We start from the raw sequence: 72,089 nt of genomic DNA, 5'->3' as shown, positions 1-72,089 counted from the left end.
CTTAAAGAATACGGAAGGAAAAACGGGGGGTACGCCCACAACCCCCCTGGGCGGAAAGGGAGACTGGGGGGATTGGACCGCCGATGTAATCAAGCGTTTTGTTGTAAATGATCTGCTACGCCGGGCGATATTTTATGTTTTATACCTCCGGTACAGTGTATGCTCCGGACGCCTTCTGGGGTCCGCTCCTACCCTGACTATTTTTTCAGTGGGGTGTTCGGCACCCCCTCGGGGGGGGGGGGGGGGGGGTTGTCCGTTTGTCACCGGGTGTGTAGTTTTTGTATCTCGTAAGTTTTTTATTTGCGCAAGGATAATGCCCTTCTGCCCAATTATATTTTTTTAGGAAAAGATAACAAATGACAACGGGGTTCGCACGATTATTGAATGCAAAAAACGGAGATAAATGATGATGGCGATTTGTTATTTCGTACGTAACAATAAATTTCTTAAATAGGTGATACAGATATGAAAAATCTTTGGCTGAGTTGGCATCACGTCAGGCGTCACGTTTGAGTTAAATTCTTCAGCTGGATTAGACCTCCATCAAGACACAAGAGATTGGGAGATATTTGGGAGATTTTTTAATATTGTAAGGTTATTTGTAACACGTAAATCTATAATATAATAATCAATACTGATACATGTGACTTTTTTATATATTTTTTGTTATATATCTAGCTACAATATAATGCGTTAGACTTGTACCGCCTGTAGTAGGTATTATTTAAATAATACTTAAGCCCAAAAATGATTCAATTTAATAATTTGTGTGGCAAAGGTACAATATTATATGTACTTTGGATTGTTGTGGGTTTCTTTCCAACTTTAGTTTGAAAAGAAAAGAAGGGATATGATTTTTTTATAGATTAAAACACTTTTTTGTCTTTCTTACACTTTTTTATTCATAAAATAAGAAAGTTATAATGTTGGTTTATTCCATAAAAAATTAAATCTAAATAGAATACCAATTGATTTATTAAAGGTTTCAAGAATATACAAAATTAAAAGAAACAAGGTTTTATCATTCATTTTGGATTTTTTTTTAATAATGAAATATAATGCTTGTTTCTATTACCATTTTTATCGAGTGCTTTGTAAAGATTCGGATCGCAGAGGTTGGTAAATAATATTAATTTTCATACCGCGGTATGAAACATGTTTAGAAATAGTGATGCGGGCACATTTATAATCATTATATTTCCATTCAATTATTAACTTTTTTGAATTAACTTCACACATGAGGCACTAATAAGAATAATGATCATATTTAGGCATGCTGTGTGGAGGGTTTATAAAGTAATAGAAGATGAGGAAGTTCTGGAAAAATATGTGAGAGGTAGGAAGGAATCTGGGGGTCAATGTATCCAGGAGTTACGTGTGAATCCGTCCCTCCCATTGCAAGACGTTGGGTCGAGAGTCGGACTGGAGAAGTCAAAGGGTCTCCCTCACCTGGGATGAACCTCACTCCATAAACCCGAACACTCCTACTAAGTCGCTTAACGTTGCGAGCTCCTTTGAGTGATGTATGGCAGAGGTGTTCCCAGGCGGCGGTAACCAAACCCGCCACACAAATTGACCCGAGTTTGTACCTGTGTTTTTTTTAATCTTGTTATCAGTAAAACTATTTCTTATAAATAGGTGATTGTTTCAATCCCGTGGAACAAATCCTCCCTTCCATTATTCAAACTAAAGTTCTAATGACTTTGTCCCCTCTTCAAACCACTCTCCCGTTCGTTAAAGTGTCTATTCTAAAAGATAAAGCTGCGTTTAGAGCACGTTTCACCACTGATAAACGAGTTCAGAGTAGCCCCACCCGTGCGTATGCGAATGGGTGGACTATACTTGTACCGTATGAGGATTCAAAGCTGAAAAAAAAAGTGAAAATATTTTTTTTTTTTGGAATCGGGCCGCTGACAATAACAGTCTTTCCGTAAATGGCGATAAGGTTTAAATTCCCACCAAACACCAGTCGTCAGTTTTGATTTAAGCAAAAAAAAGCATCGCCAAAAATGTATTTTACTTTTTTAACCACAAATATTTAAATGAAGTAAATAAATACCTTAATTTTCCTCATTATATAACAAAACCCTAATGGAAAAAGCGATCGTAAGCTGGAGATTGAGAACAGTTTTTATGGGACTTTTTTAGTCTGGGGTCATGAAAAGAATAGCTTGATAAAATTTTCGATTATTTTAAAGGCTAAGATCTCGCAGTATTTAACTAAAACATTTAAAATATTAATGTTGCATTACTTCATAGTGCTCTGCGTTAAATATACATATATACGCGATTTTTCTAAGTTTTCAAATGAACCTACTAATTGAAAACATATCTATTGATCATTTATTTGACATTTTCTGGGCCAGATTACAATCATACTCATAAATAATATACACGTGATCAAAAGGTTTCCAACGAGTCGGTGCTTTTCTTTAACCAAAAATATACTATAATATAATATAATTATTAGACACTTTTGACTATGTAATAACAGTATTACTTGAAAAGGTGAAGAGTGCAGATAAAAATAAGATTTTAAAATTTTGTGTTCGGTATTAAACTGGCCAATCACTACTAATGTACGTAACAAGAACATATCTAACATCTACACATGTGTTGGAATTACATAAGAGAAATGCAATGTTTCCGTTTTAACGGAAAACGGACTACGGACTAACGATTCTAACGAATCCATCGTCCCGATCGTTAAACGGACAATTCGTTAGATCGTTAGAGTTAGATTGCATTAGCCTGCGATAGGAATTTCCAGAATTCATGGACGTACAGTAACAATTCCCTTCATTTTATAATTTTGAATTATATTGAAATAAAACTACAAAATTCATACACACATTTTATTTCTTCAGCCATGCCGATTGGAAGTAATAACACGCGGTGTCTTTTTGTATGGGAAAAAAGTATCATTGGATAGTTTTGTATGGGAAAAAGTTAATCATTGGAGAGTTTTGTATGGGAAAAAGTAGGTCATTGGAGAGATTTGTATGGAAAAAAGTAAATCATTGGAGAGTTTTCTATGGGAAAAAGTAAATCAATGGAGAGTTTTGTATGGGAAAAAGTAAATCATTGGAGAGTTTTGTTTTGGAAAAAGTAAGTCATTGGAGAGTTTTGTATGGACAAAAGTAAGTCATTGGAGAGTTTTGTATGGACAAAAGTAAGTCATTGGAGAGTTTTGAATGGGGAAAAGTAAATCGTTGGAGAGTTTTGAATGGGAAAAAGTAAATCATTGGAGAGTTTTGAAGCCGTACGCAATTGGAAGAAGATATTTGAAATCATTTTGAAAAATCGTGATATCCAAAACACGGTTTTTGTCATGCGACTAAAGATTCCCGATTCCCGGATCCAAGAAGAAGAAGAAGAAAGACCTGAGAGTACTTTTGGTTATTGAACTATATTAATATTAACATTTCAATTTTCAATGCCATATTTTAGTATGGTGATATTAAGTCATCACAAATATTCTGTTCTCGGAAATGCACGACTCTTCAGTAAGATAGATTTTTTAAACTTACTTATTCTACTAATTTTTCATAGGTGTACCTACATATATATATATATATTATTTTATTATTTAATAACATGTAAATACATATGAACAAAATATTAAACAATATGAGTAATGAGAACCCACTAAGGCGCTGCTGTCTATCAGTAATAAAAATAATTGTTGAAAAAAACTTGTGATATTAGGATGTAATGTAATCAATTATTATTTCGTTAGTTGTAATATACTAGTTTGAATGTACCTACGATTGAATATAAAGTGAGCTAGGTTAAAATACAAATTATGTGAATTTAAGTAAATTTGCATATTCGTGACGTAATGTTATTAGTATTTAATGGATATTTTGACGTATGGCGAAGATATGTCAATGACCCGTAGCTTATGATGGAAAATGCAATAGCCATAAATATTGGCTTTGTCCTTGAAATTCATGATGATAACACATTACATATTTTACTATGCGGCATTCGAACATGTTTCTTTTATAATGAAGATGTTATCAAATTAATTGTTATTTAATTTTTTTTTAATTTGACATAAATAAATTGTTTTTCATATTCTTCGTTCTCCGCCCTTGCATCCAAGTAAACGCAAATCTCTATATTCCCTCATCCCTTTGTCTTTGATCTGTATCCAATCTAAATTCATTGGCTAACAATGCTGTCCTCTCTACCCCTTCTCACCCCCAAACCTCCGCACCCTTTCTTCTCCCTCCCTCCCCCCCCCCAATCCACACAGCCCACCCCACACATACTCGGGTCACTTATATCCTAACCTAGCTGGGAGATTTACCAAACAAATGAGTACCTATCTCTACAGCAATTATGTAATAATATTATTATTTTTTATAAATATTGACTCCTACTTGTGAAATGGGGATGCATAAACCGACTGTGGCTGGGCAGTGTAACTCTTGTACGGTGTAAAAAAACTTCGTTTAAATAAAATAACTAAAATATTAGCTTCCATTTTTAATTTTGCTGATCTAACGATCAAACCTATCGATTTTCAAATAAAATACATTCATAGGAAATCAAAATATTATGTCGATTATGTGAGTGGAATGTCAGAACGATTTAATGTTTTATTAAATTGCATATAATATTAATCTAGTTGCTTAAAACCTGGTTCATAAATATGCATATTTGGTTTTATTACAACTCAGGATGGTGGTAAAACAACACACTTTTGAAAAGTGATATTATAAAGTGATTTAGAAGTGATAGAAACCTAAACCTAACCTTACGTAACCAAATAATAAACAATATTTATATGGAAAAAATATTAAACAAAGGTTCATATGTTTGGGTAATAAAACAAAAATATTTGTAGTATATACTCGATAAGTGGCCGAGTTGGCATCGCGTTTGGGTCCCACCCAGGCGTAGTATGTTCAATTCCTCGGCTGGCTAAGTCTTCCATCACAACACAAGCAACATTTTTCGCTTAGTGTGGTGGTAGTGGGAGATATTCAAATATTGTCAGGTTATTCGTAACCCGGGAATGTTTGTCTTTCTTTTTGAAAAATAAAATAAAAATACAACACCAAAATTTTAAAGTTTATTTGTCACGTATTCTGAGCTGTCCTATTAATGAGTTGTTTCTCTAAGACGAAAATCTGTCCGAATTGGTAAGAGATAAGATAATTATTTTTTTTCTTCAAATTAGGTATTATCCTGTAAATCTGTATCTAAGCAGTTTGGAAACAAATTGGTATAATTTTTTTGAAAAAGAGAGCTGTTTTTCTCGGTGATCTGCAAAATTAATCAGATATACGGCTAATACCGGTAACATTTGTAAATTATTTCGTTTCCTCGCAGCGTAGGAATAAAGCCACATTTGTGTATTTGCGGTTGCCATCCTCATCTGCTGTAGGTATGAGTACATTCTCATCTATCTGAGTGTAGTCGGTCCCCACAAAGAGATGCCGGATGCTGTAACAAAGTGGACCAAACGAGATTAGGAAATGGAGCTAAGGAGAGCTGATACCCAAACGACAAGGATTCGCATTGAGGGAATAAACGTACTATAGACACCCACCTCTACACAAAGCTGTAGAATTTTCATTAGAATATCTTCTTTTTCCGTCGGTTTTAATGCCATTAGTAAAAAAATAAGAGTTGGTACAAATATATGTGATTATTACGAATCGGTTTAGTTATTTATGATAAATATGGAGATTTTTTTATCATTTTTTTATTGTTGAGAACTGCATAGTAAAATTCGATTATCTTACGTGAACTGGGTGAATGCGATTGTCACTGAGCTATCGCATCAGATTTAATTTTCACCGTATTGAGATAATTGAAATAATATAACGAAAATTTGTCCTTCAATTTGCAGAATTATTTTTTTTAATTATATATTTAACTATTTTGATTTTTTTTAGTGGACCAGCGCCACTCCAGAGTGAGCGCTGGGCCCAAGCACACTCAAGACCACACCCTGCATAGTAGTCCTTATTTGTTAATTTATTATATCTATTATACAAAAAAAATGTACATCTTTGGGGATCAGGAGAGAAGGCACGAAATGAAAGAAAGTTGTGAAGGTCACTTGTGTTTATTGGTGAGTCAGTTGCCGTGACGAGGAGATGATGTAGGACAAATGATGAATACTCCGGTTACTGCGATGATGTGGTGGTCGAGCGCGGGTCAGTGAGTCGACGCCGGGCGCTGGTGACCGGGGCTCGATGGAGGTCAGGCACTAGCGAAGAACGTAGGTCTTCAGGCACTCCAGTGCTGACGAGACGGCCGAAGGTACGGCGGACCTTGTAGGCGGTTGAGCGGGAACGATGTAGACCAGTGAGGATGCTGCGTGTCCTCGTGGTGGTCATGGTAGCGTGGAAAAAGCGCTGGTCAGAGACACTGGAACCAGGGCGCTTGTAATCGCTAAGGCGCTAAGATGATGTCCCGATAGAGTCCATGGTGGTACGGGCGAAGCCGGGTATACGTCCTTCGCGCTAGTAAGAAGAGCGCGGTTGATCACTCGTTGAGCCTCGTAGACTGACGGCTGGTAGATAACTGACTGACTGACTGACTCGCTGCGTCGGGCTTATTTATACTGGTGGCCGACGGTAGCAGTAGGTAGATGAATGGCAACTAAATTCTAGGCACTCGCACAGACTGTGTGTTTCGGGAACCTTCGATAGTGCGTCGATTATGCATAGGCGGAAGACTCGAACCTTCTGGCGAGTTCTCGTAGTATCTCAGACTGAGTGCGCGATAGTATTGTCGCGAGTAGGCAAGTAGGTCTTGTAGTACGTAGGTTGTTTACGTTGCGGTTTGGACTGCAGGTACATAATTCGGGAGTAGATACTAAGTAAGTAGGTCGAGCAGTTTATTATTAATTATTTAATTTAGATTTTTCTCGACGCTACATATCTATATGGGACGTGTGGGATTGCACTAACCTCCCCACATTCTGGAATAAAATTATTATTATTATTAAGTGATTTTTACATAGTGTCTACCTTACTACGTCTATAGAAATCTGCTAAGATAAGTAATAACAGCTTGCAGAAGAACAATAACACATGATTAAAATAAAATAAATATTTCATGATAAAACAGTACCTAATACTAAATAAAGTACTTACCTACATAAATCAGTAGAAAAACATGAATGACTTCTATTTTCGTCTTCCCGTCCTCATTGTAATTTTTTTTTGTAGCTGTGGCAACATAATTCAACGCATGGCAACACAAAGGCCTAAAATAGTTAAAATATTGAAAAAAATCAACCCCTTATATAAATTTTAAATTAGTCACCGTAATTAGTACAATGAATATCGCTTTATCTACCGCTATATGCGACACAGTGGTTTAAATGTCAACATTTTACACGCGCGTTGATCAAACTGTCCAAATAAGAACTAAAAAAACTGGTCCAGACTAGTATTCAACTCTTAGGGGTATTTTTTTACGCTTTTTTTTCTTCTTTAATTGAGCAACCCTCATGAACAACCCCATTAAGATATAAATTCTATGGATTGTTTAAAAGGCCCTCTCATCTATGGGGAGTGTGCTTGTACCCAAATGTTATGCTAATTTTATAGTGCAAGCAGAAATAGAAGGGTGTTTTTGTAGATGAAGATATCGTACTATTTACACGCTTATTCAGGGCTCGAGGTCCGATTTCAAAGCAAGAAACCACAAGCTTTTATTAATCTAACGGAGAAGTCATATGTTATCATTTTTCTTCGCAAATTTACTCTTTCGGTAAATCAGTTGGAGACACTGAAAATCGTTTAAAGTGCGAACAAATATTACAACAGCGGATATCGTGTTATTTTGTTCATAATGTTGGTTCCTTATAGCTAATAGTATTTTTTTTATAAAGTGGGTATATCTGTCTAAACCATTTAAAATGGAAACAGGTGTATATGGATAGAAAGTGATTGAGGCATATACAAGGATATAGTTTACACATAACTCATAACTGGAGCATTCAGTTTTTTAGAACAGGCAATCTGCTTAACTAGGAACTAATATCGACCTGACAGGATAATACGAGTATAATAGCACACAGCACTTGAGTACATTTTAATTTAAGAAAAACGCATTCTACACGATATTGGAAGTATGTCAGCTTGAATTGCAATATTAAGGGTAAACGGAACATACGACATAAGTTTCTAAATGTAACAATAACATCAATACTATGTAACTACTCTATTTATTCACCATTTCCAAGAACTCATCTGCCATACATACGACAACATACAGTTTTAAATGTAACAATAACCTCAATACTGACTACTCTATTTATTCACCAATTCCAAGAACTAATCTGACATACATACGACATGCAATTTTAAATGTAACAATAACCTCAATACTAACTACTATACATCAATTCTAAGAATTCTTCACCTTGCAAATAAACGCTGTGAACTTATGTATTTATTATTATTGAATGAAATCCATATTTCATTCAATTCAGATATAATCTTCCTGATGTATATTTTTGTTCAATTTGTCATTGCAATATTCAGATTTAGTATCTCCTTTATCAATTCTATTGTTTCTCTGATAGTGTTATATGTTTTGTTATTATTAAACTGGAAACAAATAAAATAAATAACCAGCCGCCCCAAACATTTTTTTCTGAGAAAGGTACAAATTACTCACATTTTAAAACAGTAACATGATATTGTTATGTTAGGAAAAAAATGTAGTATTCTTACCGCCTTGTCTAAGCGGTGTATCTTATTTTCTTCTACCGTAGTTGAATTTGTGCTGCACAGCATGTTAGACTTTTCGTAATATTACGTATATTGTACCTGCTGCCCTCTTCCGACCCTGGGATGAGTTTCATTAACTGATGGTCCCTCGCAACTCCTGCCAATTTCCATACTTCCATCATGTCGAGTTGTGGCCGCTGCTGGAAATAAATTTGTTCTGCGCACTGTACGGGAAATTCTTTAGTGCGATCTTAACACTCCGATTTTTTAACAAAGATTTAAAAATACATTGTAAAGGTGATAAAACTAACAATGTAGAAATATTTATGATGAAAATTAAATTAATGGTTTGTGCTTGGATACTATAATATAAATCATATGAAAAATATCCACAATTCCTCCTAAGCTTATCACAAGCCTGTGTTGGCGGCCTCGCGTGAAACTATCCAATACATAGAATACTATCAGCCAAGAAACGGTTAAAATATGTATTTTTATCTTAATTTAAAGAAAAATGTGGAATTAAATAAGCTCTTTCGACTCCTAGGCCCCAGATAGGCAAATCAATGTTTTATCGTTTGAAAAAAGATTTTTTTTACCAATTTCCCCAGAAATAAGATAAAATTGAGCTTACTTTGAGCATACAGCTCACTTCTGTTGGTTGATCTCTTCAGTGGTTCTGGGCGCAGGTGCTCGATACGCAGCATAAAGAAACGAACCTCTAGTCTAGATACCCACGTCGTATTTCAGTGGGTTGTAGATAGGTACCGCACTAACCAACTGTGGCTACTTAGTAGATGGTGTTTTACCATACCTACGAATGCTTAAATAATATATACAACAGTCCCAACTGCCCAGAGCCAGTGGGAGAATAACATAGTCAATTTGGAGAAATTGTTAAGGTTCAAGGAGGTGGAGAAGAAAAGGGGATGGGGAAGGTGAAATTACTTTCTGGCAATTCCGATCTAGCCAGTAAACACGACTAAAGACGAAGAATATTGAAATTACAAATCTTACACAGTAAAGAAAAATTTATTGCATAAATAAAATCCTAATTCTTTTAGGAATCTATTTGTGCAAACATAATTACAAACATATTTAATTATCTGCAGGTTCCACCAAATCAAATTCTATCTCTGGTTACATCTGGTTTTTTAATGATAAATTTATTTTAATTATAAGAACAGGTAAATTTAAATAATTTATAAGTTCCTACATATATATTTGGATAAATAATTAGGTAGGTACATTGAGACATTCGAATATGGAATGTTAAATTATTATCCACAGCTTTGTCATTTTAGTGCAGAACCAAATTCAATTTTAAATTTGTGTTCGGTTTATTAAAAAAGACTGACACCATTTATTCAAGCAATAAAAGTGTAACTTCTAGACAAAAATCGGTCGATATTAAAAACAAAATCACCTTTCAAAATGTATAATGTTATTATGTGAATATTGCACAAGAGTCTCAACCATCTGATTGAGACTATGGCATCACCATAGAGTGGAAGATACTTTCAGTATACTGATGTAAGACCAACACTCAGAATTGAAAAGTTGCTTGAAATGGCTTTGGCCGTGTTTGGCGAGCAGATCCAAATAGCCAAGTACTTCCACACCTTCGTCTTCCCCATCTCCTCCCCCCCTAGTACTTTCAGCCTCACAACATAGCACAATTGGAGATGCCATAGTCTCACTGGTTCCAGACGTTAAAAAATCGCCGAGGTATAAGTAGTGAGAAGGGGAAGGAAATTGTCATGTTGAAAGACCACCATTGGCTTTAGTGGTGTTTAATGAGCAGATCTTAAGAGCCATGTTCCATACCCTATTTGGGGATGCCATACCCCTACTGGCTCCAGGTAGTTGGGAATCTTGTGCTGTGTTCAATAAAAAAATAAAATATAAATTATATGAAAATATTATCGAGTTTTTACTACTTTTAATTTCTAAAAACCTTGAAGAACTACTTTTCAATTACGAAAGTCTTCAATTTTTCGCTTGTGAGCTAAAGCGAGCGTCACGCCACGCGTTGGCAAAATGATTATTAACGATATTGATTGAATATTCTAGCTACCCTCATTCCCCCATCTTATTAAAAGGTTTTTCATCCCCATGTACTTAAATATGTATAAGGGAAAAAAACGCCTGTCCAAACACCGAGAAAATATGATAAAGGACAAAAGCCACATAGTAAAAAGTCTCCATCTCCTCATAAAACGAAACGCCAACCTTATGAAGATTTTGAATACTTTTTTATTTGTGGGTATTTATTTTTTTTCCATTTTGAGTAGTCCTTGTTCAGTGTAGTCCATAAGTAATGTGCGCTTTATTTCAGCGTACAAGAAAGTTAAGAAAAATACATATTTCATCAGTTAGAAAGTAAGGAGTTTTTAAATAGTTGATTTTCTCTGAAGAAATACCTACTAATAGAAATATTAATTGAAATTCTCGATAAAACATCGAAAATTGTAAAGGATTTTTGAGCGAGGGTAATTTTATTATTACAGACGTAGTAGATACAATGACCTACTTTCAAAATAATTATTTATTTAATTTCTTCTATTTTGAAAAACAGATAAAAAATAATTATAATCACAATTTTTATCTCTGGTTTCCGACATATATTGTCTGGTATATAAAAAACATACCTGCTTTTAGTTTAAATTTATTAATACTACACCTACATGGAACTCGACATGTAAATAAATATAAAACGATGTCATAGCTGAAAAACAAAATATCATTTTTCATAACATCATAATCTTGTCGACAAGCACATTTCTAACTTACTTTTTGTGAAATTGATGTACAATAATATCTTATACATTCTTTCTTAAACAGGTAATCAAGTTTTTGCCTGCTTGTTGCCAGTGAGTTGAAGGATATGTAAATTGGCGACATCGGTTTGTTGACATTTCGGTATACATAAGACCATACCGATATGATTAGGGGTTTTCATTTAATAATAGTAAAACTGATAATTATTTCTATTTCTATCGTTTGTATTAATTTAACCTATAATTATAATATTAAAACTAATAATTTTACAGCTCAGATTTATTACTAGTGACTTACAACTAAGATTTATAACCAGTGGTTTACAACTAAGACTTATAGCTAGCAACTAACTACTAACACTTTTAACTAGTGACTTAAATCCAAGGCTTATAGAAAGTGCTTACAACTTAGACTAAGATAAAATAACTAGTGTCTTAAAACTAATAAATATTCAGTTTAGTTTAGATGAACTTCATAATGAGACTCAAATAATAAATCGGTACTCACGATAATAATGACATTTCCCTTTTATAACAAAATATTTCATTTCTTTTCAGACCTTTTATGTAATATAAATGAGTTACATTTTACAAACTTTTTATTTCATTTTTTATTTGTTTTTATATGTGCATTAATTCGCTGTTTTTTTCCTACTGTCAACCCTAATTAAAAATTCTATGCACGCCACTGTGTACATTGTACATGTTGGCAAGTTCATATGTACACTGTAGGTGGTGGTACCAAATTGTCGGGGATCATATAATATCTCTGTCTGAACTGGAAGAGAAACGCAGTGACATATTATTAAGTGGGCAGAGGCGTAGAACAAAAATATATTTAAAGTTAATCTTCTAGTTTTAGTAAATATTAAATAAAACATAGTGCTTCTTGACTGTATACCTTTCTTGGGCGTTTTAAAATGTTACTAAATGCATGTAATGTCATTACTTACTTACATTCCTTGTATTTAAGTCAAACATCACTTACTTACATTCCTTGAACGTAAGTAAGTATCGAAACAAATGGATAAGATCGGTGTACGAAGTTTGACGTCTACCAGAAATCCAGCTAACGCATTCGGCACATTTTGCACCAGTGTTCTAAAATTAATTATGAAACACCCTAATATTATATAACTTCCTTCTTCTTCTAGCGCCAGTATAATTAGAACGAGTATTTATCGATGTATTTTTAAATTTAAGTTTGTCAGTTGTAAGTTTTTACATATCTAAATATATATGTCATTAAGACAGTAGTTATGGGCCTTAGTCGTAAGTCACTAGATTTAAGTCTTAGATGTAAGTCACAAGTTTTTTTAAATTTATTTATTAACGCCTTTTTTCAGGGTGTTTACATGCAAATATTAAGAAATATACATTATTTATTGTAAATTACTGAATTGCTTATTAACAACATTTTAAATTTGTTTAAAGATAAATTGAAGATGTCCTCTGACTTGGAATAATTGTTTCCCTCCATTAGTATTCTGGGCAAAGAGGAATATATATGGTAGTTAGTCCCAGAATTTCTGCACTAAAATAAATCCTGACTTCTAGTATTACGTTGTGGAATCCGAAAGCTTATCAATTCTAGCAATACCGCACTATCCATCAAATCATTTAGAATTTTATATAAAAATACCAAGTCAGTGAAAATTCTTCTGTCTGACAATTTGAGCACATTCATATAATTTAAAATAGTGTTGTAGTTCAAAATAATTGCTGGAATACCCATTTTACAATTTATAAAACGTAAAAATTTGTTTTGTATTCTTTCAACAGCTTGAAAGTATATATTATAATGTGGGTTCCAGACAGGAGAATTGTACTCAAGTTGACTTCTTACATGGGCACAATATAATAATTTAATACACTTTACATTGTTAAAATTTCTGGTTAGCCTATTTATAAATCCCAACATTTTTATGCCCTTATTAGTATAAGTATAAAATATTTTAAGTTAGTAGTTATGAACCTTAGTCGTAAGTCACTAGAAATAAGTTTTAGATGTATGTCATTAGTGATTATGCATCCTAGGTGTAAGCCAACTGTATTTTTCATTTAATATTGTGCAGCACCCTTGAGGTGATTTTTCATGAAAACGGTGAAATATATATTATCCAAATATTATTATTATTATATTGAAGAAAATGTTTATTTAGCTGTTATTTACAAGTGTTTTGAATAAAATATTTAGTTCAAATGTTTGTTTATTTAGTTCTTCTGATTGATCATAATTGCGGCATTATCATATCTCAGTAGGGATATTATTTCAATTTGTATGGCTTAGAAAATTTAATTGTTTTGCATTTCAATTTTTTTAAACACAGGTATTTTATTGTTTTCCATTTCTCAGAGGTTTGTAATATTCCTGATTTTTTTTGAGATTTTTCTTATCACATTTAAAAATAGAAACTTGCTCAAATACGTCTACATCTTTGTACAAATCTTGTATTTACTTGTATGCGTAATGTGAACATTTGTTCATTGGTTTAACAATCTAATTATTATTTAGATTCTGACGTTTACCTGACGTTTCTAGGGGTTATCTTTAAGAGATATAAATTTACCATTTTAGATTTTTCTTCAGGCTTTTTTAAGATATAAAATTCCGTAGTACATAATTTTGATGTATCTAATAAGGTTCAGCCAGAGTTAGCAATAATTAAAAAAAAAATTTACGACTTGATTACAAAACACCGACCTTTCTCTACTTTCTATAAGTATAATATCCTTTTATATATATATATATATAAACCTTTCGAAAGAATTTATAGTGAAAATCCTATCAAAATCCGTTGATTAGAAGAACGAAGTTCACAAACAGACAGACGCGGATAGTTTTATACTATTTGGAGATTTTTAAATGTATGTTGTGTTTTCAACCTGTAAATGTTTGAACACTTCTAAAATGGAACCGTATTTACTTTTTCTCAATCTGAAGCTCCAACGGCATTAATAAGGTGTTATATATTATTATTTGCGAGGTTAGCATAAATCGATAGCCAAGACATTCATTTTCACGAGGAAGTGTCTTTGGAGCGCGTTATTAGATTCAAACCACCCTCACCCCTTAAAAAAACTTACTCTAAAGTGTGCGTGCGATTTTTTCCGTGTGTATGACGTTTTTCCATCCTACCTCACTCACCCGGTACTAGTTTTCTCATCCCTATCGCACTCGGAAAAAATACGGCGAGTGAAAAGGAAAGGTTGATAATTATTTTTCTCATATTCGGCGTCATGTGTGTTTAGGGGTTTGGGGTTGCGCATGTGTATGTGCGTGTGATTGGCAATAAAAAATGTGTGTGTGTATGTGTGATAGAATGCGTATAGATTTTAGTAAGCGATGTTAAAATAGCGCGAACAGATGGTGGGTGGTCAAAGGAAAATGGAAAAAAAATACCCAGTTTCAAGTGCGTTTTTTAACAACTTCTTGATAGCTAATCCGTAGGATAACGTATATTTTCGATTTACGGTTTATTTATTTACGAAGTTTTATTATTTGGTACTCATAACTATGAACAGTGGCTACATCTCGGATAAGTTAGCCAAGTTTTCTACCTATTTCGAGTATTTATTTGTTTCTTTATACGTCATCCTATGGATAAGCTATAAAGAGGATGGTGAAACTCCTGAAATATAGCAGCTCTATGGATCTGGTGATATTAAGGTTCAATATAATATGTTGACAAATATGGCAAATACAAGCAGTTATATTTTTAAATTACTTTTTTTTGTAGTTTTGCGTTTTAAATTGTACATTTTCTCCGCCATAACAATATATTTAAAAAATATAATTTCCAAGAATTTAAAAAACATCCTTATTTTTAATTTAATTACGTAGATTGGGCAAAAGTCAAGACTTCCGCAAAGTTGTTTTCATATGTTACGCCTAATTATATTTTTCAGCGTATGACATGTTTTCAAACAAATCGATAAATTAATGTTTGTGTTCGGGAGAGAGTTATTCCGCTCACCCATTAGGGGTGAGTATGTGTAGTATTTTTATTTTACCCCCAGGACGCAAAAAAGTGCCATAAAAATGCGTCCCCTCGGATTGCACCCCCTCCAAACACCCATCCCCCCATTCCCCCAATATCCCCCCCCCACCCAACCTGCCGCCTCCGGGGCTGTGGATATCTCATATTCCGATATCTAATAACTAATTTAAAATTTCACCCCAACCTGAGGGATGAAAAATAAATCCTTATTATATTAAGGGTTCTACGTGGGTCAGTATTACTGGCTTTTCTAAATTACAATTTGGAGAAATTGCGTGTTATTTATCTGCTTTATTGATTAACTTCTTATGTGAGTACTGCACAAGATTCCCAACTGCTCTCAACGTATGTTTGTATGGCTGTTTGTGAGGCTTGAGGTAGTGGGAAAAGGAAGGAGATGGGAAAGAGAAGTGTGGAAGTCAGTGACTATTTAAATCTTATCACCTTTTCAAGCAACGTTTCAATTATGAATGGTGGTCTATTACCAGGGCGATGATGAGAGTATCTACACTCCACAAGGTTCTATAAAGATATTGTGAAGGTGTCATAATATTGTCACTGTATGGTATTTCTGAATAACGATAGAAGTGTTTTGTGAGAATTTCCGTGTGCCCGTTTTTACCTAACTTCTGGTGAATTAATAAAATATATCTCTGTCTAATCTATCTTTAGTTTTCCATTGACCTTTCTGCAGTAAAAAAATCTGGTTTAAATTTTAACAATAATACACACTTAATAATAATAATAATAATACTTGGATGACTTGTATAGCGCCGTTTTTGTGCAAAAGAGATTATCTTTTTACAGCCTTACTAATAAAAAAACGACTTGACAACCGTAAAAGGGTGTTTTTCTTACACATTGTATAAAGACTGTAAAAGTTTAGATTCGAGTTGGTACTATAAAAAAAAAAAAAAAAATTGTGTTAGGAACAAATCATGTTGCGCCAAGCGCGGAGGTGGCATGACCGTCTCTAATTATGTAATTTGTCAATAAATGAATCTGATAGCATACAATCAGTCCTATAAAATAACATCTGCTTACGAATTAGTTTCTTTAGTTTTTTTTACGATGGTGCGCAAATTGCTCAGGTTGTTTTGCAGGCTGTGTTAAAAAATAAACTACTTATCTCAAATCAGTTAAATTAAAATTCAGGCTTGTTTCGAAAAATAATATTTTGTTACACTATTTAGCTAGACATTTTTAAAAGTTTGTTATAATTTACGCACTTCAATCATTTTTAACGAACAGATCCTGTGTACAAAAGTCCCACAATGTACTGCGCTGCAAACCTTTGCCTTATTTCAGCGAATTATTCATAAAAATGCGGTATTGATATTCCCACTCTTTCCTTTAGTATTATTCAATAGAAGTATTTTTCTCACTCTACATGGTCAATATTCATCTCATATATCTTATCAAAGTATGTTATGTAGATTTTATATCACTTTGATTGTTATACGATGTTACCATTATTACGATAAGTCTGCTGGTTCACGGTGATAATAACACCGAAACGGTTACGGAACGGGCAACAAAACTATTACCATACGAGACTTGGTCAGTGTCCAAGAAAGTATAAAAAGCAGGGGTGGCAACTAACGACCACGCTATATGAGTTTCAGGGCTAGACAACCCGCAACTTGCGTGCCAAGTCCAAATAAGTTTCAAGTGTAGAATCTGGAAATAATGCAAGGCTAATGTAATGAATAAGATTTAGAAAGGGATAGAATCGTTGATGGTTCGGAAATTTAGGTGGATAACGAAGAAAACTCACCTAAGAAGAAATTTATACGGCGCAAAAGAGAATGGTACAAGAACTCGAGGACGCCAGATGAAAACACGTCACGATCAAGTTTATAAAATACTTGAGTCGGGTCACGTAATGAGTCCTGCGTGAAATGTGGTTAAATCAATTTAAATTTGATTGGAATTTAAGTGTCATTTTCAAAGTTCGAACTGAGTCAAGAATTCAAGAAATCAATAAATTTGGTACATATATACCTGTATTATTTGTAACAGTTTTCGATTGTGATAAGATACGATGTAAGTACGTAACATTCTAAAATTTAAAAATATATAATTCTTATTTTCTGTATCTACGTATAGTACTAATTTATGCTGCCGTTCTTAAAATAGTTGGCGGTTTAATGGTCAACAGTCAGCGCAGTTGCCTTCCAAACAGCTGACTGTAATATTTATATGTACATATAATATATATACCTACCTGTTTCAAAAAAAATTATATTTATTAAATTTCGCCTGATTTTTCACGGATCCGCATTACTAGTATGTAAGGAGTGCGTTCCAAGACAAAACTATGTCATAGATGTACATGAATGATTTAGTATCAAGCAGTAAACGGATAAATAGAACAAGATGAAAAAATAGGTTAGGTTAAGTTAAGTTAGGTTATGTTAGTTTAGAAAAATACTCTAGAATATTAATAATTCGTCCAACTCCAGTAAAATTTTGACAATGTTTACTTCTATTGGCTAGCGACTCTGGCCGCTCATGGCGTAGTCGTGCATAAAATATATTATAATTTATAAAAGAAAACCAAGCCTCACAACTCGTGCCGCTAGGAGAATCTAGATTAGCACACCGCCATCAGAATTTATAGGAAATATCAGAAGTTGTAGGCATTATAAAAATTCTACAGAATTAGGTTTAGTTTAGGTAAGGTTAGATTTGTTGCATTTTTCTTGACTTTGTTCTGTTTCGTCAGTATTATATTTTTCCATGGAACCTTCTCAAACAATAAAAATTAGGGATATTATAGTATTATTTACTGGTAAGACAGAAAGTTAGATTATTCAGAAAAGTTGCGAAACACTGGCATAATAAAGTAAACATATTATTCTCCCGGCGCCGCTATCTCATCATGAATATGCTGCCCGGGGAGCAGAAACACCCTGAAGATGATATACGATGATTCACAATCATCATTCATGGTCGCCTAGACCGGCCATCTAAATCCAAATCTTTTATCGTCGCTTTGTTTATGCTTTATACACTTGTGTGTAGTTTATGTCGCCCTGGACTGGGAAAGGACCTCTTACAATCACAAGAGAATAGGAATACGCACAAAGAAACGGAAAAATACTTTGCATATTGTCTGTATGATTCCTTAATAAACGATTTCAAAAAGAGAGGCGAATATATTACAATATCAGACGAAGACTTAATTTCTGTATTTGTATTTATGTTAGAATGACAATATTGATAAATAAATAATTGAATTGACTGAAGTCAAAGTTCGTAGGATTAATAGGATTCGCTCATCGTGGAGGCAGAGCGGTGATTGGTCAGAAAATATTAATGTAGCTTGAAGTTCATTTTCCACTGGCGATTTGAATTTACTAATACAAATGGCGTTAAGCTACTCTGAATGCATTTGCAAATTATTAATTTATATTACGTTGTTAATGTTATACCATTTTTTATATTAAAACAAATATTTGGAAAAAAGTTTTACTTAAAACGTCTACTTTGCTAACAATCTACTCGAACGATTAGTGTCGTATACGTACATTTACCATATTATTTAAGTATTACCATTCCTCAAAATATCAATATGAAAATATATAAAAATGCTTACCGCGGTTTAAAGCCAATAAATTCATCTAGATTTTACCGTTTATCTCATATTTGTAGGTTGTATAAATTTGGCACATTATGGCAAGCGATCGCTCAAAACGTTTTTGCAAACTTGGTTAATTTGCCAAAAATCACTGGAGTGTGTAGAATTGAGGTATTGTATATGTATACAAGTTGTACGTGGTTAGAGTGCGCTAACTTTGGGGAGTGATTTTACATGACAAGTAAAAATGGTTAGTAACTTTTTTCGATATTCCAACCTTTTTAGGCAGTTTTAAGGAAAAATAGTGTTGTGTGGAAAAATTTAAAACAATGGGTTAAATTTTTTTATTGGAAAATAAGTATTCTTCTATAGATAAATATTTTGTTTTGGAAAAAAATAAGGAGTTTCGAAACAAAGTTATTTTTCTTTTTTACTTCTACCACCGTGTAGAATCACCTACCGAAGTTAGCGCACTTTACCAAAACCTCCTCGATCACAAGGCCGGGACACTTATTCAATGCAGCCTCCTAACTAAAAAAATACTATCTTACTTCATTTTATAATTATTTAAAAAAAATTATAATAATACTACATTATATATGTTTATAATTAAATTCATATGTTACTTTGCTGTAATATTTCTTTTAATTAAATTATAATATGTAAATTAAATCCTCAGCACGTGAGATCCCAGTGAGGATATCATTATCTCTATATGTTACTAAGAAAAGAAGACAATAAATCATTATTATTATTATTATTATCATAATTTGTATCGGATTTAACAAAAAAATTTGTTTTAATTATTTTTTTCTATTTATTCATCTTTATTAAAACATCTTAAAATGTTTTGATTCATTTAAAAAAATAAATAAAAATACATTTTTTGAAGGTTCCATACAAGTTAGGAGGCTGATTTGAATCAGTATCCCGGCCTTGTGATCTAGGTGGTTTTGACTTTACCCCCGGATACCCTATATATTGCCCTGTTGACAATCAAATTTTCGAATTGAAAATCTTACATGGCAAAGTGTCATGACTTGACTAGCACGAAATATTATCACAAATTTATGAAATAAAAACAATTTATTTATAATACAACACGATTATATCGAAATAACCTAAAATTCAACACTAACTCCATACAGGAGGCCCCGAGGAAAATAATTTCCCTCTGTGCCAACGTCAACTTTGAGGATGTTGTACGAAGCAGACAGCCTCCGTGGTTAAGAGGTAAGTCTCTCGACTAGCAAGCTGAAGGTCGCGGATACAAATACCGGCGTGCGCAAGTAAAGCACGGCTTTGGCCGTGTTTGGTGATCAGAGCTGAATAGCCAGGTCCTTCCCCACCTTCTTTTTTCTCATCTCCTTTCCCTCCCCACTACCTTCAGCGTCGCAACATACCCCAATTGGGGATTCCAAGTCTCACTGACCTCCTGTATATAGTTAATGTTTATAAAAAGCTTCACCTGACATGCTACTGTATAATTTTTCTTGTTAAGTTGTATAAGTAGACTAATTTGTATTCTTATTATATACGGTTGGGAGCAGTTGGGACTCTTGTGCAGTTTCACATTATTTTTTTTGGTTAAATGAAGGGTATCTTTTAGAAGATAAGTTTGTGAACAAGGTTCTTGAAGAGACCCGCGTTGTAAGAGGGACTCAAGGGCGACTTGTAAAAACGACCCGTTCTCATGAGACTAATAATGCCAACAAAGTATAAACGTTAGGCATGCGTTTGGCATGTTTCCCGACTATGCAGCGGTGGCAAATGGATAAATGACGCTAGTTTCTCGGAGCATCTTCCATTGAAATACCAGTAGAAGAAGGTCAGCATTCCCACCTGACGCCTATGCTTTAAAGATTGTAGTACGTACAGACAGGAGTATCTGTCAAACGGATTGCCCATTTCTGTGCGTCATTTTTCTTAGGGTTGCTGCCGAATTCAATATTGGTTAAAAGTATACAATGATGATACATTAAAAGTATGTAGTGGTATGTACAAGCCTACAAAAGTGCATCGAAATATATAGCAAAAATATTAATAAATAGCTGACGGTACCCGGCGTTGCTAGGGGTTAAAAATGGTTTGGAGTAAATTTTTGAGATTGTGAAATCCTAATGTACCTGAAAACTGGGTGTAGTTTTAAGGTGAAAATAATATTACTGTTAAGAATTGCAAAGTTATTTTTTTATGAATTTGTTTCACTTATCGAGCCATGTCTTTCTCAGACGTCCTAGAAGTCTTCTACGATTTACTTCCAAGTCATACATTCCCCTTACACCCCTTTCATAGTTCATCAAGCCTACTTTCACCATACATAAGTATTTATATCACTCGATCGCCCCATGTCTTCCTCTGGCGTCTTATCTGTGTACCATATTGTTACTGTTAAAAAAAACTTCATTACATCAACTTTAATTCTAGTATAGGTATATTTTCTATGAACCTTGGACTGGAGTTCCTTACTTTTATTCGAAATTTGAAATTTTTGTCTATTTGGCTTAATTTTTGAATTATACAACATTCTTGCTATAAATAATGAGTAAGTAAGTGGAGTAAGTAAGTAATAAGTTAGGCGAGAGAGAGAGTTTAAAGGTAAAAAGGAAATCACATAGCTATCTTCGAATTGAACTTCTTGTTCTCTATGAATGTTATTTTGATCATCATCAAAAAATGACAAAAAACTATTAGGTGTAAGTATAACAGAATCTTCCAGTTTTTTCTCAATTGACATGGATGGTGAGAAACGGTCGCAATTAATAGGGTTATTGTGCCTTGTATTTTCATTAATCGTGTTTTAGGTAATATTATCAGATACTGTTTCGGATAAATTTATGTATTCAAATTCAACATTTTGAACGAACATTTTAGGTAGTTCCGGCTCTTTCTTTTTATCTTGTTCTTCTTTGGTTGTATTACATGAGTCCAAGATTTTTTGAGCTCTCCAATGAATCCCTGAAGACATCTAAAAATAAAGCAAAATTTAAATTCTTAGGTATTCTAATGTATAAAGATAGATTTACAAACCGTTTTTGCGTGAGTAAGCAACAAACATCCAAACATATAAAATTTAATTAATAAAATAATTAAAACACTTTGTTTTTACCACGATAATCTTTATTTTTTATATAAAGTCAACATGTTTCGAGAACGATGTACTCTTCATCAGGACAATTAATGTACTAAAAACTAAATTGTCAAGTATATAGAGACAGGTGTGGGTAGAAAAGGAAGTAGTGTGGGGGGTGGTTGAGGCCGTTGAGGGAGGGGTGAGAGGTGGAAAGGGGAGGTGCTTAGAAGATCAAAGACAAAATATTACAATGGAAATATGTTTAAGACAGGGTTATTCACAAAATTAGTTTGATTATTAATAATATTTAAATTTCTATTGACATTTTTCCTAATTTCTAATATTTCTAAAAGGTCTAACTGAAAACCACTAACATTAGTGTGTAAAATTTTAAAACCAGTATTTATGTCAAATGAATGGTTGAATTCAATTAGATGGTTAGCAAATTCCGAATAATTATTGCTATTTAGACATCTCAAATGTTCCTTAATCCTTGTTTCAAAATTTCTGCAAGTTTTACCTATGTAAAAATGGTTACAATCATTGCAATTCAATTGGCAAACTCCGGATTTTTTCATTTTTAAGTCTTTGTCCTTGTTATTTAGAATATAATTTTTCAATTTATTATTCGTATAAAAAGCTGGCTGTATTGTAATAGGAATTTTTTTCCCTATTAAATTAGAGGTTCTCGAAACATGTTGACTTTATATAAAAAATAAAGATTATCGTGGTAAAAACAAAGTGTTTTAATTATTTTATTAATAAAATGGTGCCACAAAGTGAAATTGCAAAAATTGAAGAAATATAAAATTTAATATTTATAACGAAGTTAGTAAACCACTTTTTCCTGAATATTATCTAAGTACTATATAAAGTGATAAAAATCTAGATATATATAGTCTATATATATATAGTTAAATATATATATAGACTATATATATCTAGATTTTTATCACTTTATATAGTACTTAGATAATATTCAGGAAAAAGTGGTTTACTAACTTCGTTATAAATATTAAATTTTATATTTCTTCAATTTTTGCAATTTCACTTTGTGGCACCATTTTATTAATAAAATAATTAAAACACTTTGTTTTTACCACGATAATCTTTATTTTTTATATAAAGTCAACATGTTTCGAGAACCTCTAATTTAATAGGGAAAAAAATTCCTATTACAATACAGCCAGCTTTTTATACGAATAATAAATTGAAAAATTATATTCTAAATAACAAGGACAAAGACTTAAAAATGAAAAAATCCGGAGTTTGCCAATTGAATTGCAATGATTGTAACCATTTTTACATAGGTAAAACTTGCAGAAATTTTGAAACAAGGATTAAGGAACATTTGAGATGTCTAAATAGCAATAATTATTCGGAATTTGCTAACCATCTAATTGAATTCAACCATTCATTTGACATAAATACTATATATATATATATATATATATATATATATATATATATATATATATATATAACTAAATGCTAATAAATTGCTTATAAGTTATTAGGTAATTAATTACAATACAGAATATCTGCTAAGTGAATTAATTCTGTGATTTACTTTATAGAAAAACTGTTATATCCAATCTGTTATATTGTTGGTTAAGTTACTTTTAATTAGTAATATTTCTCATTTTCTGATTAAGTTTATTCAAAATAACAATTACATAATAATAAAAAAATACGTAGCTCTACCTAGCAATGATTTCCCCCCAACGAAGTAACAAGATGAAAAATAAGTGATATCATCAAACTCATATAATAAATAATAACATTAAATTGCGATATTTTATCAAGCCATGGATATTTTATATTTGCCACTCTTGAACGCGTCGTACCTTAACATTGTACTAAAACAACACGCTTTTACAAAGCCTTAAAAAAACCTTACAAGTCTAATTTTTTAAATTTATTGGAATTAAATCTGTTAGAACATTAATTCCTTTTTTCTTATTTATGTTGCCAGTGATATGTAAATTAATCACCTACTCTCTTCTCACTCTATTTTTGTGGTTCACTTCTCCGATTGAAAAATCCTTGAATCCGTCTTCCGCTGGCATAGGATAAGCAATATAAGACTAAGACCAATCTATCTATTAGTTGTCAAAGCCCATTTTGCAAGCGATTTTTTCTATACACATGAGCACTCGGAGAAAACTGAGTACGGATTTTTTATCAAGATACTGTTAAAAATATGACTGTATAACCATAAAATATTATGTCATTCAGAATATATCTGAATACGTATTCACGCACATAGCCTTTGATATTACTACTTCCTCATAAAATATTCGTGCTTTACTGATAGTTTGTTGTGAAATTTGTAAAATCATTTGTTACAAGCCTCCAGTCTCGTTTTTTGTAATAAATTAACAATATTTCATATCAGTAAGTTTTCTCCGTCCACACAAATGGCAAACAAAAAACAGTAATCTGTGAATGCTTGATGATTAGGCACATTAACTTGTGTATCTTCGATATAAGGTAGAAACTGCCCTTGAGGTGATATTTCTCAAAAAATGTGTTGTGAATGATATCAAGTGCTTAAGTTGAAAGTTGACACCAGCCCGGCCTGAAAGCAATTGATACCTGAGCAGATTGGATGTTGGCGTCTTCATAAATTAAAGAGTAATAATTCTCAATCTTTTCCTCTCATGAATGATGGATTTTACCAGTGTTATCATGATATCATTTATTTTATTGAATCAAAATTTATTATTTCTATGCCAGTGTTGGTCGCTCGCTAGTGCTGCCGCACTCCTAGATAATCGATGCGTTCTAGTTACTTGAGTTTGTGGGTTTACCATCCGCAGAGACCATACCACTAAATTGAATTTTATCTTAAAAGTGAATTTGTATTACGGTACGGCAGGACTGTAATAAGTAAAAAAAAAAAACCTAAACTAAGGTAAACTAATTTATCTCGAAATAATATTCCTATATATAAACATACATTATTTTACATACATAAAACATAATTATATTGACTATTTAATAAAAATTACAGATGTACTAAGATCATTACATCAATGACTTAGATGCTAGATAACAAAGATAATGGATAAAAACTAGATAACAAAGATAAGGGATGGAAAGAAAGATAACCGAAATAAGGGATAAAAAGCTAGATAACAGAAAAGCTAATTTGAGCCTTTTTTGGAAAGACTTCGATATTATTGTAACTTTCAAACTAAGTACTTATCTTTCTCAAAACTGACCACATTCAAATTAATAAAACTCAACCCGAATCCTCTTGCGCCTTTTTATTGGCTTATTTTATGCGAAAATTTTTATCCGCCATATACGCTTCATAACGCTGTTAAAAAGTTATCGTTAAACTTAAAGTTAGGTTTTATTTCAAGTTTATCGTTAAACCAGCGCATAAAGCTTACCACGAGACAAACAATACACGAATCGTGATAAGTTCCCGATAAATCTATCCCTCCTAACAGAATCTCCGATATTCTCCATTATTTGGTATAGTGCGCTAGAGATTGCTTAGTACTTAGCGCATTGGAACAAAGAAAGAAATAATCAAATCAAATCTTCCTAGTATGCATATACGTAAGTATTGCTGTTGTATAACGTATTTATTTTAATGTGGTAAGGTTAGGTAATTTAGAACTTTGAAGAAGAACCCGTATGAACGATATCCAAATTTTTTTCTCACTGTTGGACTAAGCCATCATTGTCAAACCGAATTTAGGTATGTTGTGGTGCTGAAGGGAGTATGGGGGGGGTTGGGGATGGAGATGGGCTTGGAGGAAATTTAAAAAGTACCTGGGTATTAACGTTTTGCAAATCAACACTTATTGCCATTATTTCAAGCAGTGACAAGTCTTTCAACAGGGCGATATTAGATTTTATTTCACCCTATTAATCTTGGAAACCGAACTACCTGATTAAGTTCTGATTTTAAGCTGTTATTACGATCATAACCGTTTGTAAAACAAGATAATAGGTTGAGAAAGCAAAAACCCCTGAACGGTGAGTTTTGGTGTGAAAAAATAAACGCAAATCCATGAAACTAAACTTATAAAACTAAATTAAGGTTTCTTACATTTGAAACCAGACAAAAACCAGGTATTTAATTACCATCACATATTGCATTGTTTTGTTATAACATAAGCGAGGTTTTATCCGAGTTAGTTTGCCAAAATCTCTTGAACGGTGAGTTCTGGTGTGAAGAAATGGAAGCAAATGCAAGATACATCATTTGAAAATTAAGGTTACTCACATTTTCATCCTGACAAAAGCCAGGTATTTAATTACGAACACAAATTGCATTGTATTGTTATACCAAAAGCAAGCTTTTATCCATATATAGTATATATGTTAGTTCGATGAAAAAATGTAAAATTCGATTCAAACTCGTACTTGTGTATCTTAAAAATAAGGTTAACTTGCCATCTAATGTCTTGTATCTTCTATTGGTTTTTAATTGCAAGAAAATAATCAAACTCCTACATAGATGAGCTATATAATTAAATATAAAAAAGGAGTGATTAGAAAAGTTATTAAATCTAACCTTAAAAAGTAATTACATTATAATGGCTAATAATTTTCACATGTGAATCACATTACAGGGAAACCAAAGGAAATATTGCACAATATACGTATCCTGGATTACTCTGTAATCCTCTAAAGAAAATGTAATTTATTAAGGTCTTAATGCTAAATGCTAAAAGGAAGAAAACTAAAACCTCTAAGCTCCCTATACACATATAAAGCAGCCAGAAAGGAAAATAATATAATGCATTAAATCCACATATAACCAAAAACAGACGTAACGGGGGTCAATTGCTAGCGGAGAAAAAACAGAAATAATAAAAGAAGAAATAAGGCGAAGAGACAAAGCATGGAAACAACGAAAAAGTAAATTACCTTTCGCGTTTCCTTTTTCAGCAGCGGGCGTGCATATCTCGCCGTCCCGCTCTCCGGGTTCATACAAAATGCAGGCCATTTCTCTCGATTATTGCGCTAAGTCCCATCCCCCTCTCCTCTAACTACCCTACCTTCTCCTCGCAGCATCCCCCCCCCCTTCCCATCCCGCCCAATGAACCCTACGGGCGATACATTCTCTCGCTAACTAAGAATTGCTTCAATGGTGATATGGAGAATTCTTTAACAATAAGTTTAGAGATATAATCAATGTATTGAACATTAACTTTGCGATGTAAAGAAACGCATTGATAGTGTCAACAATGTTAAATCACTTTTTAAATACCTATGTTATCAATACAGACAGCCTAAAAAACGGTTTCTTTATCAGGGAAAATTAATTTTAAGACTATCCACCACGACGTATATTCTTCAGAAACTGGCGAAATCAAGTGCTCGTTAATCAGATAGCGATAAGGTTTAAATAAAGGTTTTTAATGGAAAAACAATAGCCAAAATACAAATTTTACTTTATACATAGGTATAAAGTAAAATTTACCATAATATAAAAAAATTAATTGACATATTGTATAATAAAACTGTACCCGAATAGGGATTCATAAGAAGGAGATTCTGTACTTCAAATCATTTTTATAGACCTGATACTTTTATGATAAAAAATGCTTGATTATAGCAAAGGCTTTGCGTTTTACGCGCAGTATTTAATTAAAGCATCAATAATATTCCTGTGCGATAAAACTTTGAAACCAAAAACAATTCATTTTTAATTACTTCGCATTGCATCGCCTTAATGAAACGATAGCGGTACATTTTTTTTATTCAATATAAAATGTTAAAGATTTTGGTTTATATTAATAACAATAATTGTAAATAAAAAAAATCCCCAATAATTTTCTAAAAATTCCATCTAACTCACAATCTAATGCCATGATATCAATAAAATTTGTAAAATATTATTAACAATGTTTTATACAGGGAGTCCGGAAACTCGTAGTACAAGCGGGAAACTGGTGAATCTACATCACATTTGGAGTCGATTTTGTAGTATATTTTTTTTTATTTGAGCTTTCGTTATCGAGTAAATCGAGTTTGAAGTTGATTTTTTTTTTTTAATTTTTTTTTTTAATCAAATTCTTATAAATTATTACTGAAGATCAAAGTACCCAACTAATTAAAACTATTTGAAAGTAAAACAAATGAAGAAACTCGGATTTGAAGCATTATTTTGAAATCACCCTTCATTTAACCCGGTGTAATCATAAAATATTTCTGCTCTGCAGGGTTAAAACATCTGTTATTCAACCCTAAACACCAGAAAAAACTTTAACCCTAAAATAGCCGAAAAATATTTTTTTTTGGTTTTTTTTTTTTGAAAATGCTCAAATCAAAAAACTTTATGTTTTTTTGGGTTCCCCATGTGGTGTAGATTCTCCAGTTTCCCGCTTGTACTACGAGTTTCCGGACACCGTGTATATTCCGGACTGTGGGGTGGTTAGTGCCATCAAATTCCGGACTATATGGATACAATAAACGTTGCCTGTGACAAGTAAAAACATGCTTTTAAAAAAAAAACAGCGTCATCTGTTTGACGTAAAAGCAACACGCCCTGTAGTTTATCTATCTGTACAGACAGACTGAGCCATAGCAACGCGTGGCGGGGTTCAGTTATAATGTAATTTATCTATATTTATAAAACCTTACCCGATTTTGACACTGCTTTACAAAGCCATCTATTGAATTCGGCATGAAACAACATGATAAAAAACAAAAAAACCTTTAAAAAATGCATCGGTCGTAGTGAAGATTCAAACCAATCCACCTTTTTTTAATACGCTCAATCTAAAAAGGGAATGAACGAAACAAAAGCGAGCAAACTAATGTTAATTGTATTTTTGTAATTGTAATATAGCAATGATAACGAAATACTCATTAAATAATGTCATTTAAAGTTTTTCTAATACTTTCCGTTTTTTACGATTATAGTTCTCCCATTTGCCGACAGATGTCAATAATATCCAAAAGAATCAAACAGAGGGTGATATTTAGTAAGGGCATGCGCAGTAGAGTTATTTGCACATTTACCCTATTTCCGATTCGTGTTATGTAAACCGAACCCTTCTACATAAAGATATGTGAGAAATTAGAACCCTCTTCTCGAAGGGCGGGGGTGGAAAACAAGGAAATACGCATGCGCCAGGAACAAATTATATACAGGGGTGTATTTTGCTAAATGCGGTGACAAAATGGCGACTAGAAAGTAATAATATATTTCCGTTACGAAAACCCGTTCGTTTATAAAATGCCATTTTGATGAGTTATTACAGTAAATCGAAGGCCACGATATTTCAATAAGATAATTATTGGACATATTGGTACATAATACTTTTTTTGTTTACGTTAACACAGGACGCCATGAGGATAATAATTTCCCTCCGGGCCTGTGTCAACTTTAGGGATACCGTCTTTAGGATCTTTTTGTGGAAGGAGTACCCATACCTGGGTCTTGAAGAGACTAATAATGAGATAATAATAATAATTTTCTTTACCATTATACACATTTTTCTTAGCGTCGTTTCGCGCCGTTTGCTGTTGCTTCGTTCCTTTTCCATGATTCGTGGTATGATGAATAGCATGTACCAATGTTTATAATCCTGATAAGTTTTGATGATAAATAATTAAATAGTGGGAATGGGTCATAGAAATAAGATACATAATTAACAAATCCCTAATTATTCAACTGATACTATTGAATTGAAATAAAAATAAAAACTTTTTTGCATTTACTATTTTTTTCAGTAAATAAATTTTTAACCGATAAAAGGATTTTTAACTATAGTAAACAGGGTGTTAAGGGACTTACTTACTTTAACCACTGATTCCTGACATTATTTGGAGTAAAAAATGTACGTGAAATTTGTATTTTTCTACTACGAACATAGAAAATCAGTAGGTATTACACAGCTAGGGTCACTCGGTTACTCGGCTGTGGAAGAATTTTGTTTTAAAATTGTTTTTGTAAAAAATAAATTAAATCAAAAAACATTGAAAAAGTCTCCGAGACCAACATATTATTTACATGTCTTACTTCAAATAATATCAAGAATCACAGGTAAGTCAAGTAGGTCCTTTAACACATGTAGGTATATCTTGTTATACCAGAAAAAAATATATGAAGAAAAGCCTGAACTAAAATATAGGTAATTGGATAATTGATTATAGCCGTTAACTCGTTACAGTCCTGACTACCGTAGTCAAGTTCGACTACTCTAATGATTAAAAAAATGAAGCAAGGAATCGGGAGAGGCCGGTTGCGGGAGACCCCTTGACTTCTCTGGTTGGTCTCTCTCGACCCATTGCCTTGCATCTTGCATCGCAGCTGGGGGGATGGGTTTAAACGTTCGTCACTACTGGACACAATGACCGCCAAATTTCTACCCACTCCTAATCCTTTTTTCCTTACCAGAGCTTCCTCTACTTACTGTCCTTAAAAAGATCTTCCACACAGATCCCGAAAGATGACATACGCCACGAAGAAAATAATTTCCCTAAATTTCTCCTCGGTGGAGTTAATGTAAAAATACGCAAATGTAATTATTTTTACGATTGATCATTCGACCGATAGTGATAACAATTTTAGCTATACATGGTGTCGGCAAAGTAGTAGTACACGGTGTCCGCATACTAGTAGTACAATCGGGAAACTATTGAAGCTACATCACGGTGTCCGCAAACTTGCATTACAAGCGGGAAACTACTGAATCTTCATCATGGTGTTTGCAAACTAGTAGTACAAGCGGGAAAATAGTGAATCTACACCACAAAGATAACCCAAAAAAATATTTTTCGACGGAGCATTTTGATTTTTCAAACATTATTTACAATTTATTCGTCAACTAAAAAAACACCACGTAAGCCAAATCTTTACAAATGGATCCTTTTTATGAAAAAAAAAGAAAAACATAGGTACCTATATATTTAATATTAAAAAATATATATTTTTAACTTTTTTTTAAATAGGTTAATATAAAAAAAACAAATTTAAATATTTTTAAATAACTATATATGTAACTATAAAAAATACGTAAATATTTAAAAATATGAGTAAATAAGTAATAAAATATTTAAAATAATGTAAATATGAATGCCCAAACGCCTTTATTTTCCAACTTAATATTATAATGGTGCTGCCATGGTGAAAGATTATCCGTTGCGATATGAAATACTACATTGGGTATATATTTATAATGTTATCGTGGGGATATTTTAATATTTTTGTACGTCGAGCATCGGTCTCTGCGTTCAAAAATTCAACAAATTTCGATAGCTCAGTATCGGAACAAATCGAAAATTATGCTTTGGGTGCTGCTCCTCGGGGATCGCAATTGGCTACATTTTTAATTGATTGTGAAAAAACGGTTTGTCCAAAAATCCTGTAAATAACCTTTGGAAATAGGAAGATATTTTGAAAAAAAAAGACTTTCAGTTCTTGTATAGTTGATGTTTACATGATTACTGACTATTTTCTGTCAGCACTTAACAAAAATTATACCTCTTGGGGCTTTTTTTCATAAAAAACAAGTCTTTATTACATAAGTGAATTAAAATTTACAAAATAATAAAAAAATGTATAAAAATAGTTTATTTCCGGTTACATGCATGGGACATGCAATTCAACTCCATTCATACCCACCATAGCAAACAATAGAAAGAACAACATGAATTAATATAATACTCAAACAACAAATAAAAATATAAGTATTGGAAGGTATCTAGAGTAAATATCTAGAGTAAATAAATAGGTAGGTATCTAGAGTAATAGAGTAAATAATAAATATTTTGGAGATACACTACCTTTTTCAAATTATGAAGACATTTTCAACAAAAAATTGATTGTGACATAACGTAATATGTTACCTTCACCACTGCCACAAAAACTTACACTTTTTTAGATAATTAAATCAATTCAACCAATTAGAATAAACGCAACTTGACAAATTTCATTCACAAAATTCACATAAAGTGATAAAAAAACAATAGTTTTTTTGATTTTAATATTGGCATCACGAAATATTCTAATAATCGCTGTCGATATCGATCGACTCCATCCACGCTCCCCAGACGTTATTTCGTAACTGCGAAAAGATCTATAGGGATAACCAATATTTTACCAGTTTGTTAAATCGTGAAAAAAAACGGATTCACAAAATCAATAGAGCAATATATCGGGTATAAAAAATTGTAAAGGTGCGCCGCGCAGTTTCACCCTCAGAGAAAAAAATCTATAAAAAATTCCGAGGAGGGGCATCCAATTACTATTGTTGTTCAAATGAACAGCTGAAGGGACGCATACAAAAAATTATACAGCTGAATGTTACGAGTATTTTAATTTGATAACTATAAATTATTTCACTAAAACAAAACGCCACAAAATCTCGATTTGTGGCCTAATTTTCTATATTTTCAACTTATGTGGTATTGTGCTTATGCGAAAGTTCTAATTTTTATATTCTATTAAAATAACTTTAATAACTAGGCAGCATGGAGTTGGAGTTCGCTAATGGAGTTGCAGGTAGAAAAAAAAGCAGTAATTTCCCATAAAAAATATATTATCATACGTCATTCAACTGTGATAAAGTTAAAACACCTCGTCTTGAAAATGATATATAAATAAATAACATATTTTAGTAGGTACTACAACAATTCAACCACCACGAACATCAAAAAAATTTCCTATGCTAAATTTTTAATGCATTCCGTTTCATTTGTCACAAATACACGTTTTCGTTAGCACTCGGTTTTTTCAGTTTTCGGAAGAAAAAACCTTTTTCAGCTGCAAGATATTTTCGTTGGAAAAGCTATTTTTAATTGAAATATGACAAAAAACTCAATGTAAAAAATACGGCTTTTGGCAAAAAAGTGAATGATAAACATCTGAAATATTTAGAAAAATAATAATTTTTATGAGATTTTTTAAACCTAATCATTTTTTTCAATTAATATTTTTTTCCTCTTGAACCTATTGCTAAAACATGTAGAAACATATCTGGTTTGGAAAAGTAAAACAATGAAAAAATATGTTTTATTGTTCGTACCTAAATCGCTGTCTACACCCCTGACAACATCAAATAATATATATTAGAAAAAAATTGCATAAAACTCAATATTGGCCACACCAAATGAAATTGATTCATGGGATCATTTCTCTTCCGATGAATCTTATAATTCTGTCTAAGGCCTCTGACGAGAATGATATTTCATTAATTATTTTATAGTTAGTTTAAACATAGAGGTTAATAGATGTTCGCACCATTGTATAGGTTTTGATATATTACTGTTACTGCAAAAAATCTTTGACTCAAAAAATAATAATAAGTGTGCAATCTCCAGGAAGTAAAATCATCATCACCAGATGATGATTTTACTTCCTTTTTTTTATTGATTTTACTTCCATTTTTTTTTTTAGAAAACGAATAGATTTTAAATAAATTAACAGTATTTTATAACAGTAAGTTTTAAAAACAACAAATTTGATATTCCATCAACACAATTTGGCTGAACCACGGCTAAAAGAAGAAACAACCCGGCCTTAAATAGAAAATATGATTATATAATATGTTCTTCTTCAATGGATTTTTGGTTTGTGGTTTCCGCAGTGTCCACGGGACCAGTTTTTTTTATTTTCCGATTACCTGGTCTAGTGTGAGTATATTGAAGTGTTGATGTATCAGTTCCAATAGTAAATCCTGCAACTTTGTAGAGTCTAATTTTATCTCTCCATAAATTTCGGGTGTTGGTGTTGCCTACCACAAAAAAATAACATAGAACTAAGCCCTGTAAAGTTGCTGTAATACAAAAAATATATGCCACGATCAAATTGTTTGAAAAGAATCCAAATATCCATATCAAACCAAACTGATAAAATAGAACTATCAGTTGTTTGACGTTCCCAAACACTTGTCCTTTTTTCTTATCGTGCTTCTTTAGTTTCGCCGAATTGTGAACTGCACACATTATGTGAATAAAAAAAATGTGTTGAGAATTACTACTAAAACGGATGGCAGAACAACTGCTAACCAAAGGCCCATTCCACTGGGATAGCAAAATTTGTGTTGAAAGTCTGTTGAATTGTTTTCAGTATAACTTTCATAACTCGAGTACAACAAAATCGTAATTGGAATAACCGGAATTAACCACCCAAATAGTGTTGCCACTATAATACGAACCCTGTCATCAGAAGCACGAGATTCGAATACATTTACAATCATCTGATAATATACCATCGCAGCCACAAGCATCCAACTAAATACAGAAAGAACTGAATAGTGTAAAGCGATGCCAAATCTGACGCATAATATTTCACTGTTTTTTAAGTCTAATTCTGCAACTACCATGAACAAAACGATCATAACACCAACGGCAACAGATAAATTTATCCAAATTTGATGAACAAAGTCGCTTCTCCACCGTTTGAATATGATTGCTGTAAGAGCAATTATCACGATACCTATGATGGAAAGACCGCAACCTAACTTTGATATCATTGTTAATGCAATGTAATGCCCTTCAAGAATGCTTGATTCTTCACGTGTTGTCAGTAATAGAGCGAAATGTGTAAGATGAGCGCATCTGCAGTGATCCAATCCCAGCCATGGATTGTTGAGTAGCTCGCATCCCTTGGTGGACCATTCTCCAACCTTTCCTATAGTGAAATTCCAATGAGCGCATTCCTTTCTTTCGTCGTTTTTAGGACTGACGTTGAAAGGTTGAAAATATAAATCAATATATTCACCTTCGTTGAAAAATGAAATATTGTCCATGGAAACACTCGCAACGGGGCTGATAACTTTTGTATTATTACTGCCTGTCTGCCGGAAAGCGCGATCATCTTGGAAGTATACGACTGAAAGTTTGGTCGTTGGACGAGCTTCCATTACTGTCGATATGTTTACAATAACCAAGTTTCTTTCGCTTACATCAAAAATTGTATCTAGAAAGACAAAACCCAATCAATATTTTCAACGAAATCAACTACATTTATTATATATATAAAATTTTAAGAGAAAGATATAAAAAAAACTCCTCTTCACCAAAAGGAAGATAATATTATTTGATGATTATTAATATAAGGTCATAACTTAAACAAGATCAATCCTGACTTGGGCAACCATGAACTGATTGATTCATAATTTTGACTTTACCTGGAGTTATCACGTGCATCAATGTAGCTTCAAAATCTGTTGAGGTTGTCTTTATTTGAAATCCTATGACGGAAATATTATTGGTACTTCTGGCTACCATTACAGCCACATTGCGTGTTTTGACTGTCATTTGGACTTTATCTTCCAGTAATTGTACATTTTTGAGTAACGTATCCAGTTCTAGCAAGTCTATCGGGGTTATCACACCTTCTTCTGTTAGATTTAAAGCATTATTTATCCTACTTACAGCTGATTTAATCTTTTCCATCGTAATGAAAGTTTCATTGATCTTGATTTCGGGACTCTAGCGGTAACAAAAAAGGTGTTCGTGAAAAGCATTGAAAGCGTAATAAACAGACATAGAAATAAGAAGAATACAAGAAATGCCATGTGCGATTTTCATGATCCAAAAGTCTGACAAATCTTTGCTTAAATTTAATATGCAGAATGACATTCAAATGGGGTGGCTATATATACAAGATAGACGGATCGCGTGTTAAATGGGCACGAACCAAAAGGTACCATATCAATGGCGACATTGGTTTCCATTAAAATCAACATTGAAAGCATATCCAGCATTCTTCGTTATTCTATGCCAACGTAATAATAATAACATGGCATTTATATAGCGCAGTTTAGTGACATTTCTCTTAAACTGCGCTTTACTATAACAAACTTAAAAACGGTAATTTAGTATTAGTGGTCATATTCTTAAAATTATTCCCACTTAGAAAAAATAATGCAATTGTTGGTGTCAAGATGATGGAGTGGGAAGAAGAGATGGAAAATTTTGAAAGGGGTGGCAGGGCGTAAATAGGATGATTATGCGGGAAAGTAATATGAAAACATATTTTTACTCTCAAATATAAATAGTAATATGTGAGAAGTTTGCTACTTACGGGACAGTTGTTATTCGAGAAACTTGATATATTCCAATAGCTTCCTACATTGAAATCCCCCTCACAACTCAATAGTTTGCACTCGTCAAGCTCATTCGTTATTATTTTTCTTTCACCTGAAATCAAATTATGTAAGTCTTATGATTAGGGTGGTTACAAAAAATCAATGTTGAAATTTTTTGTGCTGACCCCCCTAAAAGCTGCCAATTGGCTAAAAAATGAGATTGGTAAAGTTTCAGCTCAATTGGATAAGTTTAACCTGTGCCTCATCAAGGTTGAAGTTTAACTTTCTATAATTTTTTTTTATTTTTATAAAATACCTTTCAATATTGCAAGATTTAATTACATGTGCTGTCCAGATTTTGCTTTATTTATTTTATCAATTGGTACATAAAAAAGGGTGTAGTTAAAACTGTTTTCAAAGTAAATACAGCACAATCCAAATTGAAAATGATGGATTTACGAGAAAAGAAATGCAAAAAGGTATAAAAAACAAGAAGAAATAATGTTCAAAAGTTTTATTATTTAAAATATACAAAAGAAAGCATTATGAAAGAAAGAAGTTATTATTATTTACATTTACAATTAATTATCAGATTAAGGTGGTAATGGCTTAGATAACGTGGCTTTTGAAGAGTCAGGAAAAAATTTTCGACATTCCGATACAACTTGTAACAGAAACTGTCGTTGTTCTTGGTCTTTTGTCAAACAGAAATTGAAGTCTTGGATTAATTTTACCCCTCTTTCAGTTGTGTCATTGACAACCTTGAAACCATTCACTATATATTTTGCTTTTAAATAATCTGCATTTTAGCACCATATATCAGGATCCGTATTTAAAAATTCTGTATCAATTTCAAATCTTTTGAAAAAATTTAGAGTTTGATGAGAAACAAAAAAAATCGATATCTTTGTCCAATAAATTATCCACTTGATGGAAACTGAGTTTTGCTTTCACATCCCTATCACATGTTTGTTCTTCAATTGGAATTAATTGTAGACTTTTTACAGCCATGCTTGTTTTGACACTTTTTTCTAAATTTTCATCGAAGAAAGAAAATGCCACTTGCCTAGAATTGAGGTACCAAAGATGATTTATCATTTTAGACAGTTCATTTGTCTGCAAGTTCTTTATCGATTTCTCTATATTTTACAAGAGATTTTAAAAATTGTAGGTCTTGGTTGGGGCCAAAGTGGGTTTGGGGGCGTTAAACCACGCTTTTACATAAATGTTTATTAAAAATAAACAAATGTCAGTGATAGCTTTTTTTCTAAATTTGTTAATGTTAATTGATCCCTGAAAAGATATATTTTGATACAATAAATGGCCTTTGCCATCCATCTAGCGTGATGAATGGCACCAGGAACTTTGAAAAAAGCATCTTTTGGGGGAGTACGTCCTAACACAACTAACGAAAGTTGAATTAATTCTTTGTAATCATCCCTTGGCTGTTGGTTGTTTAATTGTTCTGTAAGAAAAATTGATATTTCATCTGAATTCCCTATTTTATGTCTAATATTTTTATTTTCAATAGCAGTTTTGTATTTTGTCTTGTCTATCTTCAACCACCCAGTCTGAAAGTTTTTAAAAATATTTGAGTGGGGTCCAGTAGTTGTGCCCATTTTTAAATCAAAAACTGATTTGAGAATAATTTCTAAAATATGGTGGCGACATGCTAAATATAGAAGATTTTTCTCTAATAATTGCTCCAACAATACGCAGGTTCCGTTGAAGCGACCAGTATTTACCGCAGTGGTATCAAAACACATTGCAAGTTGAAAAAAATGTTTGTTTTATGTTTTATTATATATTATATTATTTTATTAAATATGATGTTATTTTTATAAGCAATAATTGTTCGTCTGAAACACTCATCCACATTGAAAAAATCTCCTGATAAAAAATACATGACGCCAACGGGACATTGGTAAATAAACAATTATTGCTTATAAAAATAATTGTTATCCTTTGTGCTATGCATAAATAAAATCTTGTCTTAAAAACATTAATTTATCAAAAAAAAAAAATAATAAATATTATGTTCTTTATTATATTGTTTAATAATGTATAATATTCAAAGGAAACAAAATTTGATCAAAAGTGATTAAATTAAGTATTTTTTTCGCAAAAAATCGTTTTTTCATATTTAATCTCGATGAGGCACAGGTTAACATTATCCAATTGAGCTAAAACTTTCCAAATCTTATTTTCTAGACAAATGGCAAATATTAGGGGGGTCAGGCCGGCATTCTAACGAAAATATTTTTTCACCTTATACCTTGTAACCACCCTACTTATGATATTTGTAACTTGGTATCCACATAATGAGTTGAGAAATATGATACCAATAAAAATATGTTTTATGGTTATAAAAAACTCGATTACAAGAAGAGCGGGTAAATAGTTAAATAAAATATCGGTGTCAATAACTTGTATCGTCTCACCTGTATTCAATCGTGGGATACTACCATTTGGTTCACAGAATAATATTGGTCTAGAAACAAGTATGTCCAAAGTACCTTGTAAACTATGCAAGGAATCTTTCGGAACATCCCCATAAAATATCCAGTCACTGAAAACTTTAGTTATTGGATACATTTTTCTCGTGACCAAGTGTGCTTTCATTGATTCGCTCGATTCTACCCGATCACATTTATCGGCGCAGAAAAACTTAGATATAACTGCCTTAAATGGAAAGTAACCCATCTCATAAATATGTTTAGGATTTACCATAATAACTACAAGATTTTCATAGCGTTCTTTATTTTTTATGAATAAAATTCGATCAGATTCTTTGGAGATGTATTTTCCAGTATTAACGGAGAGGCACCAGTAATATCCGTCTCTCTTTGCTGTGACCATAAATTCTGATTTAGATTGTCTCCACGAAATTTTAACTTTTTTTGGAAAAAAATCATGACTGTCTGTGAAACAGGATATATCAGATTCCATCGATACGTTTAAGTTCATTTTGAAAACCATCGCGTCATTCCTGCAAATAAATTTTATATCAGATATTACAGTTCTTATTTTGAATTCATGAAAATCGATTATTAGGTATTTGTTTTAAGGCGAAGCTTAGTGCTAAATCACTATTTTGATTAATCTTTATAACGAATTGGTGTACATTATAAATACAAAAAATTTTTTTTTTAGATAAATTGAAGGTTTTCCTATCGTTTTGCTTGAGTAGAATACAAATAAAATAATAAATTACTCAATAAAAAATACAGATGTAAAATAATTAAAAAAATGTTTTTCAATAGAAATGTATAAACGTGTAAAGTAAACAACTTTTAAAAAATACAGTATTATAGCTAAGATTATCTGTGACAGTTTTTTTGCCTTCTTATAAAATTATTTACAAAATAAATAAAAACCAGTTTTGTGCTTCAAATTGAACCTTTTTAGACTCCGTTTGTCAAGCGATTTTAATGCCTATTACTTACAATATAAGGTAGATCAAGAATATACACATTTTTGGCTTGTAGCTTCCTCTTAAGCGCCCAATCCATACACATCTTATACGCGATAGTGTTATCATTTTAAGTGTGTGTACTACATAAACATAGTTTACAAAAAACATTAAAATTTGTGAAATGAATGCACGGTAACTGTTTGTTCTTGAAATGAAAATATGCTTTGTTCCTACCGGAATGGCATTTTATCCAGTTCCTACCTATTCACGACCATTAACTTGTTGGAAAACAGCTTTCTTATTCCAATGTTTAAAAGCGGGGTTAAATCTTTTGTTGAAAATTACCGACCAATATACATACAATCGTCGATACCGAAAATTTTCGAAAAGTTAATTCTTCAAAAAATATGTTCTTATGTTAAATTTAATATGTCATTTCTACAACTTGGTTTTGCCTTTAGACGATCTACTTTAAATAACCTTACACTCTATGAAAACTTCATTACAAGTGCCCATGCTAATAGACAACAAGTTGACTCGATTTATACGGATTTTTGATAATGTTTGCCATAAAATTCTTATAAATAAATTGTCAAAAATAGGAATAAGTGGTAAATTACTTATAATTTATCAAAACGCGTACTAACTGTCTGTATCAAATAACAATTTGAAGCTACTAGCAGCATGCCTCAGGGTTCGCACCTTGGTCCAATATTATTTAGATTATTCATAAACGATGTCACTTCCATATTCTCTGATGTTATCATATTATTATTTGCAAATGATATGAAAATATATAAAATCGTAAAAAATATCAATGACTGTTTGTCCCTAAAATCGAATTTTGTAAAATTTGCAGAGTGGTGTACCATTAACAAACTCATACTTAATTTTTAAAAATGTCTAATCATGAGTTTTTTCAGAATAAAAAACCCTATCAAATATAGTTATACACTGAATTACCATAGCTTATTGTCTGTACTTGAAATAACGGACCTTGCAATAACCTTTGATACTAAATTAACATTTACTAATCACTCTTTGCGAGGGGATATTGAAGGGAATGAGTTGCAGTAGAGTAGGTGAATCAATAATATCATTACTAGTAAAGCAAGACCGGTCGGTGGCTGAGTTGACATCGCATTTGGGTCCCACCCAGGCGTAGTGTGTTCAATTCCTCGGCTGGCTAAGTCTTCCATCACAACACAAGCAACATTTTCAGCTTACTGTGGTGGTAGTAGGAGCAGGTTATTCGTAACCCGAGAATATTTGTCTTTCTTTTAAAAAAAATTTATTGATGAAAATGTTTGGCTTCACCCTAAGAATATCTAAGGATTTCAAAAGTATCCTTACATTCAAAATACTTTATACAACTCTTGTTAGAAGCCACTTAGAATACAACTCCTCTAAATGGAACCCGTCCTAAAACAGGCATATAAATTCCATTGAGAGGATCCAACGAAATTCTCCGATCAATTAATTTTAAATTAGTAATTCCCGCGGACGGCATTGATTAGGAATTTCTTTTATAAACTTTGCGTATCTTTTCGTTATAAGATATTTATACTTAATGATTTAATTTTTTATTTAAAATAAACAGTAACTGGTTTAACTCCCTCGAACTAATATCGATGTAACTAATAGACCAACTCGACTCATATCACAATATTATTGTTACAATACTGTCACTAATACAGAACAACATTCTTTCATATACCGCAGGCATAGATAAGGAAATTAATACTTTGATATCAGTAGTGAATGAAGTTTGTTATCATATAAAAGATGCATAAAAAATATGATAAGGATTCAATCTATCTTGCAAGCAAGTTGTTTGTGTATATAATCTTGTTTTTATGTAAGAAAAGGGAATTTGTAATAATATTATATTACTGACTATTATTTATTTATTTATTTATTATTATTACACCCCCTAATGGGCTTTTACACACTACAAAGTTTAATAGTAGAGTATCACAGTTATTATTGATTCTACAAAATTAAAACAATAAAGGAAACATAATACAACGAAAAAAAAAAATTAAGTGTTACAACAAAAGCATATAATAAAATAAGATACATTAGTTAAAATGATAAGAAGTCTCACATAAATAGATATTCAAAATAAAAATAAATATATATATATATTGCAGAAATTATAGATGTCTATTTGTGTCTCGATCTATAAAAGAATTGAAATAAACAATATTTATATTGATTATTTTTAAGATGAAATATATCTCCCAGATCAGAGTATTTATTTCCGAGACTGTGAAGTCTTGGAATTGGGGAATTTTGATAAGACAGTGTCCTGGTGTTGTAAAAATAAAAGGGTAGTAAATTTCGGCAAGATCTTTTGGGTATGTGGATGCTGATTAATTGGAGTAACTCAGGACAGTCAATTTTGTAATGAAGTATTTTATGTAGTACTATTAAATCTGTGTTTATTCTTCTTTCAGAGAGTTTTAATAGGGACAATTTATCTAGTAAGTAGTTATAATCAATGTTTTCTACAGGAATATGCAATTTATAGTTTATATACTTCAAGAACTTATGTTGAATCTTTTCAATATTATCGGAATGAATATTGTAAAAGGGAGACCATAATGTAGAGTTATACTCTAGTTGGCATCTAACAAGGGTTTTGTACAATATGATAAATGTGCCTAAATTATTGAAGTCTTTTGAAATTCTCAAAACAAATCCAAGAGTCTTAAGAGCCTTATTGATATGATACACAAAAGTTAGTTTGCTATCGAACAATATACCTAGGTCAATAATTTCACTGTTTCACAAGTTTTTATCATTTAATGAATATTGAAAAAATATTGGATTATTTATTCTGTAAAAATTAATGGACTGACATTTCTTTATGTTCAATGCAAGTTTGTTGATAAAGCACCATTCAAAAAGATTTCTCAAATTAGTTTGTAATATAATGCAATCATTTATGTTATTAATCTCTTTATAAAGTTTCAAATCATCAGCAAAAGGTAATACTTTTATGTTAGTAAATATATCAACACTGTCATTTATGAATATAATAAACAAAATGGGCCCTAAATGAGAGCCTTGTGGCACTCCACTTGTGGCTATAAATGTGTATGAATTTGTGCCATTTATTTTCACACTAAGACTTCTATTGGACAAATAACTAATAAACCAATTTAATAAACTACCATAAACTCCAAGTGTGGCTAATTTATTAATTAATATTTTGTGACACACCTTATCAAAGGCCTTGCTAAAATCAGTGTATATTGAGTCAACCTGGCATCTGTTTGCTAAAGAATTGGATATGAAGTTTTCGTATATTAGTAAATTAGTTAAAGTAGATTTATTTGAACAAAAGCCATGTTGGTAGGAAGTTATAATTTTTTGTATGTTGGAAGTTATCTTAGAGAGTACAATTTTTTCAAAAAGTTTGGGTATCGCTGATTGGATACATATCGGTCTATAATTTGTAATGTCCGTTTTGTCCCCTTTTTTAAAAATAGGTGTAAGAAAACTGTGTTTCCATGTATCAGGGAAACAACCTGTTTCTAAAGACTGATTAAAAATTAGGAAAAGAGGAACAGTTAGGCCGTTTAAATATTCCTTAATTAACACCGGTGGAATATTATCAGGTCCAGCATTTTTTCTAACATCTAACAAATTTACATGCTTTTTGATATCATTAATTTCTATGCGTATTTCAGATATATCCAGACTAAGATTTGATGAGAATTGGGGAATTTCGTTGCTAGGTATATCCTCTTCATATACAGACTTAAAATAATCGGCGAATAAGTTTACAATGTTTTCATCATTACAACCAATTTTCCCATTGAAGTTCATACAAGGAGGAATACCCAAGTTATTATTTTTTTGAGAATTAGTGTAATTCCAAAAATGTTTTATGTTTACACGAATATCATTTTCAATTTTATCAATATAATTTTTATAGCACAATTTTGAGATTTTACAACACTCCTTTCTTAACAATTGAAATTTATTGTAATCACTTGACATTCTGGATCGCTTGTAATTTATATGAGCAATTTTCTTTATTGTTATCATCCTAAAAACAATTCAATGAAACATCTACAATAATTTCGCGACCTTCGCATATATATACGCATAAAATATATATATATTTTAGTTATATAAAAAAAACATTTATAGTTTAACTAAATAAAAAATATTTTTTAATTTTATAAAAAAAAATATTTTAACTATATTAAAAAATAAATAAAAATATCGCTCAAGAGTCCCAACTGCTTCCAACCATCTGGAGCCAGTGAGACTATAGCATCCCCAATTGAGGTATGAGGTAGTTGGGAGGCGATGGATAGGCGATACTGACAGTATCTTCCACTCTGGAACGTGCCGCAAATACGCTATATATCTTTTTAAATTAATAAATTGTGAAATAACATAAATCAATCAAATAAAAATAACTGGCGCGTGCCAGGTTTTGAACCCGCGACCTTCTGCTTGCTAGTCGGGAGCCGTACCCCTCAATAAAAATTGAAAATAATTAAATTCATTTAAATAATAAAATACTTGGTGGATAAGTATAAATTGAAAATCGTTACACTTACTCAGTTTGAACAAAATTAATGATTATTTCGGGAAGCATTTGCAATGGGTCTTGACCAGGCTTTAAAAGACACAATCGCGGGAACTTCAAATCACAATTGGTTGGCGAGAGCGCGAGAGTTTTAATATCTACAGTAACGCACATTTTCTCGTCCGGATCAATTGAAAAATTCGACAGACCAAGGGAGATTTCTGGTTTTCCCATATTCTCATCACCGATGCGCCAGTTAATGAAGGCTCCATGGGCATACATTCGCTTAAAGTCAGTCCAAAACCTGGTGCCCAAGGAAAGACTGATATCCGTATTTTTATGGTAGAAATTAATAGGCACTTCATTTCCCGAACATCCCTCGTATTTTTTGTAGCTTGTTTCCGGGGGTTTAATTTTATAGCATCTCTCATTATCAGGAATCCAGAGGAAATCACTTTCACATATTCCGTTTCCGTGTAACCAGCGTTTTACTGTTCTTTTCTCCAGCGATATTTCGGAATGGCAACAAACAGATATGATCAAGTTGCTAAAACACAGTATTGTTGTAACATTTTGAAAATTGAACAAACAGACAAGTGTTTTTAACTTCATATTTTCTGTGTCAATAATTCCACACTACGGTAGTGTACGTTAAAATCGCGCTGTCTAAATGATGCATTTGATGGTATCGTATTGCTTGATAGGTTATTAACCCGTTTGCAACCAGTGTCATTTAAACCACAAATCGTGAAAAATTGAACATACAGAAAATATTTTATTATTATTTTATTTTATTATTATTTAATAAATGTTTACATGTTTCATTTTTGACATTTTTTTAACTACCATACTAGGCTAATTAATTAATAATTGTTTTCATTCTGCCCATGTCCAACAATGCCACAGAACAGTGTGTTAAATACATCACTTTTCTGCATGATGTGTTCGCCGGAATCGTATTGCTGATAAAATTATTAACCTGTTCTTCCAATGTTAAATCGATTTTGTTCCGGAGTCATTATTTTGTAAACGCTTTACATTGTGTCAGAACTACCATAAAAAGTTCACATAGAACCTAATTAATGCATTCCAATTTGTGGGTGTTTCTGTTTGATTCTGGTAGCTTCGGAAACCTTATTTCAACCTTATAAATGAAAAAAAATTGAAGTTGAAAATTTTTTTTCATATCCGATTGATACCAATATGTGCATACCAAAAAATTAAGATCTTGGTCTCGATGTACAGGTACCATTTTGAAAATACACAGGTGGCGTAGAAGTTTTCTTAAAATATTAGGTTCCGATAAAATAGTTGGCCCTTAAAATACAGCCTTTGAATCGTTGGTTAAGTGTTTTATTTTGGGCAAAAATTTTACCAGTGTTGATTATACTTTTCAGAACCAATACTTCGACGTAACCAGCATGCGATGACAAAAAACTACTTCAAATTGTATCAAAGTTTTTTCAGAAACGAGAGGAAGTCCCTTTGAATTCTATCCTACGGTGCGAAAGGCTACCTTCTCTATGAAGAAATATTTTTTTCTACTTCCACAATCAACGCGAATGACGAATAGTTAAGTGGTCTCTGCCATACATTCATTCATTCATTCATTTGCTTTTTCGGTTTATTATGTTACTGTCGCCTCGATTTGTGATCACAAACTCCGTCGTACTGCATTTTCCATCTACCCGTCATGGGGGCGGATAGACTCGGTCTCTAAATTTAGTCAGGTAACACTATCCAGCCAGGTAATTTGGTGTGGTCCTGGCTCTCCCGGCGTCTTGAGCGGGCGTGAGGTATGTTTGGCCGAGTCCGGTTCACTTCCATCCTGCCTACGGTGATCTCAGGCTCACTTCATTCTCCAGGGTCTTTAGTAGTATCTCCCCCCCCCCCCTCAAACGTACAATTCTTCAAGGGTATTGCCTTCAACATTGAGCATGGCGTATAAATAGTGTTGCACCTCTCCTTGCAATTATTCGGTATTCAACGATAAGTTATTTGATAAAAAAATAATTAAGTCCATTATGTGTAGCGATACTACGAGAATATTCTGGAATGATCGCCAATCATATCATATTGTTTAATTTACATTTATATAGCATTCGTTGATTTTTGTTGTCTGTTTATACACGAGTCAGATGTCAGATTTTTAAACCACATGTCATATTTGTTTAAATGTGAAAACCGCACAGAAGTCCCAACCGTCTGGAGCCAATAAGATTATGGTATCGTCAATAAGTGTATGTTGCGAGGGTGAATGTAGTAAGGATATGGTGAAGAAGTGGGTGGGGAAGTACCTAGCTCTTCGGATCTCACACATTTAAAATAATATGTAAAATAATTGGTGGATAGGTACAAATTGAAAATCGTTACACTTACTCAGTTAGAACAAAATTTAGGGTGTTGACCAGGCTATAAAAGACACAATCGCGGGAACTTCACAATTTGTCGGCAAGAGCGCGAGAGTTTTAATATCTACAGCTATTTCGAGCATCTTTCAATTTTGAATGGTGGTCTTACAACAGGGCGATAGTGAAAGTATCTTTTACTTTACAACGTGTCGCAAATATACCATATATTATTTTTTATTAGTAATTTGTGAAATAACAATGAGGCCGTCAAATTGAATTAGTAGTAATTAGTAGTACCAGCAATTCTTAAAAATCAGCAAATTATCTGCAAAATTAACCATTTAGCAATCGATCGGTCATGGTATAAAATATATAACGGAAGGCCTAGGATATTTCCATGGGAGAAACCAAAAGTGACTGAGAGAGTTGACTGATTTTTAGCATGATTTAGATGTCTAGAAGATCTTTTTTAAATCTTGGGGTTGGTTTCGTGAAATAGCTACGACAAACTTTTATTTCCACTTTAATATCACATTTTTACACATTTGTATATATTTTCATAGTATTTTATTGCAAGTTAAACGTTAATCAAAAATTTAATTTATTTTAATTTTAAAACCTAAAAAGAGAACATTTTTTTATTAAATAATGATATTTAATATAGCAAATATATTGTTACGTTAGTAAAATTTGAAGAGGAAGGGTTATTTTATTGCTATCTCATGCAAAAGATACGAGGAATTATTTGCAATACATTTGATGATTAGATTACAAAATGCGTGGGAATGATTTGTCATATATATATATTATGGACACATCCATATAATTATATATATGAATGTGTCGATGATTTCAACGTTTTTTTAATTTATATTTTCCTCAACGGGTAACATTTGAATGGGATGTGTGGGAGCCCATATGTGCATGTTTACCCTTGTTATGTGGGGAATAAGTGCTTTTCACAAAAAAATGTTTTAACTTAAACATAAGCATTATACTTTTTTTAATTTATCATTCACATCCGACCCTGATCCAAACGGCAAAATTTTTATAACTACCCTTCATTCATTTACACCGGATTTGATAATAAAAGTACAGAATATTACGTATTCCTACATCATACTCGGCTTCAAAACATTGACAAAAGATCACATCTCAGCTGTACATTCCGGACCTGGAATGCAGTTGGTTTTTAGCAATGCCTCTATTGTGCATGTCTTTACGTTAGGGTTAAAAGACATTGACAGAATTTCTTTTTGATGCAACGAGTGTTAAACATTATAAAACTGTTAAAATCGTGTTAGATTAGAGGCATACGTACAACTATAACTGTAAACTATAGTTTTTTCTAGTCTGTTATATTAGGTAAAATTGATAATTATTCTTTGGATAATACCTTTCTTTATACTTAATATCATTTTTCAAATGTTTCTGTTTGAAAAATCTTGTAATACATAAAAAGTATAAATACGGTGTCTGGAAACTCGTAGCTCAAGCGGAAAACTGGTGAATCTAGATACATGGAGAACCCTAAAAAATCCGTCTGAGCATTTCGATTTCTTTCATTTTTTAGTTAACTAAGGGGTATTAAAAAACTTGTGAAGTGGTATCTAAGCTTCGACGCATACCCAAAAACAGCTAATATTAAACCCATTAGCTTCAGATTCTTACATAAAATTTATTTTAAAATTCCAACTTCGGACTTGATTTACTCGAAAACAAAGGCTAAAAAACAATTTTTATTTGAAAAAATGTAGATTTACCAGTTTCCCGATTGTACTGTAAGTTTTCAAACACCGTGAACAATACAATATTAAAAATTACTATATAATGTAAAAATGTGAGAAAAATATTTATATATATATATTAGAGTGTCCCAAAAAAATTAAAGTTGTTATTTTTGAACGCATACCCTCTAATTTTGTTTTAATAATGACAAAACACTTATAATTTTTTTTTCGTTTACTTTGGACAACTGCAACCCGTGCCGACTTGCATCGAAAGATGTCAGTACTTGTACATTAAGACGCCAGCGAGCAAACGTGTTGATGAGCTTGTAGTAACTTGCTATTTTGTTAGTAAACGAAAATCACTCGTTCAGGCAAGATGTTGTTAGATTTACCCACTTCTAAAAAAATTATATTGTTAATAGGAGTCGTAAAACACCAAATATCGGGTTCTAAACTGCCATCTAATGGACAAGTTCTTGAAGTTTTGTTGTACAATATCCGGAAAGTGAATTTAACTGTCAATATATACCAAATATAGCTATAGTTGGTATTAAAAGCTGTGTTTGAAGTAAAAATCAGTCAAGTGACTACAAGCCCTGACATACCTACCACTCTTCAAAAAGTTTCGAGATAACTGTAAAAATGTTGATCCCGATAAAATTCAGTGCTACAGAGAAAATCTCACATTGCACCTAACCGCTTCCGAAATCGATGATTTGCTTGACTTTTACCATACTGCACTGACAACAAAAATACTTGGAGATGACTATTGAGAGTTTTTAGAGCTCTGTGTGATAGTTTTAGGAGGAGATACAGCGAGAAAATTTAAGATTCGGCCTCCAGGTGCTCGATGGATGGCAAAAGCGCTTTATTCCTTGAAAATATCATTAATTTGTGCGCAATTTAAAATTACCGGTAAGGATAAGGCGGCACTTTTAGACGTTTGCCTGTTCATAGTAACATCCTATGTCAAACCATAGTTACAATGTATTATAGTAGTTAAAGCACCTTACCAGGACTTTTGCTTTTTGAAATCGATGAAGGCTTAAGAAAAAATTGATGAAAACATCTCAATGGCAGCTTTATTTCTGTTCAGTAAGCAGTTATGGTATTTGACCGATGAAGGATCTATTTTATTGCTATTTGACGACGCTGTGGATTCAACAACTAAAATAAAAATGCTCGAAATATCAAAAAAAAATAATTTATCAACCCATGACAAACGTTACATCCCATCGAAGGAAGATCTTGATGGTAAATTGTATGGTAAGTTTATTAAGTAGTTTAAATTATGTTTTGTATTGAGGTTTTTGTTCATATCATAATTTAGTGACTTTTGTTTCAGAGAAAAATATTTACGACTTCATTTCAGTCAAGAGCAAGTATTTGTTTGATCGTCTGAAAACAGATGCCAGTTTTCTTAACGAATTCCCTACGATGTGATCAAATAATGCTTCGTATCAAGAAGTCAGAAAGAGGGTGTCGCCGCTGAGGGTAGTGAATGATACAGCTGAAAGAACTGTTAAGTTTATGCAAGATTTTCATGGCTTAATCTCACGGTCGAAGAGGAACAAAAATAATTTTTGTTACGATGCGTTCAGGAACACCGGAAGATTTATCCTGACTGTAAAAAACAAACGATGAAAAAAAAATTAATCAATAAACCATTTTTAAATATAAAATACTACATAATTGAACATTTGTGCATTTTTAAATTTTATTTATCCGACAAAAATGAAAGTTGAAAATTCTTCCATATTAACTCTGTACCATATGTTCGGCATCAAGTCGGCACGGGTTGCCGGTGTTTAATCAAAATAATATTTATTATATGAGTTATTGGGATCAAATGGAATAAAATAAGAGGGTATGCATATTTAAATTCACGAAAAAAAAATTCTCCCTTATGTCCTAATATATATATATATATATATATATATATATATATATATATATATATATATATATATATATATATATATATATATATATATATATATATATATATATATATATATATATATATATATATATATATATATATAGGTCCCACAACATTTATTGCGTCCGTGCGTAAATCCGTCTTTGGGCGTCCAGCACTTCTAGTTCTTTTTTTTAGATTGTTTTTGTGAATATTGCACTATGTTTTACTCACGATAATCGCTAATATCATATTTTTTTAATATTCATAATAATGCAGGTTTTGATGTTTATTACACTTTCATACATTTCTAGCGTCACGTACATACTCACGTCCGGGTGTATATTTTTTGTATATTGAAGGTTCCTTTTAATATAGGTTTCACGTCCGTTCACTCTAATTTAATTGTTACGTCTTCCGTATATTGCTGACTATTCTAATAAAGGTTTCACGTCCATACTGAATAATTTATTCTGGCGTCCGAGTGTATATTATTTGTTTGTTACATGGCGTTTTGAAGGTCGATTTCATTTTTACGTCTTCCGTATATAAGGCCCTTAAGACTCTTGGATTTGTTTTGAGAGTTTCAAAAGGTACATTTAGGCCGTTGTTATGCCCCTTATATTATAAAACCCCTTAGGATTGCATGACTTATTCTGATTATGGGAGATATATTTCACCTTAAAAATAATCAATTTAAATATTGTTTATTTTAATTCTTTTATGTATGGAGACAAATAGACATCTTTAATTTTTGCAATCTTTTGTTTATTTTGAATATCTACTTATGTGAGACTTCTTATCATTTTTACCAACGTATCTTATTTTATTTTACGCTTTCGTTGTAACATTTTTTTTTCAATCTATTTTGTTTTCTCTATTGTTTTAATTTTGAAGAATTTATAATAACTGCGATACTCAACTATTAAACTAGAATGTAAAAGTCTATTAGGTGTAATAAATAAATTAACAAATAAATAAACAACACAAAATATTTCTTACTCTTCTAGTGAAGTTTTCACGTTCATAGTGAATTAATTAATTAATTACAGCATCTGTGGTTGAGAGGTAAGACTCGCAATCCGAATCCCGTAATCTGACGGTCAAACCCGGCGTGCCCAAATAATTTTTTATTTGTTTGTGTTATTTCACAATTAATACATTAAACACAATTTAAAGTGTTTTTGCAACACGTTCCAGAGTGAAATATACTCTCAGTATCGCCCTGGTGTGAGACAACCATTCCGAATGGAAACGTTATTTCTAAGCTTTTGCCGTGTTTGGTGACCAGATATAAATATCCAGGTACTTTTCTACATTTCTATTCCACATCTTCTTTCCCTCGCCAATACCTTCACCCTAGTACTCAGATTGGGGATGCCAGTCTCGCTGTTTCAGACGGGAGCGGTTGAGACTTTTGTGCGGTATATAAAAAATATATGTATTTATATATGTGTTTTATTTTTTGGCATCCAGAAACACACCAGACCTGACAACAAACTGTCTATTGATAGTGAGAAGTTTGAATGAATATCTTGTTGCATCTTGTAGATGTGGCATCGTTGTAAATAAACTAAATGTTGCCAAATCTAGCGTTTTGCTTCACCAAGGGCTCAAACAATACATACAAATGTACAAATTCGCAAACGGCCATGGGGACGCAATACTATCGACGTAATGCGTGGACGCAGCACGGCCGTCGTTATGTATACAAAATAATATCTACTCGTGATCGGTCACGAGGATACAATACCATCGATGCAGCACTTCCGTCGTTACGTATTTAATATAATAATATCTGTTTTTATATTTAACTTAATTAGTTCAACCTCAAATTGTAATATTTTAATTAATGAGCTCTTATTATTATCATTATGTTAAAAATAAAAATATTTTTATTTATATTTCTTAACATCTTTAGTGTTACAATATTTACAACATAATATTTCAATCACTTTTCTGATAAATCAGATGCTTGTGCTAAGGAAAAGACAACTTTATATTTTTACATATATTTATATTGCAAATATTATTACAAAAACTATCAATAACCTTACAAGAAAATACAATAAAAGTAATAAAACAGGTTATTTATAAATAATACCTAGGAATGATAAGCAGAAACATAATATGTGGAGTTTATTAAAAAGAATTGAAAAGTACCTACACGGCACACACGCTCATGTAATCGATTTACATAAAGAAAAACACTGTAAAACCATTTCAAATAAAAATTCTTGTCTTAGAAGAATATGTTCAACATATGTATAATAACATTCTCTCTGATTCTATCTTCAATGTAACCAAAATAAATATAAAAACTCAATTAATAATGTATTAAACGTGTACTAAACTGCATAAAATGTAATGACATATATTATGTGGTATTATGTTATAATAATCTTCTGTTTTAATAATCTCCTGTTATAATAATCTCATGTTATAATAATTTCCCTCTTGAATAACTTTACATTTTTTACAAAAAAACGAAACAATACTTCTTTTTAAACCACTTTACATTTATTTAACACAATATTTGGGTTCAATCCAAACCGGTCGACGAAATATAAATTAAAATAAAGTGGTTTAAAACAAAGTATTTGTTTCATTTGTATAATGTCAAGCCACAAAGTGTTTGCTTTCTTCGATAAATTTAATATTTTTTAGATAAATTTAAGTATAGTGTTTAAATTTTTAGATGCATTATAGAATAGTATATTGAGGTAATCTGTAATTAGTTTTTCAGTTAGGTAAATTACACATGTATAAATGAACCACATTGTAAACTGTTGATTTCTCTGAAATAAAATAAATAAATAAATAATATCAAACAATAAGAAAAGTTATGAGGTGGTATTAGAGAATTTTAAATTGATTTTTTTTGTAACTGTTATAATTTTTCTCAGATATATCTAGGAGTAATTTATTAAAAAAAATTATACCGTTAAATAGTGATGTTGTGCTGTTGTAGTTCAAACTAGTGGTACGGTTAGTCCTCCAATATAAATAATTATTTTGCTTAAAATTAATTGTGGAATATTATTTTTTCAATGAAATCTTTATGTAATTGAAGTACTTCCAATATACCAATCCTAAGAGAAAGTCCAGTTATATTCAATTTTTCAATGAAGTCCTAAATCCTGTATCTAAATTTCGCCAATAAACAATTAGATAATGTTAATTGAGTGTTAATCTCAAGTGACCTACCAGGTAAGTATTGTACTGTATATTTTCTCCATATATAGTTAAGTAATAACATAGATCACTGTAGAAATGTATTATAAGTTTGTACAGCGCCCTTGAGGTGTTTTTGCACAAAAACGGCGCTATACAAGTCATCCAAGTATTATCATTATTATTTATTATTACTTAATGTAGGAGTATTTTTGTCTTAAATTTTTTTGAGAGGGGGAACTGGGAAACCTTGGAAAACATGTATTGTTGGATAGTAATATGGCTTGTTTAAGATAATTTTTATTAATATTTTTTGAATTGTCGCAAATGGAAGTAGGCATGATTTATATGCACCCCCCCCCCCCACCACAAGCCACGATTCCATATATTGTAGTAGTGTAGAATATGCAAGTGCAAAATAAATATCTTTATGTATTTTTAATGATACAGTATTTCTAAGTCGAAAAAATATAAAGATGAGTTTTCTCATTCTGTCTACTGTGGAGTTTATTTGACTTTTCCATTTGATGTTATTATCGATAATTATTCCAAGATGTTCACACCCTAAGCACCCTGATCAAGTTTCTGAAGGAATCGCTTAGGTACCTGCTCACGCATTTAGTTCGAGTTGAATCCTGCAATCATACATAAAGATAGCAGTCAATAAAGATACGCGTTAAGAAAATTAAGATTACGTTTTATTTTTATAGTGAATTCCTCACAAGAGTCCCAACTGCTCCAGTCTGGAGCCAGTGAGACTATAGCATCCCCAATTGGGGTATATTGTGAGGCTGTAGGTAAGTGGGAAAGGGGAAGCGATGGGCAAGAGAAAGGTGGGGAAGACAAAGGTGGGAAAGTACCTGACTATTCAGATATAGTCACTAAACACGGCTAAAGCCACTTGGAGCAAAGTTTCAATTCTGAATGGTGGTCTTACACCCGGGCGATACTGGGAGTAACTTCCACTCTGTTGATAATTCTCAGTCGAAGTATATTACAGTAAATATTACCGAATCGGATAGGGACACATTATCTCAGTTGGTAGAGTCATGGCCTGGAAAACCAAAGGTCCTGGGTTCGAGTCCCAAATTTGACAGTGCCTTTTTCAGATGTTCGATTGAGTTTCGCTAATATTGTCTTCATTAATTAAAAATAATACCTAATCTAGATCGGCCACGGGTTCGCAATACTATCGATGTAATGCGTGGATACAGTACTACCATCGATATGTATTAAAAATAATATCTATTCGTGAACGGACGCAATAGTACCATCGTAATGCGTACACGCAGCACGATCGTCGTTACGCATTAAAAACCACGCAGGATGCTTCTTAGTTCTGAGTGTCAAGCGGCATCGTTGTAAATTAACCCAATGTTGCCAAATCTGTTGATTTACTCAACCAAACGCTCAAATAATATACAACAATGTACTCGCGAATGGGCACGGGGACGCAGTACTATCGAAGTAATGCGTGGACGCAGCACGATCGTAGTTATGCATTAAAAACCACGCAGGACGCTTCTTAGTTTTGAGTGTCAAGCGGCACCGTTGTAAATTTACACAATGTTGCCAAATCTGATGATTTACTCAACCACCACGGGGACGCAGTACTATTGAAGTAATGGGTGGACGCAGCAAAACCGTCGTTATGTATTCATAATAATATTTCAGCGTGATGGGCCATGGGGACGCAATACTATCGACGTAATGTGTGGATGCAGTACGACCGTCGATATGGATATAAAATAATATCTACTCGTAATCGGTCTCGAGGACGCAATACTATCGACGTAATGCGTAGACGCAGCACGATCTTCGTTATGTATCGAAAATTGTATTACTTCGTGGACGCGGCAAGATCGTAGAAATGAATAAAAACATACACTGCTCGATATATACATCGTGTAGCGAACCTGTCGGCAAAATGTCAAACGTTCAATATTCGTTTCCAGACATTCTGAGAGATTTTTTGCTTCCACAAAAATTTTTGCCATACGATTCTACATGGGGTAAGCATCGTTCTGGCCAATTTTGAGCTCAAAACATTGTAGCGTCCGTATATCGGACGCTGTAAGTCGGTGGACGCTGCAATGCTATGGAGTTTTTAGGGGTCGGACGCAACAAATGTAGCGGGATATATATATATATATATATATATATATATATATATATATATATATATATATATATATATATATATAAAATTGGAGTAATATGATTACACGGAGCATGTACCCTGTACAAGATGACAGTGCATGAGGTACCTAGTGGTAGAGGCTTATCAGTGACTGCCCGTGACTTTTCAGTGAACTAGAGTGGTATAATTTATAAATACGACATCATTGATGTTGTGGCTGATTATTTATTTTTTTAACTGTTTTATTTTGAGCTATAAAAACATCAATAATAAACATAAATCTCTCCCCTTCCTTTCCTTAAAAATACCCCCTCAAGAAATAATGACAGGCCCAGAGGAAAATAATTTTCCTCAGGGCCTCCTATGTAGAGCTAATGTAAAAAAAATCTGTGAATATAAAAGAAGGGTTAAGCTATTAAGATTATTACGCCTAATTCATTTAACCAATTTAGAGAGCACTATTTATAACAATGCAACCAAAATGCCGCTTGGGGCTACCGCGCTTCTGCAGCGCTTTGACAAATATCGCCTCCATCATTAGACCGGGTCATTGGTCTCGAGGAAAGACTTCATAACATTAACTACATCTTCCGAGCGCCTTATAAACAGGAGAAGCTCCTTCAACAGGTAATGGCAGCGATTACAAAATACGGTACCTACCGAATAACCCAATAATTTTTAGAAATTTTAACTTTAATTTCATTTTTATATATATACCGTGTTGTAAATTACACGTCTCCACACACACTGGTATAAAACAGGATCGACTAAATATTTTAATGTACAATTCCTCGACTGGATAAGTCCTCCATCACAACACAAGCAACATTTTCCGCTTACTGTGGTGGTAGTAGGAGATTTTCAAATATTGTCAGGTTATTCGTAATCCGGGAATGTTTGTCTTTCTTTAAAAAAAATAAATAAAATAAAATAAAAAATAAAATAATTTTAAAAACAATGACATATAACCATGCACACATTAGTTTTTATTATATTTCATTACAAGTAGAGATAGTGATATCCTCACTGTCACTGGCAGAGTTTTTAATCAGGGTATGCAGTAGGAAAAACAGCGAATTGATTGATAACACAAAACTGACCACAGACGCGGCTAAGTTGCTGACTTCACCTGATATTTGTTGTGATTACATGTTACAGTGGCTCTCAATTAGTGGTACGGGTACCCCAGGGGCACGTGAGGATGCTTGAGGGGGTACGCGCACGCAAACATTAAACTCGCCGAAATACATTGTGAGTCAATCAAGCATTAGACACATTACGCTATATTATGCACGCATAATTGGGGTGAAAAACTATAATCTTCCTCGGGAGAGGGGGTCAGATCAATTGGGAGACTGTTGCGGAATATCATTTCTTTGTATGAGATCTGTCACTTTGACAGATGACAGCCGCGTAATTACGGTGCTCCGTAAATTGTTCTGACCCCCTCTCCTGCATAAGCATAATTTTCAAATATCGCCAGGCGAGCAGATCACAGCGCATATCGTCGTAACGCCAACACTTATAACACATCATCTTTATAGGTGTGACAGGTCTGAATGGGATTATGGGATGAGTTATATACTTATAGCGTAATCTGTCACCAAAGTGTTTGCGCTACTGGTGGGAATAGGGATGGTTCACGAGTCATGACTCATTTTATTATGAGCGGTAGTCACTGTACCAGCTCTATTTTCGTAATATTCAACTCAAAGAGTCAACTCAATTGAATGACGGCTCAATTGAAAGAGAGCCCTTAGCTAAGAGCGTACGAACAATGAGAATACTGTGCTCGCCCAATACGGTTCCCATACGACTCCTGGTACCGGTATGCCGCCACGTACCACGAGATAAATAATATGCTACATAGGTAGTTAGTAGGTGTGGGTACATAACGTCTAAGTCTAGATGTCCGACCGTCATACGCCGTTCACGACTATGAGTATGTAAAACAATTAATAGGTACTTTAAAATTATATATTATTTTTAACAGCGTTATTTTTCTAAAATATCTGAACGCGCTTATTCCGTATTTTGTGACAAGCAACTCGTAATAATTAATAATACATAAAAATCAAACAATAAGAATGTGAGAAGAAAATTGAGAAGAAAATTGTGTTTATATGTATATACACATAATTATTTTTATAAGCAATAATTGTTCGCCTGAAACACTCATCCACATTGAAAAAATCTCCTGATAAAAAATACATGACGCCAACGGGACCATCATGTATTTTTTATGTAAAATCATGTATTTTTTATCAGGAGATTTTTTCAATGTGGATGAGTGTTTCAGGCGAACAATTATTGCTTATAAAAATAATTGTTATCCTTTGTGCTATGCATAAATAAAATCTTGTCTTTAAAACATTAATTTATCAAAAAAATAATAAATATATACACATATATATCGGGAGATATTTTCAATTTGTATGGATATTACAGGCGAATAATTAATGCTTATAATAATGTTTTATCCTTTGTGCTATGCATGAAAAGCTTGTCTTACAAACATTAGTTTATCATTAAAAAATAATAATATTTGACAAGTCAAAATATTTCACCAACAAATGTAGATATAATATATCTCGACGCCATTTAGTGGGAAATTCAGCACTAACAAAGCCTTTGGTACAAAAATAAATTTGGTTGTTTGCAGGTGAAAACATATAATAAGGAGTAATTGTCGATTGAAGTACTTGTACATATTGAATTATTTGGCGGGTTGGGAATAAGCCTATGTAGCTGACCGGACATCGGAAGGTGCGGGTTCAATTCCAGTCGTCGTCATTTATTTTTACTTGGGAGATATTTCCAATTTGTATGGATATTTCAGGAGAGTAATTAATGCTTATAATGTTTTCCATTGAAGACATTCTGAAAATGATTTGTGCGTTCATTTTTCATATTTAGTTCCTGCCTTCATCCCTGATTTATTTCATGATTCTTGGTTAATTCCTCGCTTATATTTTTAAAAGTTTAGATTGATTTCTTGCAATAATTTTAAACATTTGAATGTTATTTTATGTAAGTAAGGTAGGGTAGGCAGTGCTTGGCTGCCTATACGGACGGAACGCCCCTGCTCACTGCTTGTCATCAGCTCCACTTTCCCGTGCAGAGGATTTAATTTACATTTATAAATTAATTACATTAATAATATTATGAAGTTACTGAAAGATTTGAAAGATCTGAAAGAATTCTAAATATATTATGTAGTGTTTTTAAAGTGCGATTGAGTGGTTTCTGTTTCAGTCTGTATTTGGTGTCAGTTTAATATTTATCTAAATATTGAAGACAATATTAGTGATTTCTAAACGAAAATCTGAAACAGAAAAATCAGAAAAGGAAACGGTCACATCTGGGACTCGAACCCAGGACCCTTGTCTTTCCGTGACAGTGCTCTACCAACTGAGCTAATGGGATCCTATTCCCCTCGGTCACTTTTAACTGTATCATACTTCGAATAAGAACCACCAACATTGTCTTAATTTTTTTTTTCATCGCACATTTTTATTGGCAACTATCTTTATGTATGATCGCAAGATTCAACCCGAACTAAATGCAATCCAGACAGCGTCTTTTAGATAAGTAATTTGAGGTTTTACTCAATAAAGTTATTCCGAAAAATAAATATTCATTCTAGACTTGCAGAAAAGTCAACAGATGTCGCACATTAAAAATAAAAAATAAGATAGGTTTATCTAAAAGACGCTGTCTGGATTGCATTTAGTTCGGGTTGAATCTTGCGATCATACATAAAGATAGTTGCCAATAAAAATGAACGGTGAAAAAAAAAAAAGACAATGTTGGTGGTTCTTATTCGAAGTATGATACAGTTAAAAGTGACCGAGGGGAATAGGGTCCCATTAGCTCAGTTGGTAGAGCACTGTCACGGAAAGACAAGGGTCCTGGGTTCGAGTCCCAGATGTGACCGTTCCCTTTTCTGATTTGTCTGTTTCAGATTTTCGTTTAGAAATCACTAATATTGTCTTCAAAATTTAATATTACAATTTGAGGTTTTACTCAATAAAGTTATTCCGAAAAATAAAAATTAATATTTATCATCTCCCTATGTTTTGTATTAAGCTTTTTATTTATTTTTTAAATTATTTAATAGCGTTCTTATTTTTGGATGAGAGTGGGATTTTGCTGAATAGTTTAGTACCTTAGCATAGGAAGCTTTTTTTCTAAACTTTAAATTCATACTTCCTTATTGGACATGTTTTTGACCCTGAGATCTTGTGTTTCCAATACCAATGTGTCTCCTATATATTGAATACTCTTTTTCTCTATCTCTTTTTTTTCTTTATTGCACTTTTTTTCTTTCTTGCCAGGTATTTATTATGGGTACATCATTTACATATGTTAAGCAATTGGGCGTGTTATAATTTCATTTTATTTTATTTTTTACACATATACAGACCATTATACTGTTTTAAATGCAATGGCTAAAGAATTTTTCTTACTTATTTTTTTTATTTTTAAACACAACTTTAATCTATATATATGATAGGTTTTTATAGGGTACTCTATCTCAATAAGAACTCTTACTCTAAAGTTTTTTCAATTATTTTTATAAATGTATGTAATATTTTATATCTATATAATTTTATGTATTCTTTTGTATTTTTTACTAAGCCCTGATTTATGTAATGATACTGCCACCCGGCTCAGAACAGATATTGTCTAGTGAGTCAGGTAGCGAACATGGTTTGTAAATACCGGCAATAAAAAAAAAATACTTAAAGAAAATGCGTCTCGTATTTATGAATTTAAAGAAGTATTATTTTACAATAAATTTGTTTAATTGACACGATGTTGATGGTTGAAGATCTCAGAGAAAACTTTTAACATTATATAATAAATAAAAATTACTTTTACATTTGTTTTTCTTTCTTGGTCTTCAGCCGGTCAGCGGAATATTTTTTACGGTCCGCATGTGTAAAAAGGTTGAGGAACGCTGCCGGTTGAATCTAGACTCGACCAAGGAATCCCGTTTCTCGCGCCGAAGCATGTAAAAATCGTAGTCTTCGAGAAGACAAGAAGCGCAAAATATGTTTATTTTATTATTTAGTAGCTGAAGTCCCCGGCGTTGTAAAGGCTTTAGTTTTTTAACTCAGATGTAAACAATGACCTTCCTCTTGTTTTGAAGGTCAAGTGTGCAAAATTTCATCAGTCTTCATATAAAACTGTATATATGTATAAAAATCAAATCCATCCCACCCGCCCGGTGTCCAACCTCCCGCCACAGACACTCTTTTTTTAAATAAAGAGACTTATGAATCCCCGCAATGCTTCGCTATTGCTAATGTCTTTCTCTGACTTCTTCCACTATTCACTACATTGTACCACAATGTTACTGTTAAAAAACTACATTACATCGACTTTAAATCGACTCCGTATCTCATTACGGTGCAGAGATATTGCATTAAGTATTCCTCTGGCATCCCCAACTACTTCGACTATTTCTTCACTTCTTCTATACCCACATTGTACACTTACTTTTACAATGTATATTGATGAAAAACCTTTTGTTTGTAAGAAGAAAAAACATAATCTCTTTAATATCTCAACATTCCACAAATCAAATAATATTATATTCAATAATAAATATTAAAATGTACAATCCGAATGCCGAAAAAACCACAAACTTATCATAAATAGTTTGTAACTCGAACATAATGTCATCTGTTGATTTTTTTGTACTTACGTACTTACCTACTTATATTTCATTTCTTGATTTTATGTATTTTTTCTAAATTATACTTCTTATACTCTTTTAAATACTATACTACGAATTAGCGGGTCACCTTACAGAACTTTTTAATTGGTCACTGTCCTCGGGAAAGTTTCCAAATGAATTAAAGTTAGCGAAGATAATACCTATACACAAAGGAGACTGTAAAACATGTATCTCTAACTACCGTCCTATATCACTTCTATCGGTTTTTTCAAAAGTATTTGAGACCATAATCAAAGATAGACTCCTAAAATACATATCTGCGAATAATATCCTTACACCACAACAATATGGCTTTCGGAAAAATTCTAGTACTCAATGTGCCGCCTTTGATTTTATCTCCAACCTTCAACAGTATATAGACCAGGGTGAATATGTGGCAGCCATATTTATAGATCTCAAAAAAGCCTTTGATACGGTCGATCATGAAATACTCTTAAAGAAATTGGAATATTTGGGAATTGTTGGGAAGCCCCTAAATCTCCTCCGAAGCTACTTAGATGATAGATTTTGTCTTGTTGAAGTCAAAAGTGTCTCGAGTGGCTTAGGTAAAATCACATGTGGAGTGCCACAAGGATCAATTCTTGGGCCTCTGCTTTTCTTGCTATATGTCAATGACATAACTAAATGTGGTATCTCTGGAAACCTCCAACTTTATGCGGATGACACTGTAATCTATTATCACAGTACAAGCCTGAGTGACCTGGAGTCTCAAATGAATGTAGATGTCTCAATTCTAGCTAATTGGCTGCGTATTAATAAATTGAGCCTCAATATAAAAAAAAACGCACTACCTAACTTTCGGTAATAAGGATTATGTGCCCATGAATATCACACTTGGAACTGAGAAGCTCCAAAATATAGAAGTCACGAAATATTTAGGGCTATTAATAGACTCTAAACTTTCGTGGAATTCCCATGTTGAGCATGTGAAATCTAAAATATCCCCAATAACCGGCGTACTGTACCGACTCCAAGGTCTTCTCTCTACATCTCTACTACGGGCCACATACTATGCGATGATTCACTCCCATCTGAGTTATTTAGTTAGTATCTGGGGCACTATTACTAAAAAACAAATATCAGAAATACAAGTGATTCAAAATCGAGCAATAAGGAATATCTACCGTCTACCGTGGGGTACACATATCAAAGATATATATTTAAAGACAAACATACTTCCTTTTACGGTTCTACCTAAATACAATATCACTTTTACAATATTACAAATCATACATAGATCCTCACACACTAACATCAAACCAGCATTTAATTCAGACATACACCAGCACAAAACACGGTCCCAAAATCTAATACACCTAGCATCGTCTACCCACACAACAAAATTTGGTATTAACTCATTACAATATATTGCATATAGACAATACAATGCATTACCTAATGAAATAAAGCAATCAGTAACTAACAAAAAAATATTAGTTAAAACGCTTAAAGATTATTTCCTGAAAATGTTTTTAAACCAGTGAATTTTCGCTCGCTTTCATATGTTGGTTTACTATGTTTCATGTGTATAGATGTCTCTCAGTATTTCTAAAATCTCTATTCTTAACAATGTATTTTTCCTTTTTTATTTATTTTTCTTTTCCTTTTCAATATGTTGTATTTTTTTAAAAGTGTAATATCCTTGTAAAATGTATTTTATGTGTCTGTACTTCCCGTAATGAGTTTTATCTCAACTCATTGGGAATAATGTGTTACTTACCATGTTTTTTGTAATACATTATAAATAAATAAATAAAAAAATAAAATACTCCTTATTTTATTTATCAAGCTGTTGTAGGTATTTGTGTAAGTATATGATGTAAATTATTGTTAGGTTAGGTTGTGTTTATGTCAGTTTATTTATGTCATCACAATGTTTAATGTTGAAAATTTTGTCTTCCGGGGTCTTTCTGGTTATTAGTTGGCCTTTACGGAACCATACAAATTTGTATTCAATTATTTTTGCGTGGTTTTTACTATTCAGTTGTATCAGTTTATCTCTTCAGTGAATCCGAGTACCTACTTATATATACGTGGTTTAATAGTTTAAATAATTTTATTTTTTCAAATCAGTCAAAATATTTTTTTTATTTTTTATTATTTAATATAGTTATAAGTGGCTACAGTGATGTTATATAAATTACATATCGGTACAAAATATGTTTATAATCGCAATCTCATAAAAAAACTTGTTCTTGCTCTTGGTGAGCGAGTTACTCTGATTATAAGGAAAATAAAATAACATTATGCAATAGGTAAATATATATGGACAATTGAAACTTCTGGATCATCTATATGTGTAGGTGTACAATGTACATATACAGGATTCTGTTACATACTGAATATCAAGCAATTAAGAGAGTAATCTGAAACATAATAAATAAAGACACTGATAATAAATATAAAGAACGGGAAAAACGGGCAATTATTTAGTTAATTATTCTTGACAATTAACGTTGTTTAAAGTGCAATCGATCAAAACAAGGTGAGGAATTGATTTATTTTTTTAAATGTATGATAATACATTAAAACATTTATTTATGTATGATACATTGAATCACCATACTAGGCGACTGCCTGTTTCATGGTGACCAATGGAATATAGTCATATGAGGTCTAGTATGAACATATGAACTTAATATATAAACGTGTTTAAAATAGGAAGGATTAGGGGCCGTTCAAGTATTATGTAAGCACTACAGAGGGGCAGGGGGGTCTTTGCTTTGCTTATTTTTGATGACATGGGGGGTGGGGGGGTCGAGATAGTGATTACGTCAGCACTGCTCAGCAGTAGTTATTTTTTTTTTTACACATCGGCAACCCACACATTGTCTTTGTTTGAAAACCGAATACATATTCGGGGATTCCCACAAATAATTGGGAGGGGGGGGGGGGGTAAGAGCTTTGCTTACTTTTGGTGACAAGGGGGAAGAGGGGGGAAATAATTGTAATAAATCTGCTTACGTAATACTTGAACGGCCCATTACAGTTGAAAAATTATAACGGAAATAAAAAATATGAAATATAATAAAAAACAGAAAAACGAAAAATAAAAGAATAAAGAAGAATGAGACATGCTATTATAAAATAGAAAACAGAAAAACGAAAAAAAATAATAATAATACAGAAGAATAAGACATGCTATTATGCAGGATTGGATCATATACATCACTCTTTTTTCTACTTGTGTATGTGTGCATGCATGCATAAGCGCGTAAATACACGTATACACACATACATCCACCTACACACATATTCATACACATAGACGCATACATATTCATATGCATATATATACATAATATGTACACACACATATATACACATACATACATGTACTTACATATATGTATATACTTATTTATTTACACATATATTTTACCGACGTTTACAACATTATCTGAGTATGAGAAACAGGTCACTAACACAATCACATACACTCATCAAAAAGTCGGCAAGCTTCTTTCTGAAAGTGTGATATTTGGCTATTGACTTTACTTCAATTGATAAATTATTAAATATTTTAGGAGCAAGAAAATTAAACTGTGACTGTGCCATTGAGGGTTTTGTTGCTGGAATAATATAGTTGGACTAGCAGTTAAAAACCCGCTCCGCGGGTTTTTGCTGCTAGGCCCTGCGGGCGGCACTTCGTTGGGCTTCGCCCAGTTTATGTGATACTAACAGTTACATTTAATAGGTAGATATTAGATCATTGGGTAGATATATAATAGAAAGACATTCTGCACCACTAAACACCCCTCACCCCAACATAAATCTCGTCAATGAGAAAAATGTTTCCTCTTCCATACCACCGAAATGATTTAATTTTTAAATCGTAATTAAATTGCAAAATATTTATATGTAATTCGAAAATAAAAAAATTTCAACATATTACAATATTACATATAACTTTGGTAAAATAATATACTCTTACCAAAAGACTGTCAAAGTAATTACATTTTTTGTAAATATATTAAGAATTATTTTATTGGGATAAGTCCTAAAAATCTACATATTTGGGTGAAATAATATTACGCTTTTACCTAACGATTGTCAAAGTAAATACACCAAAACTCTCTTAATTCGCGAAAACCTTACAGGTGGGATAAATTGAGTCATTTTCATTTCAAGGGACACAAAAAACAAAACTTTTTAAGCAAGTACAATTTATTATACTTTTATTTTTTACAATCTACAACATAATATTATACACTTTCATTAGGAAAAAATCTCTTTATAAACAATATTATCCGTATACCAATCAGTCAGAATTTGTATAAATAACGATGACTGCGCTCAAACTGTCCATAAGAAAATACTGGTTCAGGAAGTAACAGTCCACCCCGTTCAAAAGTTTGTCCTTGAGATTTATTTAATTTAATTTGACTGGAAACTGTTTTCTGCACATATTGAATTATATTGTAACATCCGAAAAAGTGTTTTAAATTCTAGGAATGAAATGTACTGTACCTTTTCTGTTCCCTGTAATGATTTTGGCTTGAATTAAGTTACAGCTGAAATTTTTATAGCACCGCTTTTGTGAGATATCACCTCAGGGGCGCTTTCCGTTGAAGTACATCCTCATTGATTGCATAAACATGACTATTTTTAGGGCACAATATGGTACGTTGACTCAACCCTAAGGCATCAGCAGTTGTATGTGTCTCACCGTATATATAGTGAATCTTGACAAATATTTACATTGGGAATAAGCACAGATGACTCTAATGTTCCTTCTACAAAAGGAAGTTTGCCATCTTCCAAGTCCAAAAGCCATTTAGAAAATATATTTTCTTTTTCTAAAGCTCTGACATTTGTTTTTAATTGAAAAGTTTTGAAATGGTACCAAAGTGTGCTGCTTTTATGCAAGCGGCAATTAATTGTCCTCGTGAAGCACGTCGACACACTGGAAGGATCTGACGAAAGTCTCCGTCCAAAACAATAACTTTGTTACCAAAGACAGAATCACTTCCCATGATATCACGTATAGTACGCTCAATTACTTCTAAAGCTACACCTACCATCGGTGCTTCATCCCATATTATAATATCTGCTTCCGTTATAATTTTCCGATTCTTTGATGTGACCTTACATGTTGTATTGTCCTGTAAATTGAGGGGTAAATTAAAAGCAGTATGACACGTTACCCCACCTGGAAGCAAGAGTGCTGCAATGCCTATCCAAGCGACTGATAAAACTCTTTTACCTTTTCGCCTTAGAGTGTGAATTAAAGTTTAGTAAAGGTATGTTTTCCCTGTTTCGCCTGGGCCATCAATGAAGAAAAATTTATTGTCATCATTTTCATGTGAAAAAAACTTATTCAAAATAGAATTATATGCTTGAAGTTGTACGTCATTGAGTTTGGCAGCCATCAATTCACCTAAAGTGTTTTCAGAAATTACATTAAAATCAGATACTTGTCCAAAACTGCAACTTTCATCAGGTTCAGGTAAGCCCTGCATTCTGCAAGATGAATTCTCCTTCATGAGAATATCCTGTATGTTTAAAAGACAAAGATTAATAGCTGTTTCTTCAGCAAAACCATGATGAAAAAAATCTTCAGCCGAAGATCGAAGGGATACATTGTATTAAAATTAAAACAAATAGATGTCTAAGAATTTTAGGCGTCAAATACAATGAAGCCTCCGTCATACTGCGACCATTCTCGTATGTCATCAATGAGCTTCAGTTCACGCGCCGCATCATGAAAAGTAGCTACATAGTAAATTGCCATCAACAGTTCGCAAAGATTCAAAGGATGTAGCTCCAGCCACCTTTATAAGAATCAGCCGTAAATGATACAGTTCTATATTTCTAGGAGAAATTGAAGGTATTCATCCAATGATGTTTCTGCCTCCCCGCTGTCGCCTCGTCCACTTTTTACCAGCTGTAAAGACATAGTTATTTGGTACATCTTGATAGAGAATAGAGCGTCCTTCAATATCTTGAAGATTCAATTGGAACCACGCTGTTAAAGAGGTGTTCCTTGTAGATGCTTCCCTGAGAGCCTGTTCCTCCCGCCCAGAGGGGAGGGAGGAACAGGTTTATTTTGTAGAGACAAAATAAACAGATTGGCTGTCGGGTAAATGTAAAGCCAGAAGTAAAATTGAGTGAGATTGATCATGTATAGATAAATAAATACTATCCAAAGAGGAACAAATTTTAACATTAATATGAGCATCATATTTTTTGCTAAGGAATGCATTATATGTTTGGTGATCTGGTGAGGAGGCACGGAATGAAAGATGTTGTTGTGAAGGTCAGAGTGTTTAGTTGATGAGTCAGGGCCGTGATGAGAGTGGGCGTTGGACAGATGTAGTATTCTCCGGATGCAGGCGGTGATGGCAGGTCAAGCGCGGGTCTGTGAGTCGACGCCGGGCGCTGGTGACCGGACTCGTTGACTGTCAGGCACTGGCGATCTTGGCAATCAGTACTCCAATACTGACGAGAATGCCGAAGGTGCGGTGGACCTTGTGTAGGCGGTTGAGCGGGAGTTGAGCAGACCAGTGAGGATGCTGCGTGTCCTCGTGGTGGTCATGGTGAGTGGATGAAGCGCTGGTCAGAGACGCTGGAACCAGGGCGCTGTAATCCACGTAGCGTTGGCCAGGAACGGCGATCTGGGCCAAAGCGCTATGATGATGTCCCGATGGAGTCCATGATGAGAGCCGGGAAGAATGTCCTTCGCGCAAGTGAGGTGCGCGGATTATCACTCGTTGAGCACCTTGTTAACTGATGGCAGATTGATGACTGACTGACTTCTTCATACTGTCGCTTTGAAAAGGTGAAGAAGCTTCTGGAACAATTTGGTTGCTATGTAGAATTTTCCAAACAAATAAATAAAAGAACATCCAAGAAGCTTGTTTGGAAAAATCGAGACTTCTAGAATTGCGTTCGAATGAAGTAGTGGCGTACCACTACATATGGAACAACAAATCGATTTTCGATACGTATATCCCGAATAACGTGATTTTCAGAAAAATTATCACGTCTCCTGTAATCTGGGTAGCCTGCGGAATTATTATCAGTAGCGTCTTTGAATGATTTGGGGAATTTTTTAGAGCACTTACCGTCTACCATGCAGACTGACTTTGGATTAAATACGCCACATGGTCCATGAATGTTATTTTTTTAAATAATACGGTACAAAGCCGAATTCTTCGGATGGGGTAGTTTTGCAGATACGGCATTATCAATATCAGAAGCTGTATACAACTTATCTTCGCTGCAAAGTGTAAACACACCATGTAGATGAGGTAGTCCTCTTTTTTGCTGTTCAATTGTATACACCCAACAAATTACCTTTCCAAAAACATGTTTCTCAGTCAAATCATGAATAAATTCCTTGACTTTTAGATGGAAAACCTTGGCTACTATATCAGGCCTGTCCGCGGCCGATTGATAATGTTCCAATTCGGTTGGTATTTCTGGCCATTTGGGATTGCATGTAAAAGTTATGACGACGACAGGACGACCAAATTTACGTACCATAGCCATTGAAACTTGATAAAGTTTATTCATATGGCGTGGTCCACCAGTAAATGAAGATGGAAGAATGACTGTATTACCTGCACATACTCCTCTATCAGTGGCTAAATTTCTTACATGGTTTTGCAAACCTTGATAGCATTCCACTCTGAGGTGTCGTTGGTTTTTCCTAATGTAATCTAGGCGACCAGATTCATAAATAATGATAATAGATAAATAATGTAAGCATGAATTAAATACTGTTGAAAAAGTTTACCCGCATAATGGATTGGATTAAATATGTTTCTTCGCACTGCTAATTTACTTGCATAAAACTACATAGCAGTTACAGTATGACATTGAGCAGTACAGAAATCAGCATGATGCTTAAAGCCGGGGGTCCAACCACATTCACCTGATGGAAATAGTAGTGGGAAAACTATAGGATCTAAATGCTTTGATAAAGTTGCCATCCTTTGAAGTCCTTAACAATTTTAGGTTAAACAGCGATATCTATACCCGATGGCAAATTCTCGTCTGTCTGCTACGTATACCATGGCGATATCGTGAGAACTGGTTGGAGCATTTTACCTCTGATGAACGTGTAAATAATAGACGTATATCTCTTACCTGCCCACCCTCAGCCGCAATGCGTATTTCTTCTTCCTCGACAGATTCTTTTAGTTTCTTATACTGATGAGGGCTTATTTGGCGTATTTCACTATCAATTATTTGCATTATATTTTTATAGCAATCGGCATTAGATGGATGACTCATACGCACTCTAACAGCCTCATCAGCATCGTATAGATAAAGCTGAGCATAGGAAGGTATTTCACCTGCAACTTGTATACTTCTGGAAGTGAGATGATAAACCTAACCAGAAATTTTTAAACAATATGGACCATTACCTGGGATATTAGCTATTTGCGCTCCAAATGAGGCAAATCTATTAGCACTCTTGTATTGACAAATAAAATTCCTAAAGTTTTTAGATTGACTACAATCTCCTGTCAATAATTCGGTGCTGGATAATAAGCTAAAATTTGTGGTATTATTTTTCCAGTATGACAGCAAGAATGTAACAGTTTACCTTTTTATATGACACTCTTTTGATATGACGCCGAAATAATTCTGTTCTAGAAGCACATAATTAGGATTATTGAGCACACTTCAAGAATACACTACTATCGCTTCGCTTGGTAAATTTCCCTCTCATTCGAACATTCCGAAATTCGACCAATTCTGGTAAAATATTGTCCACATTCCTTTTAGCCATAGTAATTAAATTGAAATAATAATCTGAAAACAAAATATTTCTATTTAGCGATTCACAGGTAGTTTGTAAACAAATTTCTTGGTTATCACGTCAATAATTCTATAATTATCACATATGACACATATCAAACATTGACAGCGCATGGTGGCGCATGGGGTCGGTGTTGTAATATCAAAAAATAATTAATTACGTATTTAAGTATCGAGTGGAACTGGTTATTTTAGCAGCCGGCTTTTTAATGGTGGATTTATTATAATATATTATATTTATAATTATATATTTGTATATAATTATATATTTGTAACTTTAAAAAATTACACTGACATTGTACATTGCTTGACACTAACTGGCTATAAAGGCTTTTTGCATTGATTGGAAATCGATATACGCTGGCAGCACTGAACAATGTGTCTTTCGCGTGAATAATAATAAACGTCAAATTTCAATACGTAATTGTGGATAATTTTTACTGTAATGTAATTAATCCAATGGATTGTGAACTTTCTAAAACATATTTTCTTCGATATTATCCAAAAATTATATGAGCACCGTGTCTTAATTTTCAAATCGTGTTAATTTTCAAGTTAGCGGAATTTAACCGAAACAGACAATTTAAATTTGACCAATCAGAGGGCCTACACCGTCCAGACGCTGGAGTATTAATACTATCAGATTGGTTGGCATATCTTGTGTTATAGATTGATTCAATAATAGGTATATTTTTGTTTGAATTTCAATTTGAAATGAGAGGTTATATTTTTTACATATAAGGATTTTATAATAAGAACTTTGAAGACTTTCAATAAGTACTTCGTGGGGTGTATATAAAGTTTATTTGTTAACATTTTACATTACAATATACAAGTATAAAAGAAAGGGCTTATTTAAAAAAAAGTACATATATTAAATTAATTAAAGTAGGTACCTTTGGCCAAATTATTTTTTTAAATACCTCCACGGTATTACATAATACATTAAAAGGGAACAAATTAGTTTTTTCATAAAGCCTATTGTTTTCAATTTGACTGCAAAATACTTGAAAGTCAAGTGCGTTTGCTGTTAAAATGGGTTTATTTAATGAAAAAAAATCTTTTAAAGAAAATGTGGGTGTAATGAAACTGTCCATATTTTTCTAAAAAACCTCATTTTGGCAGCTTAAATCTATGGGGTTTAAAAAAAACACGATAAATAAAAAAAAATACGTAATTACAACTCTTATAGAAACTATTCATCGAAGTTCTACGAGTATTTTTAGTAGATGAGTTTTCGCAGATATATTTGCTTTCAATCGGACCAGCATCTGAAATTCAACCACCTGGATATAATGATGCTTTGTAACCATTAGCGGTTTTCTCTAAAGTGCGTTTGTGCTGTGAACTCCCATTAAATAAAATGAGAAAACTTATTTATTTAAAACAAAGTCGCATTATAATAATATCAGCACATTATAAACAGTACGCTATCAAAATTCCGCCCTTAAAATTGAGGTCGAAGAGCCAGCCGGTATTCCCATTTTGCATATAGAATCAGCACAAAACGTTTCATACAAAAAACATTACAATCCCCCTGACTGTGTAATCGCAAAATTATGCAAAATTAACACTATCCTTGTGCGCCGCGAAGCATAAGGTTTGATGCCACGTGACCTCCGGAGATGGACGGATTTCGTAGTCCGGCCGGTCTTTGGGCACAATAAGGATGCAAGTTAAATGTTATTTATTACTATAGGAATATTTATTTTCTTGTTCCTGCACTCCTCCAACCATTTGTTTAATGGCATCTGTGAATCTACTAGTAAAATGTACTGATTTTAATGTATCTATACTTATATTTTCGTATATAAAGTGCAACTCTTTTTTAGATAAGACGCTATATTCCTTACATATCGCTATAGTTACTTTTACAAAAATTTCTCCAAACGCCGTACTGTCGCAAGTTATGCAATATTGTGTTAAGCTTTCTCCAGTATACGGCGAAAAAATAGTAAGTATATTGTGATTATTATATCTTTTAACCACCAGTTAAAAATATCAAGAATCGGAACTGGTTGTACAAGGTTTTCGTGAATTTTTTTATGGTAAAATATTACTGTTTTTCACAAACTTTGTACATTGGCTTAACGTTATTTCATATCCGATTCTCAGAAACTTGGACACATAT

General features: G+C 32.7%; 1 long non-coding RNA gene across 1 annotated transcript; it reads right to left on the bottom strand.

Annotated features, from left to right (window-relative positions):
* Positions 1–35,364: 35,364 nt before the first annotated feature.
* On the bottom strand, positions 35,365–38,670 carry LOC149422524 (uncharacterized). The gene is made up of 3 exons (XR_016302425.1): positions 38,599–38,670; positions 36,154–36,269; positions 35,365–35,558 (listed from the first exon to the last, which is right to left on the bottom strand). It is a non-coding gene; the product is annotated as an uncharacterized LOC149422524 (long non-coding RNA).
* Between the last annotated feature and the right edge of the window lie 33,419 nt (positions 38,671–72,089).

The sequence above is a fragment of the Hesperophylax consimilis genome, chromosome 7, assembly GCF_061612785.1.
Source record: "Hesperophylax consimilis isolate HC1 chromosome 7, BYU_Hcon_1.0, whole genome shotgun sequence".
NCBI lineage: Eukaryota > Metazoa > Arthropoda > Insecta > Trichoptera > Limnephilidae > Hesperophylax > Hesperophylax consimilis.
This window is presented reverse-complemented; position numbering and strand designations above follow the sequence as displayed.